This window comes from Lycium barbarum, chromosome 7 (assembly GCF_019175385.1).
Source record: "Lycium barbarum isolate Lr01 chromosome 7, ASM1917538v2, whole genome shotgun sequence".
Classification (NCBI taxonomy): Eukaryota; Viridiplantae; Streptophyta; class Magnoliopsida; order Solanales; family Solanaceae; genus Lycium; species Lycium barbarum.
The window spans coordinates 62,018,695-62,090,783 of record NC_083343.1 but is presented as its reverse complement, the minus strand read 5'-3'; the positions used below and the strand labels follow the sequence as shown (position 1 = coordinate 62,090,783).

Sequence of the window (72,089 nt, the reverse complement as noted above, 5' to 3'; positions counted from 1 at the left end):
TTCTCTCAAAGTTTCCTGACTCTTCTAAGTTGAAGATGAATTTATCATCTTTTTACTTACATATATTAAACTCCCATGTGGGCTTGGCCCATACCACTTGGCCGGCCACACTTGGGCCTCTTTTTCTTTTTTTTTTTTCTTTTTCAAGCCCATTTATTTCAAGACCAATCTTTCCCCTTTTTTTTTTGAAAAATTATTTTCCAATTTCCAAATTTTCCCTTAGCCATTCTTAATATTTCCACATCAAAATTTTCATAACCAACTTATATTCCAAACAAGATCAAAAATATAGCTTTGCTTTTAACTTCCCGCAATTATCTTGAATTATCCGAATACGTAAAATGCGGGATATAACACCTTCTTAGCCCTTGTTTAACACTTCATTAACAATCTAAGGAGCGTTATAACTTTTCCTCAAGATATTATTAAATCAACATTAGCTCGGTACTCTGCAAACCTTTTCAAAACAACTTATACTTTATATTCTTCAACGAACTTTCTTCTCTTGCCTCAAATGTCTTTGGAATCTTAATTAGAATCGTTAAGTACTACTTCTTACTTGTAGAAACTTCATGTACTTCTTGCCCTACGTTAGTCTATCTACCACATGACGACATGAAATTTTTCTGAGGTGTAACACTCTTTCCCCCTTTAAAAACATTCGTCCTCGAATGTTAAGTTCTCAAGAATCCTACAAAAAATTTGCCAGAGTTTTCCCTATAATATGGAACTACCACCTTGTCACAAAAACCCACAATAACAATGCCTCATAGGGATACAATACAATAGTAAGAAATTATGGCCACACACGACCAAAAGCATTACATACCTCATAATACTGATGTCTCATCTTGAATCTCTTCCGGGGGTGGAAACAATTGTGGGTACTTGGATTTCATGTCTTCTTCCACTTCCCAAGTCATTTTCTCTCAGTTATTGATTCTCCACAAGACCTTAACTGAGGCTACTTCTTTATTTCTAAGTTTCCGTACCTGCCTATCTAGTATGGCAGTCGGTACCTCTTCATCAGCCAACTTTTTCATAACTTGAACCTCATCTATCGGCACGATTCTAGTAGGATCTCCGACACACTTACGGAGCATTAATACATGAAAAACTGGATAGACTGATTCATGTTCTGGAGGTAAGTCCAGCTCATAAGCTACTTGGCCTATCTTGCGGACAATCTTATAAGGTCCAATGTAGTGAGGACTTAATTTTCCCTTCTTGCCAAATCTCATCACGCCTTTCATCGGTGATTCCTTCAGGATTACCCAATCATCAACTCGAAATTCTAAGTCTCACCGACGGTTGTCCGCATAAGATTTCTGGAGACTTTGGGCAATCAATAATCGATCTCGGATAACCTTGATCTTTTCCACCGCTTGTTGAATAACCTCCGGACCTATTAGTTGCATCTCTCCTACTTCAAACCACCCAATTGGGGACCTACACTTTCTTCCATATAGAGCTTTATATGGGGCCAGCTGAATACTGAAATGATAGTTGTTGTTGTATGCAAACTCAATAAGAGGCAAGTGATCATCCTAGCTACCAACGAAATCTAGCACATATGCCCGTAACATGTCTTCCAAGGTCTGAATGGTGCGCTCAACTTGTCCATCTGTCTGAGGGTGAAATGTTGTGGCTAAGTCTCACTTGAGTTCCCAAACCTTCTTGAAAGGATCTCCAGAATTTAGCTGTAAATTGTGCTCCTTTATCTGTGATAATACATATCGGGACACCATGAAGTCGCACTATCTCCTTAAGATATAACCTTGCATAATCTTCTGCTAAATATGTGGTTCTTCCTGGAAGAAAATGGGCTGATTTTGTGAGTCTGACCACAATTACCCATATGGAGTCATACTTTCGCCGAGAGCGAGGAAAACCTACAATGAAATTCAAGTTGATCACTTCCCATTTCCAGGCTAGAATTTCCATGGCTTGTAACAATCCTCCTGGCTTTTGATGCTCAATTTTCACTTGTTGGTAGTTGGGGCATTGAGCTAAAAATTCTGCTATGTCTTTCTTCATTCCATCCCACCAATACATTAACTTAAGATCGTGATACATCTTGGTTTCTCCTGGGTGAATGGAATACCGAGAGTAATGAGCTTCTTCTAGAATTCGACGATGTAGCCCTGCAACATTTGAAACACATAGCCTTTCTCGGTATCTAAGAACTCCATTAGTAGAAAATTCAAATGGCGACTTCTCTTTCTCAGGAAATGTATCTCTGTAGTGACTCAACTGAGGGTCTTCATATTGGCGCTCTCTCACCTCCATATATAAGGACAAAACAGCTGGGTTGTGAATACCAATTCTTACATTTCCCGAATTAATTAGATGAACTCCGAGGCTGGCTAGCTGGTGAAGCTCACGAATTAATTCTTTCTTCTCCAGAGGGACCTCACACAGACTTCCCATTGATTTGCGGCTAAGTGCATCAGCTACTACATTCACCTTTCCAGGATGATAATTCCTCTGTCGTAGATTTAAGTCCTTCTGCTTGAAAATATATTGGAGACTCTTGCGATCTGTATAAATATTAGCATGTACACCGTACAAGTAATGTCTCCACATTTTCAGCGCATGAATAACTGCGACCAATTCAAGATCATGGGTTGGATAGTTCTTCTCATGTTTCCGTAACTGTCTTGAAGCATAGGCAATGACTTTACCGTGTTGCATCAGCACACAGCCTAACCCAACACCAGAGGCATCACAATACAAAACATAACCATCTGGTCCTTCTGGAAGTGTCCAGACTGGGGCTGAAGTTAATCTATCCTTGAATTCCTGGAAACTACGTTCACAAGCATCAGTCCATTAGAATTTTGCCGATTTCTGTGTTAGCTTCGTTAATGGTGCTGAAATGGAAGAAAATCCTTCCACAAATCTTCTATAGTAACCTGCCAATCCCAAAAAGCTATGAACTTCCGTAGGAGTTGTAGGAGTTGTAGGCCTTGGCCAAGTCTTCACAGCCTTAATCTTTGAACATCTACTCGAATGCCATCAGCTGAGAAAATATGGCCCAGAAAAGTCACAGAATTTAGCCAAAACTCGTATTTGGAAAATTTTGCATACAATTCGCGAGTCCGAAGAATTCCAACGACAATACGCAAGTGGTCTGCATGCTCCGTTTATGACCGATAATATACTAAGATGTCATCGATGAACACAATCACAAATAGATCTAGAAAGGGCCTGAATACGTTATTCATCAGGTTCATAAACACTGCCGGGGCATTAGTCAACCCAAATGACATCACCCGAAATTCATAGTGGTCGTATCTTGTTCTGAAAGCTTTTTTTGGAATATCTTCTTCTTCAACTCTCACTTGGTGAAATCCCGATCTTAGATCAATTTTGGAAAACCATTTGGCACCCTATAGCTGATCGAACAAATCATCGATTCTTGGAAGCAGATATTTGTTCTTTATTGTCACCTTGTTCAACTACCTATAATCAATGCACATTCATAGGGAGCCGTCCTTCTTTCTCACAAACAAGACAGGTGCTCCCCACGGCAATGAACTAGGCCTAATGAATTCCTTCTCGAGCAAATCTTTCAATTGCCCCTTCAGCTCTTTCAACTCTGCAGCAGCCATTCGGTAAGGGGGAACAAATATAGGCTTGGTATCCGGCAACACATCAATGGCAAAATCAATCTCTCTTTCCGAAGGAAGACTTGGAAGTTCATCTGGAAATACATCCGAAAATTCATTTACTACTGAGACGGATTGAAAAGTCGGAGGCTTTGATTCGGTGTCATGAACTCGGACTAGATGATAAATATAGCCTTTAGCTATTATCTTCCTTTCCTTAAGGTAGGAAATAAACTTACCTCTTGGAGATGTTGTATTGCCCTTCCATTCAAGCACGGGCTCTCCCGGGAATTGGAATCGAACTATTTTCATTCTGCAATCCACATTAGCATAACAAGAGGCCAACCAATCCATGCCCGTAATCACATGTTATATCCCGCACTTTTGTACGTTTGATTTGTCGTAAGTTAATCAACATAAGTTTAAGGGCAAGATTAATTTTTTGAGGTTATAAGTATTTATGCGTTAACAAGTGATAACCAAGCGTCGTGAAGGCTAAAGGTTACTCGAATCAGAGAAAATAAGTTTCGTTGAGGTTTAAAATTTATTTGAGTGAAATACGGTCCAAGCTATGATATTCCGTATTTTTGGACTAGGAAATTGAACCGTCCAACATGAGGAAATTTACTTGAGCTCGGAAGATTTAGTCATATTCAAACATGCAAATCAAGAGCTTGGTGTATAAAAGGATGAAATCCCGAAATTATCTAAGACTCGAAAATGGAATGAAGGTGATTAGAAATAATATTCTGTGTATACCAAAAGGGTCTATGGACTAGTGCTATGTCACATAATCATGATAATGAGTATATGAAGTGTGTTAAAAGTGGTCCATGTTTAAGTGAATCGGGATCAAGAAATTAGTTATGTGTATAATCGTTTAAATGTTGAATTATAGTGGTGTATAAAGGAGTTAATTATAGAATAAGTTGTTAAATGGGAATGTGGAATTATCCACGTGTAGTCATGTAACTTCTTCCACCTAAATGACAACACAAAATACGTGGCCAGTTGATAGCCCTTATTTACCTAGTTGTCTTTATTAGCTAAAGTGTTTGGTGTCACAATATTAAATTAGCTAAGTGTTTGGTGTCATTATGCCACCACCCACGATCATTAAATTGCAACAAGTATCTATTCTTCTTAATTTGCAATGAGCAGTAGCAATGGATAGTGGGATCATTTATTGTTGATAATTCAACACTTAAATTTTACCATAAAAAGCAACGTGAATCCCTCTTGGTAGCAACAAGAACGTTCCTTTATGTTTTTTGGCGACACAGAGAATTCTTCATAGTGAAGTAAAGTGGGAAAAGAAGAGTAGTTCTTGGCATACAAGGTAATTTGTTAAGAACTCACGGGACGGTGATTGGAAGCCGTGAGTTTAAGTCATAGTAATTGTATAAATATGTTATGGGTTGGAGTAAATTTTTTGACTCCTAAGTGATGAAACAGATTGCTATATATCTAAAAAATGGTATCTTATGTTGGAAAGCATAATGGTTATTAAGTGTTGAAAGACCACTGTTGACCGTAGTTAAGCTTTAAGCCCACTAGATATTCGGTGAAATGTAGTAGTGACCCCATTCTTGAAATTTCTGTTCGATTGTGACGTAAAAGATTTATATGGTGTAGATTAATGTTTGTTGGGTCATCTGGGACTCATGGCACTCTCGTTAGCCCAGGAAGGAATTGAGGTATGTAAAGCTGTCCCTTCTTTCTTTTGGCATGTCCTAGACGTAAGTGATGAATGACATGAGCTTTGGGGTAATTCCATTCATAAGTTCCGAATATGATTCATGATTCTTATTCACTTCTTGATGTTCGAGCTTTTAAAGTAGTTAAGCCACTGCCCTCGAGCTTTCTATATGTTGTATAGTATAATCGTATGTATAGGTCTCTATTCCTAAAGGCTCTATAATGACTAATGTCCTTAACTTTCATAAGTTGTCTCGTATTGATTTGATACCTGTCTATGATCCCTGAGACATTATTTAATATAGTTCATAATGATATTCAAAGAGCCACTAGGATGGCTAATGTTCTTGATTTCCAGAAACTATTTTATTATGTCTTGATACGTGTATATAATCCTTGAGGTTCTATTTTTATATAATCCACGGTGACATTCGAAAGGTATTTGATATGACTATTGTCTTGGTTTTCAAATGATGATTCGTTTTGATTATTCTATTGAGTCTCAGATATGATTTAATTTGGATATGGTTTCTCACTACTCTGCTCGTGCATGCCTCAATACATCTTTCACTGAGTCCCAGGCTAGGACATGTTTTCGTGCAAAGATCCACTGCATTATTCACCGAGTCCCTCACTAGAGGGCCGGGACACGTTATATATATGTATATGATGATATGATGACATGATGATATGATGATATGGGGATGGCGGCCAGGATGACACATGTTGATCTTATTCACTGAGTCCCTCACTAGAGGGCCGGGACACGTTATATATATATATACATGATGATGATATGATTTTATTTACCGAGTCCCTCACTAGAGGGCCGGGACACGTTATACATATGCATATGAACAGGATGATTCTCTAATGGTGACATAAAGTTTCATAACGAGTTAAGTCTGATATTGACACCATGATTTATGATTCAAAGGTAAGCCTTGTGGTTTTCTGGTTATTGTACTGGTTTTCTGTACTCCTCACTTCAGTATGATCCTGTTTATTGTATTTATGCTTTACATGCTCAGTACATATTCCGTACTGACCCCCTTTCTTCGGGGGGCTGCGTTCATGCCCACAGGTACAGATGTTCACGTTGGTAACCCGCCAGCTTAGGAGTCCTATTCTGCTATCTTGGAGAGCTCCCTTGTTCCGGAGCCTAGATTTTGGTACAGAATCTCTTGTGGTGTATATGTATTTTATCGAGGGTTACGGCGGGGCCCTATCCCGTCATATGATACTGTTATTACTCTTAGAGGTCTGTAGACATATGTGTGGGTTGTGTATCGATGTTGTTCAGTTGTGTCTATATGGCTTATGTTTTGGGACGTTCCCATTCGTAGTGGCAGCCTTGTCGGCTTGCGTAGATATATACATATATATTTTGAGAAGTAATGTGTTATGATAGCCTTGTCGGCTCGTGTATGGCGGGGATGTTCCCTTATATATTATGAAAGCCTTGTCGGCTTATGTACTATAATGTCTGTTAAAAGTTGTAACTCCCCAGGAGACAGGTTGTTGTGATACGTCTAAATAATGCGACAGTTTTGAGACGACGTCTTGCCTTGGTATTGATAAGTTTGTATTATGCTAGTTGTGGATGAATATAGTTAACAGGTACATACGAGTGTCCATCTCGGGCACTAGTCACGGCCTACGGGGTTGGGTCGTGACATCACATCAAAATCTAACATTTCTATCTCAACCAAATCGACTTTAGTTTTGTCACGACCCAACCCCGTAGGCCGTGACTAATGCCCGACATGGACACTCGTACATACATGCTAACCAAATTTCACTTGTGCCTACACATTATGAATCTCGTGCGTCCCAGATTATAAACATATCGTTTGAACCATTATTTATATCATAAAACATGGATCGAACATATTAACGTGGCGTAGGAGTAAACCGGGCACAAACCAAGCAAACATCACGGACCAAACACGACCCATGACCCACATACATGTCTACATGCCTCTAATACAGACAACAGAATCATATGACGGGACAGGGCCCCGCCGTACCCAAAAAAAAATAACCATAAAAATGAAACCATATACGACAGAGAGTTCTGTACCAAAAGTATGGGCTCCGGATCAAAGGAGCACTCCAAACAGCAGACTGTGTACCCTAGGCTGGCGGATCACCACAATGAGCGTCTGTACCTGCGGGCATGAAACGCAGCCCCCGAAGAACGGGGGTTAGTACGGAATATGTACTGAGTATTTAAAGCATGGAATACAGAAATCAGAACTATAGACGAAGCAAGCGGTAAAAGAATAAGTACATGGTTCAAAATATCAAAATCACTCACTTCCCAGACCCAGGTCATACAGATCATCACATATCACATAAACCGATATAACCTGTCAGAAGGGTTGCCAAACGTACAGAGTTTCCAGACGCAACTTGCCTACCTGGTTCATGTGTCAGACGGGGTGTATAACATACAGAATACTCAGATGGCGTCATATATCAAAAGGAATACGGGACTTACCGAGTACTCAGATGATATAGTATACCGGTTGGAATGCAGGACGTACAGAGTATCAGAACTTACTTTCCAGACGCAGATCACACATAGTGCACATTATAGTCATATGCCATATCAGGACGCCATAGCGTATCGGATCAAACGCTGCAACCTGTGAATCATATGATGTTTACGAGGAGTGTGCCACCTCGAGCTCAGCCCAGTACAATGGTCACACCACACATAAACGTATCGTCTCAGGCGGCGTATAGCCGGAGTATATCATATCAGATCATATCATATCATATCAGAACACGCGCCCACAAGGGGTATGCCACCTCGAGCTCGGCCCAGTACAGTGGTCATCCCATGCAGGAACTGCCCGTTTTTCCCGCTCGAGCTCTGCCCAGTACACGGGTCATGGATCAGTCTCGGGAGCTCGAGCTCTGCCCAGTACACTCCCAACGCGTCTGCCTGGTATCAGATTATGCAGCGCAGATACTGTCCACTTTGGGGATCGAGCTCAGCCCAGACCACCCCTCACGGTTTTATTTCAGAACACAGTAGGCAACATAGGGGAACAGCGCATGATGACATATCTTGGCCCGGCTCAGTGAGTAGACATGCTAAGGCTCGCACAAGCAGAGTAGTGAGAAACCAGTTGCACATAGAAACCAAGACTCGACAGACAAGCGTCCTTACCGATACCTGGAGGCTTGGAACAGATTTCAGGTCAATCCAACGTAATATGAGAAAGTTACGGGCGTTTGAAGTACAGAACACTTTATAAGCGTTTCAGAAGCCTTTTTCGGAGAATCAGAGTTATAGTCATACCAGGCACCTTCAGATGTCCATCCGAATCAAATCAAATAGAGTTTTTGGACCCATATGTACATACAGAAAGATCATGAACGTTTTTGGTACCGGAACCTCTTCGGACACTTCTAAACAATCCGATGTCGTATACGAAAGTTGGAGACGCTAAAGCTTACAGAGAACATTCATATTGGATACTCACATCAGAGTACTTGTATCAGAATACTCATAGTAGAATAATTGTAATAGAACACTTACATCAGAAGTCTTGTTTCAGAATGCTTATGTCGAACACTTATTTCAGAAGGCTCATAGCATAATACTTTATCCGGATACTTATATCAAAATACTTACATCAGATTACTTATATCAAAATATTTATATCGGAATACTTATATCAAAATACTTCTAGCGGAGTACTTGTATCGGAACACCTATGCCCGGATACTCATGTCAACAAAAGGGTATACGGTCGAATTGTCATAGTACGCGCGATCAATAACCGGCCCGGGGACCGGTGAACGATATCATAATAATAGGCACGAGCGGAGTCATGAGCAAACAATGCAATGTGTATGTTAAAATTTTCTTTGAAACTTCATAAAATCATAAGTCAAATCCTTAGTCAAAGTAGTCGAACAATCAATTAGTACGGAGTTCATTTCACAAAAGAGTTCCCGAAATGGTATTTACGGTCCAAATATAGTCTAGCATATTGTGGCAGTCAAAACATTATTTGGTAATAGACAATCTCATAAACAACGATCCCTTATCAAGTTTTGCAAAAAGAGAGCCTAATAGAGCAAACGAAGGCATCTCGGGGTTAGTGGGCCCACCTCGGGTCAAGTAGAGGTGGCGAATATAAATCACGTACATTTGGGGTCTACGGGATCATACATGAAGATTTCAAAGTGATTCGGCTACATTTGCATAAATTTCGGACGTTTGGTTACTTTCCAACTAAAATAAGATCTTTAAGGCTCAATTCGATTGAATGAATAGTATGCATTTTCTAATTCGGATTTCGAGGAACAGAATTGCTCCTGGGACTCCGATATCGACCTAGCATACCTAAGACATGCCAAAAGAAGGAGTGGGTAGCCTTACATACCTTATAAGCGTCTTACGCTCGCCCAAAACTCAAATCCCGTTTCGCTCAGAATCTGCAATTGGCCAAAGTTACCAATCAGGGATTTCAAGACTTAAGAATTCACTTAACTTCATTTTTGTCTACCGAAATTTCGGCAGCATTTCCCCTATATATACAACACCCCCGAGACTTAGCTCGGCTCAATATACATTAACCACAACAGCCCACAACACCACAAACATCATAAGTCGCAACAAAATAAATCTAACGTCAATATTCTTCATTGCTACCTAAGGCGACAACTTTCGTTCGAACTTGACAATACCAAACTAACATCCACGTTATTGTATTCATTTACCCATTCAAGGTTATTCGAACACATTCCAATAATATTCCAAGCGATTTATATGAATTTAGGCAATCCGCCACTTTCCATATTCTATCCAAAACTTCTACGAATGCAGCAAAACTTCCCAAATCACATTGTCTTCCTTACAAATTCATTACGACAACATTAGTTCCCATTCTAGCATCTTACTTTCACACTTACACAAAAATCATATAAAATTCATATAATTTCTCATAATCACATACAAGCAAATTCAATGCCAATTCAATTCATTAAACCTTCATTTGCATTGTAAAGATCACAACAACACAACTAACATGTTAAACAAAATAAATCCATCATTATTTCATCATAACATAACCCACGGCCAACATGGCAATTTTTCCACTTCATCCAATTTTCATTCAACTCTCATTTCCAATGCAAATTCCACAATTATCACAACTAGAATACAACTTAAAATTCAACTCATTCCACTTACACATTGATACACACACACGGCCAAACTCTATATTCCATACCCACTTTGCAAACTTCAATTTTTCGATACAATCAACTCATTCCCACATACTACAACACAAACAAGACTTCATAACACAATTAAAAGGGATGAATTCTTACCTTTCCTTCAAATTCCAACTTTCCCGCAAACGTGGTTCTCTCACTAAACTAATTATACCACGTCGAAGAGCGCCTTGAACTTATCAATAATTCAAGAAAGACAAGATTTTTGGATTGGAATCAAAGGCTAGGAAAAAAAAATCTTTTCACTAGGGCCGAATGCCCTTGTTTTGTGGTGTTCTTCAATTTTTTTGAGAGTGTTCTTGAATTTTCTTGATCATGAAATCCTTTATATTAATTTGTCACATGACTTAGTCACATGACAATTAATAGCATGGGTTTGGGCTAGCATTATGGACCATGGCCGGCCACCTTGTGGCTTTAGGCCTCAATTTTTCCTCAAATTTTTGTGAGCCCAAATTGTTAGAATTCTCGTTTTGAAATTCCCGAAACTAATTTCCAAAATTCCAATTTTGCCCTTGGCCTTCCCCGATGTCTCCGCGTCAACACTTTTCATAAACAACAACATATATGTCAAATGAAATCAAAATGGGGCCTTATTCTTTACAAGTCACAATTATTCCAAATTTTCCGGATACGCGAAAACACGGGATATAACATCCTCCCCCCCTTTAGAACATTCATCCTCGAATGTTAAATTAGCCTTATATGGTTTTACAAGCATTTCGGGGGAGTTCTCCTTATTTCCTTCAAAATTCTGCCAATCCGTCACAATTATTATCCCTTTTTACACACTCGCCTTAGTTCTATTCTCGAATATCATTACGCTAAGACTTTCTGGCTTTAACTAGTGGTGAAACCGACATCAGTCTACTTATAACAGTTACATCGCGTCTTTCGCTTTGTCTGTTAGGTTCCGTTCAGTCAAAGTTTTCATATATCGTAACACTGACTGCTGTGGTCTGCCTGTCAGTCAAAACAGTCGTAACTGGGAGGTGTGATCTGCACACATATACATTTATTACCATTTCCCTTACAATACATTTTCAAACGCCATTTAAATTTATTCTAATTCCAGGACTGTGTCGCACCTTCCTTTTCTTCGGCGGCCGAGTTCGCCTTAGGCTACCCAGCCTATTTAGGGTTTCTAACCCTTCGGTACATTCTAATTTATTTAGGTTACCCCAGACTTTCCATCGGTCTCTTATATCTACGTTTATGAAAATTTTTGTACACTTCCCAGGGGGGTCACCCATCCCAGAATTGCTCTGGCCCCAGCACGTTTAACCTCGAGACTTTTGTACATTTAGACGCGTTAATGCCGGTATAGTTGTATCGACCGCCCCGCACAACCTTGGTCACATAATTTAGGACAAGTCGGGGTCTTGGCAATTTTGGAAAGTTCTCGTAGCGGGTCCCGCTCTGATATAGAGAGGGCCCCTTTATTTTTCTGATTATGTAACTACTGCGTTAGCCCTTTTTTAACTTTTAGACTCTCACTTTTTATCCACATATATCATTACCTCAGACGATTTTATCAATTTGGGCCTTATCCCAGTCCTACTAGCAATCGGGGAGGAATACGTGATGAAACAGAATCTGGACCTACCAATGCGTGTATATATATATATATATATATATATATATATATATATATATATATATATATATATATTCAGAAAGAGTGGACAATATACCTATAAACACATCTGGTGACGCCTTTGGGTCCTACCGGCCAGCCGAAGCATATGGGCGGTTCAAAGGACCGCTAGAACCAAAAACTCCGCCACGACCTCTACCGCGGCCCGTTGGTGTCGGCACACTCTGCCCCGTAGGGCGTATCGCTACAGAAGAAAAAGGTAAACCAGCAACTGACCAGCTGGGCGGGGCTGCACCACCCGAACTGGTCCTATACGGACACTCTCTCATAATGTGGCCTTGACGGCCACAAGAAAAACAAGCATCTGTAGCGTGATGACATTCTCCAGAGTGGCGTCTCCCACAATAAGGACACCGAGGTCTGGGTGGCCTCGACCGACCGGAACCTCCATCCACCCGCGAGCTCGAGACTCTGGAGCTCTGACCTGCCCCGGAGTACCATGTGTCACCAGACCTCCTGCCCGAACTCTGTGGAGGGGTATCCCATGCTGGCTGGGAATAATGTCTACTGTGCTGCTGCTGAGACTGTCTGTCTAAGAGTTTTCTAGAATACCCAGCCAATCTAGCCCTCTTGGGATGTCTCCTGTCACAACCTCTACCTGACTGATCCTCTCTGTGCCGGTCCTCCATCCCTAGAGCATAAGCCTGTAATCGGGCGATGTCCATATCAGTCTGCGATGCCATCGCCATGCAGCTGTCAACCAAGTAGCGGTCTAACCCCATCACGTATCTGTGCATCCGATCGGCCATGTCTGCTACTATAGCAGGTGCGTACCGGGCCAGAGAATCAAACTCCAGATTATACTCACGAACACTCCGACCCCTCTGCTGCAGATGCAAAAATCGATCAACCCGCGCCCGCCGTAACTATGGGGGCAAGAAGTGGCGGGTAAAAGCAGCCACGAACTCATCCCAAGTAGCTAGGGAAGCACCCTCACCCCTGGATAGCTCCCAAGACTCATACCAGTTAGGGGCAACATCCCATAATCGGTGCGAGGCCAACTCAACAGACTCGGTCTCTGAAGCCCTGACCAAATCTAATGAGCGCCTCATCCCCCGAATAAAGTCATGGGGGTCCTCGTCGGGCTTAGACCCGAAAAACTCTGGAGGGCCACATAATAAAAACTCTCGAACCCTCAGGCTATCATGCCTGTCATCATCATCGTCATCCCTCCGCCCGTGTCTGCGAGCCTGCCCCGCTACCAATGTAGTCAATAACTGCACAGCCTCCCTCAGTGTCCTATCCTCCGCCTCTGGCTGGGGAGCTGGAGTCTCGGGTACGGGTACTCGGGCCCCTGGAGCTACTGATGGACCTGCTCCGGGCTCTACCGATGGTGGTGTAGCGGACCCCTCTGAATGGGGCACAACCTCGGGCAAATCATAAACACGAGCCCGGGTAGCTTGCTGCGCCCGACGGGTCTCCCCGACCATCACTTTGCCCTTCTGGGCAGTCGTAGCTTTCTTCGGAGGCATCACTGCAAACACAATTAACGAATCAGACCAGAGTCATCCTAATAGCACAGCTCTATCGCACGATCTAAGATCCAAAGAAAAGGAACAGCCTAAATGCCCTGTAGCCTCCTGTTTATAGATGTGGTGCACAACACACTGATAAACAAGACTCTACTAGACACGGCCTGTAGACATTCCGAGGACAAACCGCTCTGATACCACATTTGTCACGACCCAACCCCGTAGGCCGTGACTAATGCCCGACATGGACACTCGTACATACATGCTAACCAAATTTCACTTGTGCCTACACATTATGAATCTCGTGCGTCCCAGATTATAAACATATCGTTTGAACGATTATTTATATCATAAAACATGGATCGAACATATTAACGTGGCGTAGGAGTAAACCGGGCACAAACCAAGCAAACATCACGGACCAAACACGACCCATGACCCACATACATGTCTACAGGCCTCTAATACAGACAACAGAATCATATGACGGGACAAGGACCCGCCGTACCCAAAAAACAATAACCATAAACACGAAACCATATACGACAGAGAGTTCTGTACCAAAAGTATGGGCTCCGGATCAAAGGAGCACTCCAAACAGCAGACTGTATACCCTAGGCTGGCGGATCACCACAATGAGCGTCTGTACCTGCGGGCATGAAACGCAGCCCCCGAAGAAAGGGGGTCAGTACGGAATATGTACTGAGTATGTAAAGCATGGAATACAGAAATCAGAACTATAGACGAAACAAGCGGTAAAAGAATAAGTACATGGTTCAGAATATCAAAATCACTCACTTCCCAGACCCAGGTCATACAGATCATCACATATCACATAAACCGATATAACCTGTCAGAAGGGTTGCCAAACGTACAGAGTTTCCAGACGCAACTTGCCTACCTGGTTCATGTGTCAGACGGGGTGTATAACATACAGAATACTCAGATGGCGTCATATATCAAAAGGAATACGGGACTTACCGAGTACTCAGATGATATAGTATACCGGTTGGAATGCAGGACGTACAGAGTATCAGAACTTACTTTCCAGACGCAGATCACACATAGTGCACATTATAGTCATATGCCATATCAGGACGCCATAGCGTATCGGATCAAACGCTGCAACCTGTGAATCATATGATGTTTACGAGGAGTGTGCCACCTCGAGCTCAGCCCAGTACAATGGTCACACCATACATAAACGTATCGTATCAGGCGGCGTATAGCCGGAGTATATCATATCAGATCATATCATATCATATCAGAACACGCGCCCACAAGGGGTATGCCACCTCGAGCTCGGCCCAGTACAGTGGTCATCCCATGCAGGAACTGCCCGTTTTTCCCGCTCGAGCTCTGCCCAGTACACGGGTCATGGATCAGTCTCGGGAGCTCCAGCTCTGCCCAGTACACTCCCAACGCGTCTGCCTGGTATCAGATTATGCAGCGCAGATACTGTCCACTTTGGGGATCGAGCTCAGCCCAGACCACCCCTCACGGTTTTATTTCAGAACACAGTAGGCAACATAGGGGAACAGCGCACGATGACATATCTTGGCCCGGCTCAGTGAGTAGACATGCTAAGGCTCGCACAAGCAGAGTAGTGAGAAACCAGTTGCACATAGAAACCAAGACTCGACAGACAAGCGTCCTTACCGATACCTGGAGGCTTGGAACAGATTTCAGGTCAATCCAACGTAATATGAGAAAGTTACGGGCGTTTGAAGTACAGAACGCTTTATAAGCGTTTCAGAAGCCTTTTTCGGAGAATCAGAGTTATAGTCATACCAGGCACCTTCAGATGTCCATCCGAATCAGATCAAATAGAGTTTTTGGAACCATATGTACATACAGAAAGATCATGAACGTTTTTGGTACCGGAACCTCTTCGGACACTTCTAAACAATCCGATGTCGTATACGAAAGTTGGAGACGCTAAAGCTTACAGAGAACATTCATATTGGATACTCACATCAGAGTACTTGTATCAGAATACTCATAGTAGAATAATTGTAATAGAACACTTACATCAGAAGTCTTGTTTCAGAATGCTTATGTCGAACACTTATTTCAGAAGGCTCATAGCATAATACTTTATCCGGATACTTATATCAAAATACTTACATCAGATTACTTATATCAAAATATTTATATCGGAATACTTATATCAAAATACTTCTAGCGGAGTACTTGTATCGGAACACCTATGCCCGGATACTCATGTCAACAAAAGGGTATACGGTCGAATTGTCATAGTACGCGCGATCAATAACCGGCCCGGGGACCGGTGAACGATATCATAATAATAGGCACGAGCGGAGTCATGAGCAAACAATGCAATGTGTATGTTAAAATTTTCTTTGAAACTTCATAAAATCATAAGTCAAATCCTTAGTCAAAGTAGTCGAACAATCAATTAGTACGGAGTTCATTTCACAAAAGAGTTCCCGAAATGGTATTTACGGTCCAAATATAGTCTAGCATATTGTGGCAGTCAAAACATTATTTGGTAATAGACAATCTCATAAACAACGATCCCTTATCAAGTTTTGCAAAAAGAGAGCCTAATAGAGCAAACGAAGGCATCTCGGGGTTAGTGGGCCCACCTCGGGTCAAGTAGAGGTGGCGAATATAAATCACGTACATTTGGGGTCTACGGGATCATACATGAAGATTTCAAAGTGATTCGGCTACATTTGCATAAATTTCGGACGTTTGGTTACTTTCCAACTAAAATAAGATCTTTAAGGCTCAATTCGATTGAATGAATAGTATGCATTTTCTAATTCGGATTTCGAGGAACAGAATTGCTCCTGGGACTCTGATATCGACCTAGCATACCTAAGACATGCCAAAAGAAGGAGTGGGTAGCCTTACATACCTTATAAGCGTCTTACGCTCGCCCAAAACTCAAATCCCGTTTCGCTCAGAATCTGCAATTGGCCAAAGTTACCAATCAGGGATTTCAAGACTTAAGAATTCACTTAACTTCATTTTTGTCTACCGAAATTTCGGCAGCATTTCCCCTATATATACAACACCCCCGAGACTTAGCTCGGCTCAATATACATTAACCACAACAGCCCACAACACCACAAACATCATAAGTCGCAACAAAATAAATCTAACGTCAATATTCTTCATTGCTACCTAAGGCGACAACTTTCGTTCGAACTTGACAATACCAAACTAACATCCACGTTATTGTATTCATTTACCCATTCAAGGTTATTCGAACACATTCCAATAATATTCCAAGCGATTTATATGAATTTAGGCAATCCGCCACTTTCCATATTCTATCCAAAACTTCTACGAATGCAGCAAAACTTCCCAAATCACATTGTCTTCCTTACAAATTCATTACGACAACATTAGTTCCCATTCTAGCATCTTACTTTCACACTTACACAAAAATCATATAAAATTCATATAATTTCTCATAATCACATACAAGCAAATTCAATGCCAATTCAATTCATTAAACTTTCATTTGCATTGTAAAGATCACAACAACACAACTAACATGTTAAACAAAATAAATCCATCATTATTTCATCATAACATAACCCACGGCCAACATGGCAATTTTTCCACTTCATCCAATTTTCATTCAACTCTCATTTCCAATGCAAATTCCACAATTATCACAACTAGAATACAACTTAAAATTCAACTCATTCCACTTACACATTGATACACACACACGGCCAAACTCTATATTCCATACCCACTTTGCAAACTTCAATTTTTCGATACAATCAACTCATTCCCACATACTACAACACAAACAAGACTTCATAACACAATTAAAAGGGATGAATTCTTACCTTTCCTTCAAATTCCAACTTTCCCGCAAACGTGGTTCTCTCACTAAACTAATTATACCACGTCGAAGAGCGCCTTGAACTTATCAATAATTCAAGAAAGACAAGATTTTTGGATTGGAATCAAAGGCTAGGAAAAAAAAATTCTTTTCACTAGGGCCGAATGCCCTTGTTTTGTGGTGTTCTTCAATTTTTTTGAGAGTGTTCTTGAATTTTCTTGATCATGAAATCCTTTATATTAATTTGTCACATGACTTAGTCACATGACAATTAATAGCATGGGTTTGGGCTAGCATTATGGACCATGGCCGGCCACCTTGTGGCTTTAGGCCTCAATTTTTCCTCAAATTTTTGTGAGCCCAAATTGTTAGAATTCTCGTTTTGAAATTCCCGAAACTAATTTCCAAAATTCCAATTTTGCCCTTGGCCTTCCCCGATGTCTCCGCGTCAACACTTTTCATAAACAACAACATATATGTCAAATGAAATCAAAATGGGGCCTTATTCTTTACAAGTCACAATTATTCCAAATTTTTCGGATACGCGAAAACACGGGATATAACAAGTTTGATGATCACATACCACAATCACACAATTTTTATACACTTGTCTCGCTATTACTAGATCACCAACTAGAGTAGATACCTCAAAAGGTTTAATTGGCTCAGGTTTCACCCCCAATACGGCCAGCAATATAAGGAGTAATATAAGACAACGTAGAACCCGGATCAATCAATGCATAAACGTCATGAGAGAATATGGATAGTATCCCTGTAACCACATCCGGGAAGGACTCAAGATCCTGTCGTCCGGCTAAAGCATAAATACGGGGTTGGGTGTCACGACCCGTCTAGAGGGCCGCGACGAGCACCCGGTGCTAGCCCACCCGGGCACCCTTGGCTTACACATATACTTACATCTAGGTGAGCCATACGATTAAATATACATTTCCTTTAATCAATCACGCTAGTCCCATTGGACGACAACATCTTTAAATCATCATTGACATCTATGCCACATCAATGTACATAAGCCGACGAGGTTATCAAAAGACATACAAAATATAGGCCGACAAGGCCGGACATATCTAACAATATACACGTGACTACGAGCCTCTAAGAAGAGTATAACATATCACATGAGCGGGACAGGACCCCGCTATGCCCATAATTATATACACAAAAGAATAAGTACCCAAAAGCTATGGCTCCGAATGAAATGGAGCTCTGCTATGTAATCTCTGAGTAAGCAGCTATGGATCAAGCCTGTCTCCCTGTGTACCTGCGGGCATGACGCAGCGTCCACAAACAAAAGGACGTCAGTACGAAGAATGTACTGAGTATGTAAAGCACGATCAATATCAATATAGAAGCATAAATAGCAACATAAGAAATAGCGTAGGATGGGAGATGGTAATATCATCGTCATATGCACTTACTTGTCTTTCATAGGAACTTTCTATTGCAAATACATATTTGTGTACATACATCATTATCCGTATTCCATAATAGTACCCGTACCATAATTGTGCTCGGATTCGTATACATGCCCTTATTCACATTCATATACATAGTCGTATCATATTCGTATTCACGTCATATACACAATCACATCATATACATAGCAATTACATAGCATACCCGACCACGTACGATCGGTGTTTCATACATACTTGGCCAACCAAGGCTCAAGGTCATACATACCTGGCCCTACCAAGGCATCAGGGTGATCCGTACCTTCTGCAGAAGTGCGCGTGCATTTCTTATTCATATACATACTCTATACATATCCATATACATATATTCTACCCGGCATCATAAGCTCGGAGTCTTATTATAGCCCTTCATAGGCACATGTACATACAATAGCCCGTAGGCACCTTTAGCATCATATTATTCTCATCATCATTACTATCATTATCACTATTATCGTCATTCATCATGTCTATCTTTCTAGGCGTACTCGTCATACGAGGGTTATAGTACAATCATAGTGTATCGAGAATCGTGAGCTTACTAGCTCGGAAGATCAAGTCATTTGAAGAAATCATAGTCTTATAGAAGATTTAGACGTTTGGCCAAAGAACCATGCCTTATGAAAGAAGGGTTAGCCTTACATACCTTTCCGTTGCACTATTCTACACTTGCGCGTTCTCCTCCAATGCTAGCGTTTCTACCTTCATTGAAATCATACTATCATTAGAATCGATAGCTAGCATATATGACTAAAGCTAGAGAAAATCGGACAGCATCTCCTCCATAACGTATCTCAACTCCCAAACGTCAATAATAAATTCACGATGCCATAACAATAGCCATTACTCATTCACATTATCCATATTTCTAGACTTACATTCAATTCATCCATAACCATGGCCATAACACACACGACATCCATTTACATACATTGTTCATCTCATGTTCTCAACATCATTTATATCGTATTTACATCACAGTACATCAAGACCCATAGCTCAATTCATACTATTTCTCAAAATGATACTATTCCATATTCATGACTCATTTTTCTATACTCTTCTACAATCCAAGTATTTCAACTCTTAACTACCTTAAACAACATAGAAATATCATGAATCTTACCTTAAATGTCGTAGGAACAAGCTTTAGTTGATAATACTCCACTTTGAGCAAAACCCTAGTTTATCTCCATTTGGATTTCTTGACCTTGGATGATCTTGATGGTTTTCTTACACATGATTCCCTTGATTTATATTGTTGATCACCAAATATCCTTAAATTCTTGTGGAATATATGTAGAGAGATATTCTAGAGAGAAGGGGTGTGATGTAGAAGTAAAATGAAATAAGCCTTAGTCCCCTTATTTAATGACTTAAAAATCTGATTTGAAGTGTACAGTGGTCGTAAATTTGGTTTACGGTCCGTATTCCAGTTTACGGACCGTCCTTCGTGGTCGTATTTAATCATATCAGAACCAGAAACTCAAAATGAGATGTGGTGATTTACGGACGTAGTTTACAGGTCGTAAACCACTTTACGGTCCGTATTTTGGGTCGTTTTTAACCATTTGCTCATTTGGCAGAAAGTTGAAGTTTTGGAAGCCAAAATACGAGATGGCAGTTTACGGACCATATACCACTTTACGGTCCGTATTTCATTTTACGACCAACTGGCCAGAATGCAAACTTGCAACTTTTCACATTTCCAAAACCTATAATTATTCATTAGGGAGCATAACCTCTCTCTCATTGCGATTGCCTTCGGAATCTCACTTAGGGTCGTCAAATGTTATTTCTTACTCGCGGAAACATCGTATACTCGTACTCATCACTAGTTCATTCACTTGCGTACCAACGGAAGATTTTCCGAGGTGTAACACTGGGCACCACCTGAACTGGATGCTCCCCCTCTGCCCCTACCACGGCCTGCTGGAATCTGGGGAGTCTGCTCTATTGGGCGCACAAACAGGGAAGAACCAGTTGCTAATCCAGTGGGCTGAACCCTAACTCTACCACCCACCGAGGGACAAACACACATCATACGCCCAACCTGACCACAAGCATAACAACCATCTGAACCTCGACGACACTGACCGGAATGTAATTTACCACACTGGCTACATTGTGGCACCGATGGGCTCCGCTGGCTAGGATCACCTCCAAACTGAGGACCTGAGACTCTTGAACTCTGACACGGACCGGAATAAATAGGGCAATCAAATCTCTTGCCCGAAAACCGAGGAGGTGCACTCGTCGTGGACTGGCCTGAATATCTGGAATACTGTTACCACTGACCCCCTCTATACTCACTACTAGCACTGGCAAATCTGGTCCTCTTGCTCTGTCCTCTATCAACATCGCGCTCACACCTCTACGGTTGTTGCTGCTCTTCCAAGCGTGAACCTGAATATGGTAAATGTCCATCCCCTCTTGTAGTGAAGCCGTCAAGCAGTCTTTGAACAAATGTGGCCCTAAGCCACTCACAAATCTATGTACTCTGTCTCCCATGTCAGCCACCATAGTCGGAATATATCTAGACAATGAATTAAAGTGAAGGTTGTACTCCCGAGCAATCATATTCCATTGTTTTAGATTCAGAAACCTGTCAGCTCAGACACTTCGAACCTCAGGTGGCAAATAGTGGCGGATGAAAGCATCTACGAATTCCTGCCAAACTAGGGGAGGTGCATTTTCCTTTCTTGAAGATATCCAGTTATTATACCAAAGAACCACCACATCCTGGAGTCTATAAGATGCCAACTCCACAGATTCAGTATCAGAGGCATGGATTATTCTTAACGTTCTCAGAATCTCATCAATAAAACCTTGTGGGTCTTCATCCAGCTTTGACCCGAAAAATTCTGGGGGATTTAAATTCATGAAATCACGGGCTCTAGCACTAGTCGCTCAATCACTTGGACCCGGACTCTACCGCTGAGCCTGAGCGGCAACTAGCTGGGTCAATAACTGAATAGCTGTGGTCATTTGTTGACCCGAAGCACCCGGTGGAGGAACTAGAGGCATATGAGCCAGAGCTGAGGCCCCCTCTTATTCTTCTAGAATAGGCGGAGTGTGAGAGGTATTGGATGGAGCCTCATTATAGGATTCACCTTCGTCTACATTCATTGGTGGCTCTTTTTCCATCCGCCTTTCTATCGTAGCCTTGCCCTTCTGGGCGGCTGTGGCTTTCCTCTTTACCGGCATCACTGAAATCATAACGCACAAATAGGGATAAGGAAATCTTAAAACATAGCTCTATCGCACGATCTAAAAGGAAGAAGAATGGTCATTTTTTCAAAATGCCCCGCAGCCTCTTGTTTATAAGTGTGACGCGCTTCACACCCATAAACGAGACTCTACTGGACACGGCTCATAGACACACCCTAGGACGAAACTGCTCTGATACCACTTTTTTTGTCACGACCCGGCTAGCGGGCCATGACGGGTACTCGGAGCTGACTACCGAGCACCTCTCAACATGTTATCTATCATACTCAACCTGAACATATATCATTCCCATACAAGACTTATCATAAAACGATCGCCAATATCCTCTGAACATGTATGTGTACATAGACCACGAGGTCACAAAAATGATATACAAAATATATAATGAGAAAGTCTCACAATATCTACAACCCACACATAAGTATTTATGAGCCTCTAACTGAAGCACTAAAATCATACGGACGGGACAGGACCCTGCCATGCCCCCAATATGTACACAAAAGAATATACCAAGAAATGGTGACTCCGGAGTAGTGGAGTGCTCCGACAAATCTGCTGAGTGAACTCCTAGGCGTCTGCGCCGTATCCCTGTCTACCTGTGGGCATGAACACAACGCCCATAAAAGAAAAAAGACGTCCGTACGGACAATGTACTGAGTATGTAAGGCATGAACAATAATAACATGTCAAAGAGATAAGGAAACATCAAGTAAGGAAACAACCTGCAATTGAATGTCTCTTAAGACAGAATTATGCATGCCAACTTCATCATAAACAACATCACATCGAGTATACATATATAAGCTTCCCGACCACATAGGTACGGTGTGATCATCATGAGCCCGCGTTCGGGGTAAACATCTCATGCCGCCCACTAATGGTGTCTACCCATGCCATATTGACATGGTGTAATCATCATCATAGCAGCCCACTACGCCTGTCGTAGTGGTGACTGCCCGGCCATATCGGCGCGGTATACTCATATGTATACATAGCATAATGTATGCATGAGAACTCAAGGAAAGCTATGACTCTATCGGAGTGACGTAAGGTCGGTAATCTCCGATTACATTATGGAATGATCCTCATCGCTATGCCCTACCTTGAAGGAACTAATATCATGAGGTGAGGTATCAAATAGAATTGACATCAATGAAATCACAAGGATAAAATATCAAGCTCATCATTATCATCATCGTTACCACAACAAATATCTCATCTCTAGTTCATAAGAAGGACTTGAGAATCTCTAACTTCTATCTTTTAGGATGTAAGAAGATCATGGGAATATAAGAAGGAGTCACATAATAAGAGTCATGCCTTTGAAGGAAAGGGACTAGCCTTACATACCTTTTCGCCTGTTATATCCCGTATTATCGCATATTCGGAAAATTCGAAATAATTTTGAATTGTAAGAAATAAGGCCATTTTTTGATTTTATTTAATATATACATGTGTTGTTCATGAAATGTTGATGTGGAAATATGGAGGAAGGCCAAGGGCAAAATTGAGAACTTTGAAAATTAGTTTCGGGAATTACAAAATAAGACCCATAACTTATTGGGATCAAAAGAAATGAAAAAAAAAAGGAAGGCCCAATCCAAGGGGTGGCCGTCCATGGCAATGGAAATAGGCCCAAGCCCATGTGACTAATTAACCCAAGTAATAAAAATAGATAAGGGCCACCATTTGTTCATTCTAGAACAATCAAGAAACAAAACAAAAGAGATGGAGCAAGAACAAGAGAGGGGTTCGGCCAACCCAAGGAAAAAAAAAATTTAGCCATCAACCTTGATCCAAAAATCCAAATTTTCTAGTATTCCTACTAAGCTCGAGACCCTCTTCAACGGGATATAAATTTTGAGGCAAGAAAGTACTTTTTTTTAGCAAGTGGAAAATCTTGAAAAAGGTAAGAATTCTACCCTTTTATGTTATGAAAGATTTCTATATGTTATAGTGAGTAGAATTTAATGAAAATCATGGAGTTGTTGTGCGTTGAGTGAGCCGTGTGGGTGTGTGTAGGTATATGTGGTCGTGTGATGTTGTTATGGTGAGGAGAAGATGGATTAATTTTATTTAGCTTGTTAATTGTGTTGTTGTGACCTTGTGATGTAAATGGAAGAATAATGGTTCAAGATTGACATGAAAATTAGTTGTAAGTTGTTGTAGGAAAATTGTGTGATTTTATTATAGTTTTATGTAATTATGGAAATGGAATTGTTAAGGTGCGAATTGTTGTTGTTGTTGATGAAATTGGAAGATAAAAATGTGTTGTGAATGTTTGTGTCGAAGATTGGCGGTTTCGGGTGAAATATGGTTTTGGAGGTATTGTTGAATATTTTGTAGAATTGTATGAAATGCTTTTGAATTGCACTTGAATGATCTTGAATTAGTAGTGAATATGTAAGTGTCGATATCGGCTTGAAAATTCGTAGTTGAATTGAATGTTGATGAATTAGGTTGAAAGGAAGGTTACGAATGTTGGACTGTGTTTTTAATTGATTATTGATGTTATTGGTATGGTTGTTGGTATTGTTGGTATGGTTGTTGATGAATTTGGCCGAGTTAAATTCTCGGGGATGTTGAATTTACAGGGGAGATGCTGCCGAAATTTCTGTAGACAAGTGCTAATTAGATTTGGATTTCTAAGTACTTGTAGCTAATATTTGGTAATTGATAATATTATTGTAGATATTGCAGAGCCCGAGACTTGATTCGGGAATTGATTAGCGGGCGATTGAGGTATGTAAAGCCTACCGTTCCTTCTTTTTGGCATGATCCTTTTTGGAATAAACAAAAATGTATATGTATGCTTATAAAGAAAATCCTACTCTTAGATGCCACTAGGATGGCTAACATCTTTGACCTCCGTAAGCTATCCCATATGGTTCAATACGCATTTATGATGTTTGAAGATTCTAGTTGATATGTTTCCGAACAATGTCCGAAAAATATTTGATATGGCTAAAGCTTTGGATACATATATTTTCATGCGTACATATGATCTTAAAGGCTCCATTTGATTTGCTCCTTAGTAATGATTGAAAGTTCCCCTAATACAAATGTTAGTTGAATTCCCAAAAAGAGCTTCTGAAAGGCTTTTAGAAAGTTTTGTACTTCAAAAGTTCGTAACTTTCGTATATTAACTCTGATTGACCCGAAACTGATTTCTGAGCCTTCGGATGTCGTAAAAATATTTGTTCATCAAGTTTTTAAGCTTATTTATTTATATGCATATGGTTTCCGCACTACTCCGCTCGTGCCTACTACTATGATATCGTTCGCCGGTTCCCGGGCCGGTTCTGTGATCGTGCGCACTATGGTATATTCGGCAGTATGATGTGTTACGGTTCCTGAGACCTCGCCATAGGGCCGGGTACCACTTATATACGGCGTTATGATGTGATATGGCATATGATATGTTCTAGTGTTGTGATATGTTATGATGATACGATATGTTCGGGGATTGTACGGAGATGTGAAACCTTCTGGAGTATGATGTGTTGTGGCGCCAGCGTCGGAGTGGCGACAACGTTCCTGAGCCCTATGCATGATTTGTTTTATTTGCATGATATATATTCAGCACAGGTTTTGATATACTAATTCTGTATCCACATTTTGTACTCCTCACTTCGGTTATGATTCGAATTTCTGTATTTCATGCTTTGCATACTCAGTACATATTTCGTACTGACCCCCTTTCCTCGGGGGCTGCATTTCATACCCGCAGGTACGGACGTTCGTTTTGGTGATCCTCCAATATAGGATACATATTCTGCCACTTGGATTACTCCTTTTGATTCGGAGCTCATATTTTTGGTACATATCTTCTGTTATACATATTCTGTATATATATGACTATTTGGGTACGGCGGGGCCCTGTCCCGTCATATGTTCTGTCATGATTTGTAGAGGCCTGTAGTCATATATGTGGGTCACGGGTCATGTTTGTTCGTTTGTGATTATGATCTGCGTCTTAATGCGGTCCCGTTTGCTATTATGGCCAAAATGGCCCATATGTCTGTATATGTTTGTATATTTGGGCGATGTGTATTCCGCCAGCCTACAGGATTTGGTATGATATTGCTGTACGGGCGACCGCATATATTTAAAATAACATATGTTAAGTTTGAATCAATCTCTTATATGACGATCTGGTATGTAAGTCTTTTGGGTGTCCAAATAGGGCACCAGTCGCGGTCCACGGGGCTGGGTCGTGACAGTAGTGGTATCAGAGCGGTTTGTCCTCGGAATGTCTACAGGCCGTGTCTAGTAGAGTCTTGTTTATCGGTGTGTTGTGCACCACATCTATAAACAGGAGGCTACGGGACATTTAGGGTGTTACCTTTCTTTGGATCTTAGATCGTGCGACAGAGCTGTGCTATTAGGATTATCTCTTCTGACCGATTGTTATGTTTACAGTGATGCCTCCGAAGAAGACGACGGCTGCCCAGAAGGGCAAAGCAGTGGCAGGAGAGACCAGTCAGATATAGAGGGTTACTCGGGCTCGTGTTCAGACTATGCCCGATATTGCGCCGCAGTCAGCGGGCTCTGCTACGCCATCATCATCAGAGGAGCCCGAAGCGGCTCCACCAGTAGCTCCAGAGGCTCCAGCGCCCGCGCCCCCAGCTCCTCAGCCAGGGGCGGAGGATTGGGCGATGAGAGAGGCTGTTCAGTGGTTGACGACATTAGTAGCAGGACAGGCTCGCAGACGCGGGCTAGGGGGTGATGATATGGATAGACGTGACAGTCTGAGGGTTCGTGATTTCTTGACTTGTGGTCCTCCAGAGTTTTACGGGTCCAAGCCCGAGGAGGATCCCCAGGATTTTATTCGACAGATGCAGCGTGCGTTGAGACTAGTCAGGGCTTCTGAGACTGAGTCTGACGAGTTAGCTGCACACAGACTGCGGGATGTAGCGATTAATTGGTACGAGTCTTGGGAGCTGTCCAGAGGCGAGGATGCTCCTCCAGCCGTGTGGGACGAGTTTGTAGCCGCCTTTCTCAGCCACTTTTTGCCCCCAGAGTTGCGGCGGGCGAGAGTTGACAGATTTTTGCAGCTGCGGCAGAGAGGCAGGAGTGTCCGAGAGTACAGCTTGGAGTTTGATTCTCTGACCAGATATGCACCTACCATAGTAGCTGAGATGGCTGACCGGATGCACCGGTACGTGATAGGATTGGATCACTATTTGATTGACAGCTGTATGGCGATGGCATCGCAGACTTGTATGGACATTGCCCGGTTACAAGCTTATGCGCAGGGGATGGAGGACCGACACAGAGAGGATCAGTCGGGTAGAGACCGTGATAGGAGGCCGCCCAAGCGGGCTAGGTCAGCTGGGTATTCTGGAGAGTCTCGAGGCGGGCAGCCTCAGCAGCAGCAGTCTAGTAGATATCCTCCTTCGTCAGGCCGGGGTACACAGTCTACAGGTAGACGATTTGGCAGTGCAGGGTATTCTGGAGCGGTCCAGAGTTCCAGAGCCTCGGGTTCGCAGACGAGCAGGGGTCCCAGTCAGTCTAGGCCACCCATGCCCCGGTGTTCTTATTGTGGGAGGTCGCACCCGGGGGAGTGCTATCGAGCTACAGGTGCCTGTTTTTCCTGTGGTCGCCAGGGCCATATTATGAGAGACTGTCCGTTGGCGGGTGGTTCTGGTGGTGCAGCTCAGCCGACGAGATCAGCTGCTGGCTCGTCTTCCACTCCTTGAGTTATGCACCCTGCGGGGCAAGGTATGCCAGCACCAGCGAGCCACGGTAGAGGCCGTGGTGGGGTTTCTGATTCTAGCGGTCCTTCGAACCGCATATATGCATTGGCTAGCCGACAGGATCAGGAGGCGTCGCCAAATGTTGTCACAGGTACATTATTGGTCTTCTCTCGAGCTGTGTATGCATTGATCGATCCGGGTTCTACTTTATCATATATTTTGCCCCTTGTCGCTAGTAAAATTGGGATAACACCTGAACCTATAGAGCCGTTCGAGGTAGCTACACCGGTTGGGGATTTTATTATAGCGAGGCAGGTATATAAAGACTGTTCTGTGATTATATGTGGCCGTTGCACTAAGGCTGATTTAGTAGAATTAGATATGATGGAATTTGATATGGGTATGGACTGGTTAGCCTCCTGTTATGCTAATGTTGACTGCCAGAAAAAGGTAGTTCGCTTCCAGTTTCCAGGAGAACCAGTTAAAGAATGGGCAGGAAATACAGCATCGCCGAGGGGTAAGTTTATTTCATACCTCAAGGCTAGGAAGATGATTCAGAAAGGGTATATCTATCATTTGGTTCGAGTGCATGATACTAAAGCAGAAGCACCTACTCTCCAGTCAGTTCAGGTTGTTAATGAATTTCCAGATATGTTTCCGGACGAGCTTCCAAGTCTTCCCCCTGAACGGGAGATAGACTTCACGATAGATGTGCTGTCAGATACTCAGCCTATATCTATTCCTCCTTACATAATGGCACCTGCAGAATTGAAAGAATTGAAAGAGCAGCTGAAGGATCTATTAGAGAAATGCTTCATCAGACCCAGTACGTCTCCCTGGGGAGCGCCGGTATTATTTGTAAGAAAGAAAGACGGGTCGTTGCGGATGTGCATTGATTACAGACAGCTGAATAAGGTGACTATAAAGAATAAATATCCCCTCCCCCGGATTGATGATTTATTTGATCAGTTGCAGGGTGCTAAATATTGTTTGAAGATAGATTTGCGTTCGGGCTATCATCAGGTGCGAGTACGAGAGGCAGACATTCCAAAGACTGCTTTCAGGACCCGATATGGGCATTATGAGTTCAGAGTGATGTCTTTTGGGCTAACTAATGCTCCAGCAGTGTTTATGGATTTGATGAATCGGGTATTCAGGCCGTTCCTCGACATGTTTGTGATTGTATTTATTGATGATATTTTGGTTTATTCCCGGTCAGCAGAGGAGCATTCAGATCATTTGAGGACAGTACTTGGCACACTTCGGCAACAGAAATTATATGCTAAATTCTCCAAGTGTGAATTCTGGTTAACTTCAGTGGCATTCTTGGGGCATATCGTTGGAGTAGATGGTATTCGGGTCGATACACAGAAGATCGAGACTGTACAGAATTGGCCTAGGCCCACGACACCGACTGAGGTACGCAGTTTTCTGGGATTGGCCGGATATTACAGGAGATTTGTGAAGAATTTTTCTTCTATTGCAGCACCATTAACAAAGCTAACTCAGAAGGCAGCAAAATTTCAGTGGGCCGATGCTTGTGAACTCAGCTTCCAGTTGCTGAAGGAAAAATTAATTACAGCTCCAGTTCTAGCTCTTCCAGAGGGGTCAGACGGGTATGTCATTTATTGTGATGCTTCTGGCATTGGGATAGGGTGTGTATTAATGCAGCATGGTCGAGTCATAGCTTATGCTTCCCGGCAGCTCAGACAGCACGAGAGAAATTATCCCACCCACGATCTGGAATTAGCCACGGTGATTCATGCTTTGAAGATATGGCGGCATTACTTATATGGGGTCCATGTTGATATCTATACGGACCACAAAAGCCTTCAGTATATTTTTAAGCAAGAGCTAAATTTGCGGCAAAGAAGATGGCTTGAATTATTGAAAGATTACGACGTCGATATTTTGTATCATCCTAGAAAAGCTAATGTTGTGGCAGATGCACTTGGTCGCAAGTCTATGGGCAGTTTGACCGACGTGCAGCCAGGGAAGAAATAATTGGTTCGTGAAATTCATCAGTTAGCCAGCCTTGGAGTCCGTTTGGCCGATTCTGGAAATATTGGGGTTTCTGTCCGAGAAGTTGCTGAATCATCGATGATAGAAGAGGTAAAACGGCGTCAGTTCGAGGATCCTATTCTGGTACAGTATAGAGATGTGGCCCTTAATAAGGAAAAGACTCAGTTTGAAATTTCACCTGACGGGGTATTATTATATAGAGGCAGGTTATGTGTACCTACCGTTGCAGGGCTGCGGCGACAGATTATGGGGGAAGCACATTATGCTCGGTATTCTGTTCATCCCGGATCCACTAAAATGTACCATGATCTCAGATGTTTATATTGGTGGGATGGTATGAAAAGAGATATTGCAGAGTTCATTGCTCAGTGCCCAAATTGCCAGCAAGTTAAGATCGAGCATCAAAAGCCTGGTGGATTGTTACAGGAAATGGAAATCCCAGCTTGGAAATGGGAAATCAATATGGATTTCATTACAGGTTTACCGCACACTCCACGCAGGTATGATTCTATTTGGGTTATTGTTGATAGACTGACGAAATCAGCCCATTTTCTTCTGGTCAGGACCACTTATTCGGCTGAGGATTATGCCCGGTTCTATATTAAGGAGATAGTAAGGCTTCACGGAGTTCCTATATCTATTATAACCGACAGGGGTGCTCAGTTTACGGAAAATTTCTGGAGGTTATTTCAGGAAGGATTGGGGACTCAGGTGAGTCTTAGCATAGCATTCCATCCTCAGTCCGACGGACAGGCCGAGCGTACTATTCAGACACTGGAAGATATGCTACGGACCTGTGTTATTGATTTCAGAGGTAGTTGGGATGATCATTTGCCGCTTATTGAATTTGCTTATAATAATAGTTATCATTCCAGCATCCGGATGGCACCGTATGAAGCCTTATATGGTAGAAAGTGCAGATCTCCGATTGGTTGGTTCGATGTGGGTGAAACTAAATTGATCGGGCCAGATATGATCCAACAAGCAGTCGATAAGGTGAAACTTATTCGGGAACGGTTATTAGCAGCTCAGAGTCGACAGAAATCATATGCAGATAAACGGCATCGACCGTTAGAGTTCCAGATTGGTGACTGGGTATTTCTGAAAGTGTCGCCTATGAAAGGTGTAATGAGATTCGGCAGAAAAGGAAAGCTCAGTCTGCGATATATTGGGCCTTATCAGATTATTCGGAAGATAGGCGAGGTCTCCTACGAGCTAGACTTACCATCCGATCTGGAGGCAGTACATCCGGTATTTCATGTGTCAATGCTCCGTAAATGTATTGGTGATCCTTCCAGAGTATTCACCATAGAAGATATTCAAGTAACGGAGGAATTGTCTTATGAAGAACAACCTGTAGCTATTCTGGATCGTCAGGTGAGGAGACTACGCACCAAGGATGTACCTTCTGTTAAGGTCTTGTGGCGAAACAATAACAAAGAGGAAATGACCTGGGAAGCGGAGGACGAGATGAGGAAGAAGTACCCCCACCTGTTTCCTACGCCTTCATGTAATCTAAATTCCGTAATTGGTTATATCGATTAATGAATGATTTATATGTGTGTTGTCCATATAAAGAACCTCCCCAAAATGCTTGTAAGACCTATAAGGCTAATTTAACATTCGAGGACGAATGTTCTCAAGGGGGGGGGGGGGGGAGGATGTTATATCCCGTATTATCGCATATTCGGAAAATTCAAAATAATTTTGACTTGTAAGAAATAAGGCCATATTTTGATTTTATTTAATATATATATGTGTTGTTCATGAAATGTTGATGTGGAAATATAGAGGAAGGCCAAGGGAAAATTAGGAACTTTGGAAATTAGTTTCGGGAATTACAAAATAAGACCCATAACTAATTGGGCTCAAAAGAAATGAAAAAAAAAAAAGGAAGGCCCAATCCAAGGGGTGGCCGGCCATGGCAATGGAAATAGGCCCAAGCCCATGTGACTAATTAACCCAAGTAATAAAAATAGATAAGGGCCACCATTTGTTCATTCTAGAACAATCAAGAAACAAAACAAAAGAGAGGGAGCAAGAACAAGAGAGGGGTTCGGCCAACCCAAGGACAAAAAAAAAATTAGCCATCAACCTTGATCCAAAAATCCAAATTTTCTAGTTTTCCTACTAAGCTCGAGACCCTCTTCAACGGGATATAAATTTTGAGGCAAGAAAGTACTTTTTTTTAGCAAGTGGAAAATCTTGAAAAAGGTAAGAATTCTACCCTTTTATGTTATGGAAGATTTCTATATGTTATAGTGAGTAGAATTTAATGAAAATCATGGAGTTGTTGTGCGTTGAGTGAGCCGTGTGGGTGTGTGTAGGTATATGTGGCCGTGTGATGTTGTTATGATGAGGAGAAGATGGATTAATTTTATTTAGCTTGTTAATTGTGTTGTTGTGACCTTGTGATGTAAATGGAAGAATAATGGTTCAAGATTGACATGAAAATTAGTTGTAAGTTGTTGTAGGAAAATTGTGTGATTTTATTATAGTTTTATGTAATTATGGAAATGGAATTATTAAGGTGCGAATTGTTGTTGTTGTTGATGAAATTGGAAGATAAAAATGTGTTGTGAATGTTCGTGTCGAAGATTGGCGGTTTTGGGTGAAATATGGTTTTGGCGGGATTGTTGAATATTTTGTAGAATTATATGAAATGCTTTTGAATTGCACTTGAATGATCTTGAATTAGTAGTGAATATGTAAGTGTCGATATCGGCTTGAAAATTCGTAGTTGAATTGAATGTTGATGAATAATGTTGAAAGGAAGGTTATGAATGTTGGAATGTGTTTTGAATTGATTATTGATGTTATTGGTATGGTTGTTGGTATTGTTGGTATGGTTGTTGATGAATTTGGCCGAGTTAAATTCTCGGGGATGTTGAATTTACAGGGGAGATGCTGCCGAAATTTTTGTAGACAAGTGCTAACTAGAATTGGATTTCTAAGTACTTGTAGCTAATATTTGGTAATTGATAATATTATTGTAGATATTGGAGAGCCCGAGACTTGATTCGGGAATTGATTAGCGGGCGATTGAGGTATGTAAAGCCTGTCGTTCCTTCTTTTTGGCATGATCCTTTTTGGAATAAACAAAAATGTATATGTATGCTTATAAAGAAAATCCTACTCTTAGATGCCACTAGGATGGCTAACATCTTTGACCTCCGTAAGCTAACCCATATGGTTCGATACACATTTATGATGTTTGAAGATTCTAGTTGATATGTTTCCGAACAATGTCCGAAAAATATTTGATATGGCTAAAGCTTTGGATACATATATTTTGATACGTACATATGATCTTAAAGGCTCCATTTGATTTGCTCCTTAGTAATGATTGAAAGTTCCCCTAATACAAATGTTACTTGAATTCCCAAAAAGAGCTTCTGAAATGCTTTTAGAAAGTTTTGTACTTCAAAAGTTTGTAACTTTCGTATATTAACTCTGATTGACCCGAAACTAATTTCTGAGCCTTCGGATGTCGTAAAAATATTTGTTCATCAAGTTTTGAAGCTTATTTATTTATATGCATATGGTTTCCGCACTACTCCGCTCGTGCCTACTACTATGATATCGTTCGCCGGTTCCCGGGCCGGTTCTGTGATCGTGCGCACTATGGTATATTCAGCAGTATGATGTGTTACGGTTCCCGAGACCTCGCCATAGGGCCGGGTACCGCTTATATACGGCGGTATGATGTGATATGGCATATGATATGTTCTGGTGTTGTGATATGTTATGATGATACGATATGTTCGGGGATTGTACGGAGATGTGAAACCTTCTGGAGTATGATGTGTTGTGGCGCCAGCGTCGGAGTGGCGGCCACGTTCCTGAGCTCTATGCATGATTTTTTTTATTTGCATGATATATATATATATATATATATATATATATATATATATATATATATATATATATATATATATTCAGCACAGGTTTTGATATACTAATTCTGTATCCACATTCTGTACTCCTCACTTCGGTTATGATTTAGATTTCTGTATTTCATGCTTTGCATACTCAGTACATATTTCGTACTGACCCCCTTTCCTCGGGGGCTACATTTCATGCCCGCAGGTACGGACGTTCGTTTTGGTGATCCTCTAGTATAGGATACATATTCTGCCACTTGGATTACTTCTTTTGATCCGGAGCTCATATTTTCGGTACATATCTTCTGTTATACATATTCTGTATATATATGACTATTTGGGTACGGCGGTGCCCTGTCCCGTCATATGTTCTGTCATGATTTGTAGAGGCCTGTAGTCATATATGTGGGTCATGGGTCATGTTTGTTCGTTTGTGATTATGATCTGCGTCTTAATGCGGTCCCGTTTGCTATTATGGCCAAAACGGCCCATATGTCTGTATATGTTTGTATATCTGGGCGATGTGTATTCCGCCAGCCTACAGGATTTGGTATGATATTTCTGTACGGGCGATCGCATTTGTTTAAAATAACGTATGTTAAGTTTGAATCAATCTCTGATATGACGATCTGGTATGTAAGTCTGTTTGGGTGTCCAAATAGGGCACCAGTCGCGGCCCACGGGGCTGGGTCGTGACATCGCCTTTCTAACTTGCCAACTAAATGCTTCCTTCCAAGTTCGTAATTCCACAGTCAAGGGAATTCGTACTAAGATTAGATAATCGGAAACATACTTGAAGCTAAGCTAAAGCGAATGAAAATTGGGCAGCATCTCCTTTGTTTCTACAACTTCCTCCATATAATATAACAACTCCCAAACATCGATAACAACACTACAATACCATAATCAATAAACTTTGTTAAGTTAGTCATTATTCAATTCTCAAAATTCCCTTTCAAAGTCATTCATAACCATCGCCATAATACAACACCACATTCCTCCTTATATAATGCTTCTCCAATATTCTTAATACCATTTATAACAAGATTATACTCATAACATGTCAAGAATCATGATTCCTGTCAAGCTACTACTCAAGAATACTACTATTCTCATATTTGTAACCCATTTTCTACTTTCTTTCATAATCCAAGTCCCTCAACCATTCAATACTCTTAGTAGCATGAAATGATCATAAGACTCACCTTTGATTATGAAGGAATGGGTCTTGGATAAAAATGCTTCACTTGGAGAAAACCCTAGCTCCACTTCCAAAGAAATTTTTAGCTTCCATCAACCCTCATTAGCATTTTTGCACTTGATTCTACTAGTTTTGGTATTTGATCTTTGATTCTCCTTGAATTTATGTTAGTGAAATATGTGGAACCTTCTAGAGGTCTTGAGAGAAGTGGTGAAGTTGGAAGAATGAAAAATTAGAAGTGGGAACATATATTTATACTTGGAAAATACTCAGCCCGACGGGAGTTATACGGACCCTTTTACGGTCTGTATAATATTATACGGTCCGTATAAGTGACCGTATTTCACAATCAGGGAAATCCCTTTTTCTGTAAGGTTATACGGACCCCATATACATACCGTATAAAATTATACGGACCATATAATTGGTCGTATAACTCCATTTTTCTGAAGTTAATCTCGTCGTTTTGTTTGATCTCCAATCCTTATGGAACCTTCTTAGCCCTTGTTTAACACTTCATTAACAATCTAAGGAGCGTTATAACTTTTCCTCAAGACATTATTAAATCGACATTAGCTCGGTACTTTGCAAACCCTTTTCAAAATAACTTATACTTTATATTCTTCAACGAACTTTCTTCTCTTGCCTCAAATGTCTTTGGAATCTTAATTAGAACCGTTAAGTACTGCTTCTTACTTGTAGAAACATCATATACTTCTTACCCTGCGTTAGTCTATCTACCACATGACGACATGAAATTTTTCCAAGGTGTAACATCATCCTTTATCTAATTGAGGTTTGTATGACCAATAAACTATAGATATTCACCAAATTCGTAGCTACTGTTCATAGCTTTAAACGAACAGCCACAGACCTCGAAATCCGATCTTCACCATTCACTTTTAAGACCTATATGTTAGGACCACTCAGTTAAAATTTGGGCTCGATCAAATGGTTAGATAAGCGGAAAACGTCGATTTAATATGGCTGGTCGGAGGAAATTCTACAACAAAAATACTAGGGTTTTGTTTTTAATAAAATGCATCTAAATCAATCCTATTTCATGATTCTACCAACTATTCCATATATCCATAAAAGTGTGAGTGTGTTACCTTTTTGAAGAAATCCCAAAGCTTCATCCCATATTTGACCTTGAATGAAGTTTCCACAATCTATCGATTTCATATAATGATTCAATGTTAATCTAGTGATTAGTTAAGGTAATTAACTTAGGGATTTGAGTAAAAACTCACCTTAGAGAGATGATATATAGCTCTGGTGGAAAAACCCTATCCTTGGACGTTTTTTTGGGTTATATTTATAGGTTATCATAAAGGCTTGGGCTTTAAAACCTAATCCTACCAGAATCGGGATTTCTATTTTACACGTATTCTATAAAACAGGCATAACTTTTTACTCACATGTCTGTTTGGGCTGCATAATATATTTTTGAAAAGGTAATTTAATTCCCTACAACTTATATGTTTTGAGTTTTTCCAAATGTCAAACGCAAATACCCGTAAACTGGATATAACTGGAAACTGTCTCAAACTTGACGAATTTAAAGATTTCTTAGGAACTTCCTTATCTCATTTGACCCCGAAAAGATTATTTAACACCATTATCCATCCCAAAGGAATCCAAAAGGTTAAAATGACATCTAAACCCCAACTATTTCACATTGACACCTAACTCCGATTTACGGAAGGTTACACATCTTCATCTCATATGTCTTAAGGTTTTCGATGAGCTCATCGACAGTCAACGTGCTGAGATCTATATCCTCGGAGATGGCATTTACCTTGCTATCCCGGGAATCAGGTAACACACTGAGCAACTTTCTTACCAGTCTGGTGGTTATGATGACTTCTCCCAGAGAATGAAGCTCATTTATAATAAAGGTGAATCTAGTGTGCATATCATTAATTGATTCTCCATCTTTTATTTTGAACACTTCATACTCTGTGGTGAGCATGTCGATCTTGGAGTTCTTCACCTGTGTTGTTCCTTCATAGGCAGTTTGAAGAACTTCCCAGATCTCCTTAGCAGTTGAGCACACTGAGACTCGATTGTATTCATCAAGTCCTATTCCACACACGAGGATTTTCTTAGCTTTATAATTTTTCTCCACTGCCTTCCTGTCAGCATCATTGTATTATTTCCTTGTTTTGATAGTGGCTTTTATACCATCTTCACTTGTGTGTACTTGAGTATAGGGACCATCACAGATGATATCCCAAAGCTCTGAAACTTCGACCATGATGAAATCGCGCATTCTTGTCTTCCACCACCCATAATATTTTCCATTAAATCTGGGTGGCTTGTTGAAAGACTGTCCTTCTTCCATATTTGATGGGGCTGCCATTTTACAGATTCTTTCTAGGTGTTAACCTTTTAGAAAGCACCTGCTCTGATACCAATTATTATCTATTGTGCGTCCACCAGACAGTATATGAGAGACCTGATTGTGTACCGGTTCCCTTATGCAATACAGTAAGTAAAGAAGGTATTGTTTTTACCATAAAAAACTCCTTGCTCAAGGGATTAAAAACCACGATTTACCCCAGTAGGATTTCAACTCCACTACACGAGCAACTTCAGATTACTACCTATTGTAAGCAACGAACTAACTCCCATAATTCCTCAACCCTTACAATAGTAGAAACCTAGAAACTAACTCCCATGGTCCCTCAACCTTTGCAACACACCGGTTGCAAACACCTCTACTTGACTAACCCTAGCTAAGAAACTAATACAACTAGACTAACTCTAGTCTAGTGTACCACTCAAAGTTCTTGTGAATACACTCTTCCAACAAGCAACCTTTGAGAATTCAACTAATACAACTAAGATAACTCTAGCCTAGTGAACCACTCAAGAGCTTGTGGAAGCAACCTTGAGAATTTAGAACACCTACAAACAACTTCCTTTTTGGGAAGAGTAGGCTTACAATCTTAGCACAACAGAAATAAAGACTTACGACAACATAAAGAACTTAGACTAAATCTGTATCTGGAATAGGTTCTTCAATTTTGTGGATGACTCTATTCTTGTGAGCACTTGAAATCTTGTGACAGCATCTTTTGCCCAATTTAGATTAGGTTTTTCAAGTGATACACAATATGTTGCAACATGTTGTATATATAGTGGGAAGCATGTGGGATGGATAAAGACCACTCATTTAATATTTGACCTAAAGCACGGGCCAAGTCAACTGTTGTACTTGTGTGCAGTGAGGAGCTCGACTTTACAGCTGTCTCTGCTTATCGTACAAGATGCATAGAGAGCAGATGGCACACTAGGTCTCTATCTGGTTCTGAATCAGTTTGACAATCATCAAAATACGAATGCACTTAACCTTATCAGTTATGTTTTTATATTGAAGATAAGGCAAATTAAGATAAAGAAGGGGTTAAATGGGTTCCAATCCGAGCTTACCGCTCTTCATGTTGAATAAAAGTATTGTTGATAATATTATATATTGATTGTTGATGAGTGTAACTGAACCCTGTTGTATTGGTATTGTCTAGTTGTTGTTTGGTATTGGAGGAAGCGACAGTTATAGGGGAAATATTGTCTGATTTTCCATAATGACCTACTAGCTTAAAAGTATGTTTCTAAGTCCTTCTATGGATTTAACTATAAGTGTTACCATCTCAATATCGATTAAAGGCTTCGGGAAGATATACTTTGAGTCGTTAAGTAAACAACAAAGGTATGTTAAGGAACCTACTTTCATTCTTTTAGCATCATTCCAACGAATGAATAGTATTCATAAATGACTCTATCCTTAGTAGTCGTAGAAAGCTTATGTTTATTGTCCTTCATAACGTGTTCCGATCCTCATTGCATTGACTGATGATGAAGTTATAATTATGAAGTTAGCTCAATAATGTTAATCGGAGGTGTAACGACCTTACATCAGTCTGATAAGTTCATGATGTCTCTTTATGGCTCTTGCACATGCATATATATATATATATTAGAAAAGCCTTAGGTTTCGACCAGGGGTAAAATGGTCATTTCGTCCTAATTACTCTCTCTTTGATATTCTTCTCCCCTTTTCCAGAAGCTTCAGCCCATTGTTGGGTTCTCTTCATACTTCCTCCTTCGTCTTTTCTTCTTTCGCTGCGTTTCCTGGGTTCTTTTCATACATTCTGATTTTGCAATTCATAATTGTTCTAAGCTAAATCTGAGGGTGTGACTTGAACAGATAACCATAAAGAAACATATCATGGTGTAGTTCTAATTCTTTGGTTGTATGCCTCTACTTTGGATTTTCCCAAAACTTTCTACTTTATTGAATAAATCGCTCGTTATTTTCATCTTCCAGTTCGTCTGTTTGTGTTTCACCCTGCTGCCTTTTTCGCACCACTGGCAACCATTTGTTGGATTTTTTTTCCTTTTACTTTATGTTATCTAATTATTTTGCTTCCTACGTTTCTAATTTTCTCAATTTCATCATTTTATTCTTTTCCTTTTGCCTCTTCTGCCTATGTAACAATGCCTGGGAAGCAGATTTTTTTCCTATGATAAAATGGAGCTTGGATGGTAGAAGCCCCATATTTGACAGGAATGGATACGAAATAGTATTTTTCTTTAACTGGGTATTTTGAGCGTTTATGTATGCCCAAGTAAGTTTTACTTAAATATGCACAAAATGTGTCTGATTTATTTTTGTATGGTGTTTGAAGTTTAGTTTGATGGTAATGGTCATTTTTGAGATGGTTGTATTGTTATTTTCTCCAGACCTCAACAAGATTCCAGTAGGCCTTTCTCCTGCTGAAATTGCACAATTGCATAGGGAGACTGAAGAGAATGCTGCTTTTCATTGTCTCCCAGTTCAAATTTTCTTCTTCATCTGCGGCAGCTGGTAAAACGAGAAAGTCAATGCGCTCACATAGTAAAAGTACGTGTGGTAATGGCTTTTCCAGTATTGATTTTATATTTTGGTCCAATTCCTTAGAATGAAGATACACAGATTGATTTATACAGACATGAACTTTTATAGTCATAAGGTGCTTCAAAAAAAGATTTTTTGTTATATTTTTGGACTGTTTATTTGTTTCACTATATCTTTGGTGAGTACTACGCTTCAGATATACAATTTAGTATTGGCTTCTGAAAATTCACATTCCTGAAAATGCATCTTACGGTGGGAAGGTATATAGGATCTTGGCGGCCGAGAACGATGATAACCAATGACACTATTAACAGGTAGGTTTTCCTTTATGGTTAATAGATAGACGTGACATGATACTTTCCAATCATTTTGCCTCGGCAGCCAGGGATAAAAAATCTACATGAAGGAATTAGACCAAGTGTAATACTTCGTGACAAACAAGTTACAACCAAGCAACAAATTGGTAGAAATGTTTGATGATAAGTCTCAAGATTCAGGCCTGTAAAATCAGAACTTCCTTCGAGGCACTCAGACATTATCAGTTAGATACAAGGCAATTTGAGTATTAAACTGATATCTTGATGTCTACTGCTATAATGTTATACTATAGTAGTTTGTTGTTGCTAGAACTGTGACGGAGAAAAGTAGAGGTTAATCTTACTTATCACATTATTATTTATGTATTGGCTAAGTAGAGTTGTAAGGCGTTATATTCGGCAACTTAACATGTAATATGCAAGAGCATTTTCCATTTGATTAACGAGGAAGATTGGGGAAGTTGGTATTGGTGTGAATCTCATGGTCATGAACAATGAACATAAAGTGTGTTGAGCTTTTTTTTTCTATGAAGATGGTAAAATCAATTTCATTGCACAATCAGTCCGTGAATTGCTTGCTTCTTAATTTCTCAGTTATGTCCATTATTGTTTTTTTTTGTCTCCGTAATTTTGAGCCCTTCTCCAATTTTTTTGGTGCGCCTGTATATTTCTTCTTTATTAGTTGAGTAATGAGAGTGGTAATGAACAAGGAAAATAATTGGAGCATGTTTGTTAAGAGTTGCAGAATCCCAATTATTGTACTCAAACAGCGCAAGATGATATTGATACAAAAGAGATGTTGCAGGTTCTCGGGGATTAATTAACTGAAAGTTAGACATCAGTTGAAACTTGGAAGAGTGATTTGGTGTAGCCTTTATACTAAGATCATTATGGAAGAGAGAGCTCAAAAAAGAAGTTAAGAACAACAAATAAAGTCAAAACTTGTAAAGATGGATAACTGACCAAGTAAATACACTCGGATTGAAGACAAACATATTTGAAGAGCCAACTATAGGTATTGCTCTATTTAATTAGTATTGAAAGACATAAGTGAGGACGGTCTAGAATTAAAGAATGTATTTGCGAAAGGATAGTAATGATTTTCATAGTCCCATTTGCTGGAATCAGGACTAAATAGAAACTGATATAAACAGTTAAACGTTAAGCATATGCATGCTTCGGAAAATCCCGTGGGGAAAATGAACTCAAGAAGAATCAAAGATTCCTACCTCATCAGAAATATATCGTAACTGAATCAGTTTGTTCAGCTCTGAAAATACAGTGATAGGGATATGTCCTCATACACCGTTTTAGCCTTTCGTATCTCATGAATTAAGCTATAGTGAAATTTAAGTAATTATTGCTTGTCTTGTGCCTACAATTCTATCCTTTGTAAAGTTACGTCTCTACGGTTATAGGCCAATTTTATGTCTTTATTTTAGTATATTAAACAAAGTAGCAGATTTCTTATTGCGTTGGAATACTAATTTATTTTACTGTCTTACTTTGCAGTGTCAATACTTTTAAGGGGATAATACTCTCAAGATGAAAAGATAAGACTTACTTCAATACTTGGTCAACGAAAATATAATTTTCAATATTTTACGAATTCTCTCTGTTGACAAAACTAATTTAATACTATTAAACTTTTAGTTGAGGAAGCTTTGATGATAACAGTTCTGTGCTATTTGGAAAAATATGTGCCTGGCAATTTAGGTATGTTTTGCTCCTACTATATTAAGAAACAGCTTTGTTAGATAGTTTGTAACTGGTATATCCCATTTTCATCTGTAATTTTTGCCCAAGAACTCTTTTGATGCGTAAGGATTGATTACTGTGAGCTTCTCTGGTGCTTATTTGTTGTTTACAGCTTAAATTCAACTGTTTTTTACTTTCTCTACTACTGGTAGTTGATTTTGGAAATTGCTTACATTAATGCTGTAGCTTATCATGGGTATGGAAATCTGAAAAATTTATATTTCTTTATGTGGAAGATCCATCTGAAGCTTAACATTCTGTGTTAAGATTAGTTAGATTTGGCTTTTCCTGTCAGTGCACATTTTAGGATCTGATTCACTTGTTGTTTGGTTACTGTATAGTCACAGTAATATTCTGAAACGGATGGTCTTCTACTCATTTTTAAACATCTGATCTTCTCGACTTATGTAATACAGCGTGCTAAGAATTTTTTTCGGAGTCTCTGAATATTGAGCTTGTAAACTGCCTTTGTTGACTAATCATATGCTTTTTGTTTGTTTCTGAGTTCTTTCTCCATTTCTTTCCTTTTTGCATTGCAAATGCGAGATATTGCCAGTCTAGGACATCTTATATAACTTCATTACATAAGATTCACCACTGTTATGTTATCTCACAGCGGATGAAGGTAAAATAGTTCTGTGGCGCACATTCCAGATAACTGAAGTTAATATCCACGCATATCTTTGTCTCTGTTGCTTACACTTCCAATGAGTCTATTGTACAGCCCGCTGAATACAAATTCTTTAACGGAGTAATATTTACTGAGTTTTTTTTTTCCTTGAACTCCTAGCAGTCTAAATGTTTATATGAAACCCTTAGTTCATTTTCTAATTGTAATCCGGACATTTACAGCACTCAAAAGCACATGTCACTACAATACCGTGAGACGGGCACATTAACATACAATGCCATAGGGGTAGATATGTATTAGAATCTCCTATTAATTTATGATAATTTCTCTTCTAACTACTTTTTCAAATAGGCCTGACCACTGCAGAGGTCTGTATGCTTCATATTTTTTCTGTGTTGATGATTAGAAAAATACCAAGAATGAACAAAGGTTGGTAACATTACAATACACAATAAGGATAAATTATATATTTAGTTCCTCCATTGCATACTCTGCTATGATAGGCTTGACCCAGTGCAAGGTATGCACATCAACAGCATCAGCAACACTGTGCAGGTTGCGAAGCATGATGCTATGGACTGGACTTGTACAAGAGGTTGGTTGAACCTTCCAGTGGGTTTATCCATGGAGTATGAGATATAAAAGTCATCAAACACATTGAGGACATACGCACGGGTCTATTCTCTTTACTACTATGGCTTTTTATTTTTTGATTCTCTTGGCTTTAACCTCAAGAATCAGCATTGTGCCTTCTATTACTATTGAGGTGAATATTGATGATCTTTTTTAGTTTCACTGTAAAATTGCTATCGCTTCACTCACTCACACACACAGACAGCTCTTCTATAATATAGATATAGATACCCTATATTTCTAAATTCTTTCATGCCAGTATGCAATAATGTTTGGGTAGCAGATTTCTATCAAAAAATGAAGCTTAGATGGTGGACGCTGTTACACCTCGGAAATTTCCCCGTGAACGTACAACGAATAGACTAACAAAGAGTACGAGTATATGATGTTTTAATAAGAAGGGGACGACGTTTGACGACCCTAAGTAATATTTCAAAGGCAATGGGAACAAGAGATAGGTTATGCTCCACAATGACTAATCATAGGTTTTGAAAAATGTGAAAAGTTACAGATTTGCATTTTGGCCCAGTCAGTCGTAAAATGAAATACGGACCGTAAAGTGGTATACGGCCCGTAAACTGCCAGGTCGTATTTCAACTTACAAAACTTCAACTTTTTGCCAAATGTTCAAATGGTTAAATACGACTTGGAATACGGATCGTAAATCGAAATACGGCCCGTAAACCGTCATCGTAAATCACCATGACCTCCAGCATACCTTTCTGGTTTTGATATGCTTAAATACGACCACGAAATACGGCCCGTAAACAGGAATACGGACCGTAAACTAGGTTTTTGACCACTGTGCACTTCAGCTACTGTTCATTCCGGATTTGATTTTAAGTCATTAAAAGGAGACCCAAGCTCATTGAATTCATTTCATTCCCACAATATTTCTCTCTAGAAACCTCTAGAGTACTCTCTACTCTTCATTACAAGAAAATCAAAGGAAATCCATGATCAATAACACCGAATCCATGAGACAAGGTGTATGAAACCTAGCTAAGGTTCATCTCTCTCAAGAAAACCCAAAGAAAGTGAAGTTGGGTTTTGGTGCTAGAGGATTAATTCCATTCAAGGCTTGTTCAACCATCATCTAAGGTAAGTTTCATGACTAAACCATGTTGTTTAAGGTTTTGGAAGGTTAAGATACTTGAAGTGTAGAAGGACATAGGAAATGGGTCATTAATGAGTGAATAGTGTCATGGTTGGATGGTAGTTGGGTTGAATCATGAATGTTGGTGTGTTGTGATTATGAATATGTTATAAATGACATTTAGACCTTGAAATAAGTATTATATATGAGGAAACACGATAGTAAGCTATAACCACAAATGTGGAGAAATTGAAGAGAAATAGTGGATTGTGGTCTATGTATATAAATGATGATTGTTGATTTTAATATTGTGAATGTTGTTGTGAGAGTGTGGGAGTTGATATAGAACATGGGAAAAAAGTAGTATAAACAAAGGAAGTTCTGCCCAATTTTCCCTAGAAATAGTCATGTGTTCTTATAGTTGAATTAACTAAGTTAGTGCGAATTCTCTTTGAAGGTAGAAACGTAATATCGAAGGAGAACAAGCAAGCACTAGCGTAGTTAAATGTCAAAGGTATGTGAGGCTAGTTCTTTCTTTCTAATGGCATGAATCTTCTAGCATGATTTTCTTTCCTCTTCGTGAGTTCCTATATTCCAGATAGCTAAAAGCCTATATCTACGAATGGCAATATAAGATAAGAGATATGATATGATGATTCTATAATGTTAATGATGATATTTATTGCTTACACTCACCTTATGTGCTAGTTCCTTCAAGGTGAAGCAGAATGTCAATAATTTCTCCCTAATAAAATCGGGGGATCACGACCTTACGTCACCCCGATAAAGTAAAGCTGTTTTTAAGCCTTATGCATGTATTATGATAAGTATGTTATGATGAGCATGTATGATGATGATATAACACCGTGCCTATTTGGCCGGAAAGTCACCGCCAAGGTGGGCAGCTATACGATACACCATGGCCAAATGGCATGGGCAGACACCACTAGTGGGCGGCATGAGATGATACCCCGGACGCAGGCTAATGTTATGATTATCACACCGATCCAATATGGACGAGCAGCTTATATACATTATTACACCGTACCTATATAGACGGGCAGCTTATACATTTATGCATATATGATATTGCGATGAGTATGAGTAAGACAATATGCGTTACTTCTTTATACTTGACAGCCATATACAAATGTTCCATATCGATGTTTCCTTTATGTCATTGTCTTACTTATTTGTTTATGCCTCTCATACTCAGTACAATGTTCGTACTGACGTCCGTTTGCTTTAGACGCTGTGTTCATGCCCACAGGTAGACAGGGAGGAGAGCTCGACCTAGATTCGTAGTAGCTGTCAGCTGATTGAAAGCACTCCTTTGTCCCGGAGGTTCTTGATTATTCTTTTGTGTATATTGTCATGTATATGTATTTTTGGGCATGATGGGGTCTTGTCCCATCCTTATGTTTAGCACTCCAGTAGAGGCTCGTAGATACGCAGTGTGGGTTAGACGGTCTCACGAGATGCTATTATATGTATATATATTATTTTGATGGCCGAGAGGCACATGTATATAAAAGTAAGTATGTTTCCATATGAAATATGATTTTCTTACCATTCGAGTATAAAAGCTGATAAAAAGCATTAAATAAACAAGATGAGTAGTAGAACGAGTGGTGCTCGGTGGCTAGCCCCGGGTACCCGTCGTGGCCCCTAGCAGGGTCGTGACAAAAGTGGTATCAGAGCGGTTCAGTCCTTGGAAGTGTCTACGAGCCGTGTCTAGTAGAGTCTTGTTTATGGTATGTTGTGCGCCACATCAATAAACAAGAGGCTACAGGGCATTTAGGAAAAATGACCATCTTTCTTCTTATGAGATCGCGCGATAGAGCTATGTATAAGATTTTATCCTCCCTAATAGCTTATTGTGATTTCAGAATGCCGCCAAAGGGAAAAGCTACAGCCGCCCAGATAGGCAAGACTACGACAAAGATGTGGGTAGAAAGAGAGCCTCCGATGAATATAGAAGAAGGCGAATCACATAATGAGGCCTTGTCTAACACTTCTTCTGCCCCGCCTAATGTGGAAGGACAAGGAGGAGCTCCAGCTCCAATTCCTCCACCGGTTGCTTCAGGTCAACAAATGATCGAGGCTATACATCTATTGACACAATTGGTCGCCGTGCAGCCACAGCGACAAAATGTGAGTTCAAGTGATCAGGCCGCAAGTACCAAAGCCCGTGATTTTATGAGTCTAAATCCTCCGAAGTTCTTCGGGTCAAAGCCGGATGAAGACCCGCAAGGTTTCATAGACGAAATATTGAGGACATTGAAGATTGTCCATGCCTCTGAAACCGAATCCGTGGAGTTGGCATCTTATAGACTCCGGGATGTGGCAGTTTTATGGTATAATAACTGGGTATTATCAAGAGGAGAGAATGCGCCTCCTCCGGTTTGGCAAGAATTCGTGGATGCATTTAATCGTCACTATTTGCCACCCGAGGTTCGCCGAGCTAGAGCGGATAGATTTCTAAATTTGAGGCAAGGAAATATGAGTGCCCGGGAGTATATCATGCAATTTAATTCTTTGGCTAGATATACCCCGGCTATGGTGGCCGACATGGGAGATCGGGTACATAGATTTGTGAGTGGCCTAGGGCCACATTTATTTAGAGATTGTTTGACGGCTTCCTTGCAAGACGGGATGGATATTTCCCGAATACAAGCCCATGCTCAGAATTTAGAGGGACGACAACAACAACAAAGAGGTGACCGTGATATCGACAAGAGACAAAGTAAGAGGGCCAAATCTATGGGAGCAGGTAGTGATTATAGAGGGAGATCAAGACAGACATATTCTAGGTACTCCGGCCAGACGGTGACCAATGCACCTCCTCGATTCGCAGGTAGGAGATTTGATCGCTCCTTCCGTTCAGGACAGGGCCAGAGTTTGAGGGCCTCAGATTCCCAGTTCAGGGAAGATTATAGTCAGAGGAGACCCCCAGTACCGCAATGCAGCCAGTGCGGTATATTACATTCCGCACAATGTCGCCAGGGTTTGGATGCTTGTTATACTTGTGGCCAGGTTGGGCACATGATGAGAGATTGCCTGTCGATGAGTAGTAGAGTCGGAGTTCAGCCTACAGGTTCAACAGCTGGCTCTTCCTCAGCGCGCCCGGTAGGGCAGACTCCTCTGATGTCAGCATGCAGGTTTATATTGGGAGCCCTGGGTGGCAGGATCTTGAGTCATCCCCAGATGTAGTTAAAGGTACATTGTCTATATTTTCCCGAGATGTGTATGCATTGATAGATCTGGGTTCTACTCTTTCTTATATTACTCCATATGTTGCTGGTTGTATTGGGGTGAAACCTGAGCTAATTAAACCTTTTGAGGTGTCTACTCCGATTGGTGATCCCGTGATAGCAAATCAAGTGTATAAAAATTGTGTAGTTGTGATATGTGAGCGCCAGGCCACAACTGATTTGATTGAGTTGGAAATGTTGGATTTCGATGTAATTATGGGCATGGATTGGTTGGCCTCGTGCTATGCTAATGTTGATTGCCGATTGAAAGTGGTTCGATTCCAATTTCCGGGAGAGCCTGTGCTTGAATGGAAGGGTAATACGGCATCTCCCAAGGGTAGGTTTATTTCCTACCTTAAGGCAAGGAAGATGATAGCTAAAGGCTATATTTATCATTTAGTTCGAGTTCATGACACCGAGTCAAAGCCGCCAACTTTCCAATCAGTTCCGGTAAGTAAATGAATTTCCGGATGTATTTCCAGATGAACTCCCAGGTCTTCCTCCAGAGAGAGAAATTGACTTCGCCATTGATGTGTTGCCAGACACCAAGCCTATTTCTATTCCTCCGTATCGAATGGCTCCGGCAGAATTGAAAGAGTTAAAGGCATAGTTGAAAGATTTGCTCGAAAAAGGGTTTATTAGACCCAGTTCATCGCCGTGGGGAGCCTCAGTCTTGTTCGTAAGAAAGAGAGACGGATCCCTACGAATGTCCATTGATTACAGGAAATTGAACAAGATGACGATAAAGAACAAGTATCCTCTTCCGAGGATTGATGATTTATTTGACCAATTGCAAGGTGTCAAGTGGTTTTCTAAAATATATTTAAGGTCGGGTTACCATCAAGTGAGAGTTTGAGAAGCGGAAATTCCCAAAACGGCCTTCAGAACGAGATATGGCCACTATGAATTTCGAGTGATCTCGTTTGGATTAACTAATGCTTCGGCCGTGTTTATGAGTTTTATGAACAACGTACTCAGGCCTCTTTTGGACTTATTTGTGATAGTATTTATTGATGATATTCTGGTACTCTCGCACAGAGTCAGAACATGCAGACCATTTGCGAATTGTTCTTGGCATTCTTCGAGCCCAGGAATTGTATGCAAAATTTTCAAAGTGCGAGTTTTGGCTAAATTCTGTGACATTTCTGGGCCATGTTATCTCAAATGATGGCATTCGAGTTGACACTCAGAAGATTGAAGCTGTGAAGACTTGGAAAGGCCTACGACGCCTACAAAAGTTCGTAGTTTTCTGGGTTTGGCAGGTTATTATAGAAGATTCGTAGAGGGCTTTTCATCTATTTCAGCCCCATTGACGAAGCTAACCCAGAAGTCAGCCAAATTTCAATGGAATGATGCTTGTGAGCGCAGCTTCCAAGAGTTGAAAGACAGATTGACCTCAGCTCCGGTCTTAACACTTCCAGAAGGGTCAGATGGCTATGTGTTATATTGTGACGCTTCCGGTGTCAGATTAGGATGCGTATTGATGCAGCATGGTAAAGTTATTGCATATGCTTCGAGACAATTACGGAAACATGAAAGGAACTATCCAACTCATGATCTCGAATTGGCTGCGGTTATTCATGCCTTAAAAATATGGAGGCATTATTTGTATGGTGTGCATGTTGATATTTATACAGATCACAAAAGTTTTCAATACATCTTCAAGCAAAAGGAGTTGAATCTGCGGCAGAGACGGTGGTTAGAATTGTTAAAAGATTATGATGTGAACATTTTGTACCACCCTGGAAAAGCGAATGTAGTAGCCGATGCGCTTAGCCGACGATCAATAGGCAGTTTATGTGAAGTCCCTATGGAAAAGAAAAAGATGGTTCATGAGCTCCGCCAACTATCTAATCTTGGAGTACGTGTGTCACACCCTAATATCCCTAGGGTGTGATGGGCACCCGGCCCCATATCCGGAGCCGAGCGAACCCACAGACTCTTATTACACACATAATTTCTTCGGATTCTGAAATCAAATAAAAGTGAAATACATAGTAAGCTTTCAAAATCTTTCTTCTATCGATGGTTTCAAATCAGAAAAAATCTGTAATCATATAGAGCTTTCACATAATACAGAATGACATATCGGCCGATGGAGCCGCTTACAAAACTGACATACTATACCCACGACTCTGTCTGCAAAGTCTCTAACTTCGAAAAAAACATCATAACACATAAACTCTTACTTGGCAACACTCCAGGAGTAAATGGAGCTCGCCAATCCTGCTAAAACATCTTCTGACAAATCTTCTACTCATCTGTATGTACCTGCGTGGCATGAAACGCAGCCCCCGAAGAAGAGGGAGTCAGTACGGAATATGTACTGAGTATGTAAGGCATGAAATATAGAAAACAGAATCACAATCGGAACAACGGAACAAAAGTAAGTACATTAGCCAGAAAAACCAAGGAGCTTATTTTCCAAACGCAACTCATGTATACCGATGTCACATGTCAGAAGGAGTACAGAAAATGAGTAAATCGTCCAGAGTGTCAGAATACTTACTTTCCTTCCAAACACAGATCATACGTGCTGACCTCATATGTCATCATATACATATACATATAACAGATCCCGGCCCTCTAGTAAGGGACGCGGTGGATGGACTCCTTATGTATGCTGACATCATATATCACAGATGCATATAACAGAACCCGGGCCTCTGGTAAGGGACGCGGTGAACAAAATCATCAATGCATGTCAGAATCATATATCACATATGCATATAACGTGCCCCGGCCCTCCCGTGAGGGACGCGGTAAATCATATATCATGTATACATCAAACGTGCCCCGGCCCTCCCGTGAGGGACGCGGTAAATCATATGTCATGTATGCATATAACGTGCCCCGGCCCTCCAGTGAGGGACGCGGTGAATCATATATCATGTATGCCAATGTCATGTATCATATATGCATGTAACGTGCCCCGACCCTCTTTTGCGGGACGCGGTGAATAAATCATGTGCCATCCTGGCCACCACCCCGTCATCACATCATAATGTCATCATATCATATATAACATGCCCCGGCCCGCAAGTGAGAGGGACGCGGTGAACAATGCAGAGAAGTACGCACGAGAACATACCCTGGCCCGGGACGCAGTGGAGAACATACTGAGACTTGCACGAACAGAGTAGTGCGAAACCATATGCACGTAAATCAAGACTTGACAGACCGGTATACTTACCGACACATGAAGGCTCAGAAACCAGTTTCGGGTCAATCCGACTTAGTATAAGAAAGTTATAAGCGTTCGAAGTACAGAACGTTCCACAAGCGTTTCAGAAGCCGTTTTTGGAAGATCAAGCAACAACCATATCAAGTACCTTTCAGATATCGTTATGGATTAAATCAAATATAACTTTTGGAACCATATGTACGTGAAAGTTACGGACATTTTTACCACAGAACTTTTACGAACATTTCAAAGCAAATCCGAGATCCCTTGCGAAAGTTAGGGACATTAAAACTTACAGATCTCTTTTAGAAACACATTTCTTTATGCTTATCTTGTTATTCAATCATATAATAAGCTCGATCATATTAGACATATTTATATCAGAAGTGAATCAGAATCATCGACAACCTCGGAAACATATCAAATAGAGCTTCGGAAATCACAAATACATATCAAAAAGTTGAATACGAATCATAAACAGACTCGGAATCACAGAATAGAGTCATCCCCAAGATGCATATCATACCTTATTTGGCTCTAGGACATGCCAAAGAATGAAAGGGTAAGCCTTACATACCTGTGCCACACCTTATTAGCTACGCTTATTTGCCCAAGCTCGCTAGTCTACATTCAAAAGAACCGACATAATCATTAGACTTATCGACACATACTTGTCTTATTCTTTCAAATGAATTCGTTTATAATCTGCCGAAATTTCGGCAGCATTTCCCCTGTACATACACCATCCCCGAGAATCTAACTCGGCCAATTTATCAATCAACAATCCCGAGAATTTAACTCGGCCAAAATATCAACAACAATACCAACAATCATGCCAACAATATCCATAATCAATTCAAGACGCGTTCTAACATTAACAACCCTTGTCACATAATTCAACGACATTCCATGCATACTCAATTCGATCACATATAGCCAAGTTACCATCAATGATCTCACATCTAAGTATTAATCCGAAATCATTCTAACATGGTTCAAGAATCACTTCAAACAATTCACATAATATTCCAAACAATCTAGCCAATATGCCATTCCACCCGAAACCTTCCAAATGCAACAAGAACCATAACAACATACTTCCTTCTTTCAAATTCAATTACAACAACCCAACTTACAATCTTCCAAACACATGTCTCATTTCCAAATTCATGCAGTATATTTACAACATACACATTAGTAACTCTAATCTTATAATTATAAGGAATCATACTAATGTCACATTAACTTCTTCCATAATCCACAAACAATTACAACTTCATTTTCAACCATTAAATCCTCATTTTACATCATAGAATCCACAACTCAACAATCAAACTACTAAATAAAATTATTTCATCTTTCCTACACAACACCACTATATTCGGCCAAGCAACATACACACATATTTCATGAATTTCATTCATTTCCACATACTACAATACTCAACAACATGCATAGACCATCAATAACATATGAAAGAGAGTTAAACCTTACCTTTTCCTCTTAGCTCTTCAACTTGGCTAGAGTTTCTCCTCGTAAAAATGGATGGTTTTATTGCTCCAACAATTATACCACGTTAAAGAGGACCTTAAAATTAGTAGGAAAGCTAAAAGAAAATTATTTTTCTTGTCCAATATTGTGGACACCATTTTTGGCCAAGCCATGGCCTAATGGTGCCTTCTCTCCTTTTCTCCATGCTTCTTGAATTTTCCAAGGATGAAATGAAAATATGACCACTTGGTCATCTAATTATACACATGGATAATTAATTTAATTGGGCCAAGCCCACCCCAAGTGCACGGCCAACATGGCCCTTTTTATTCAAGCCCACTTTTTTTTTTTTTTTGTATTTAGTCTTGTAATTCACGAAAAATATTTTCCAAATTCTGAATTTGCCCTTAGCCTTCCGCCATATTACCATAAACCATCTTGTGAATTTTCCTTTTTACCCTTAGCTTTTCTCAATATTTCCATACTAATAATATTCATAAATAATATTCATAACAACTTGTACATTAAAATAATTTTGGAAAATGGTCTTGCCCTTAACTTCTCGCAATTATCCGAACGTACAAAATACGGGCTATAACAACGTGTAATCGATTCGGGTAATGTGGGGATTAGCATCAATGATCCCACTATTTCATCCCTGGACATGGAAGTGAAAGAACGACAATATGAAGATCCTCAATTGTGTCGTTATAGAGACACATCTCATGGAAAAGGGAAGTCTTCATTTGAAGTTTCTATGGATGGAGTTCTCAGATACCGCGGCAGGTTATGTGTGTCGAACGTAGCGGAATTGCGCCAACAAATTCTAGAAAAAGCACATTGTTCTCGGTATTATATTCACCCAGGTACCACGAAAATGTATCATGATCTTAAGTTAATATATTGGTGGGATGGCATGAAGAGAGACATAGCGGAATTTATAGCACAGTGTCCAAATTGCCAACAAGTAAAGGTTGAGCATCAAAAGCCAGGAGGCTTATTACAAGCAATAGAAATCCCTACTTGGAAATGGGAGGTGATTAATATGGATTTTATCGTGGGGTTACCTTGTTCCCGTAGCAAGTATGATTCTATATGGGTGATCGTGGATACATTGACGAAAACAACCCATTTTCTTCCAGTTTGGACCACGTACTCAGCCGAAGATTATGCGAGGTTATATCTCAAGGAAATTGTATGACTTCATGGTATTCCATTATCTATTATCACAGATAGAGGAGCATAGTTTACAGCGAAGTTTTGGAAGTCCTTTCAAGAAGGTCTAGCCACTCAAGTGAAGCTTAGCACGGCATTTCATCCGCAGACCGATGGACAAGCCGAGCGTACTATTCAGACCTTGGAAGATATGCTACGAGCGTGTGTGCTGGATTTCGGTGGAAGTTGGGATGATCATTTACCCTTAATTGAATTTGCATATAATAATAGTTACCATTCTAGTATTCAAATAGCTCCATATGAAGCTCTATATGGAAGGCAATGTAGATCTCCAATCGGATGGTTCGAAATAGGAGAAGCACAACTAGTAGGCCCTGAATTGATCCAGCAAGCGGTGGAAAAAGTTAAGGTGATCCGAGATCGATTGCTAATAGCCCAAAGTCGCCAAAAGTCTTATGCAGACAATCGCCGACGAGACTTGGAATTTCAGGTTGATGATTGGGTATTTTTGAAAGTGTCGCCAATGAAAGGGGTGATGAGATTTGGCAAAAGAGGGAAACTAAGTCCTAGATATATTGGACCCTATAAAATTATCTGCAAGGTGGGTTATGTCGCCTATGAATTGGACTTGCCTTCGGAGCTCGAACTAGGCCACCTAGTCTTTCATGTTTCGATGCTCCGCAAGTGTATTGGAAATCCCACAAAGATTGTCCCGATAGATGATGTGCAACTAACAGAAAAGCTAACCTATAAAGAAGTACCTATTTCTATTCTAGACAGGCAAGTGCGAAGACTCCGAAATAAAGAGGTAGCTTCAGTTAAAGTATCGTGGAGAAACAATAACCGAGAAGAAATAACTTAGGAAGCGGAAGAGAGTATGAAGTCTAAGTACCCGCATTTATTCCAACCCCCAGAAGAGACTCAAGATGAAACGTCAACGATATAAGGTATATATATGCTTACTTTTCATACTTTTGGTCGTGTGTGGCCATAGATATGTTGCTATTGTGATGTAGCCCTGTGAGGCAATGATATTATGGGATGAGATGACAGGATGGTAGTGCCATATTACAGGGGAAGCTCTGGCGAAATTTTTCTAGAATCCCCGATGACTTAACATTCGAGGACGAATGTTCCAAAAGGGGGGAAGAATGTTACACCTCAAAAATTTCCCCGTGAACGTACAACGAATAGCCTAACAAAGAGTACAAGTATATGATGTTTTAATAAGAAGGGGACGACGTTTGACGATCCTAAGTAAGATTTCAAAGGCAATGGGAACAAGAGATAGGTTATGCTCTACAATGACTAATCATAGGTTTTGAAAAATGTGAAAAGTTACAGATTTGCATTTTTGCCCAGTCGGTTGTAAAATGAAATACGGACCATAAAGTGGTATACGGCCCGTAAACTGCCAGGTCGTATTTCAACTTACAAAACTTCAACTTTCTGCCAAATGTTCAAATGGTTAAATACGACTTGGAATACGGACCGTAAATCAAAATACGGCCCGTAAACCGTGATCGTAAATCACCATGACCTCCAGCATACCTTTCTGGTTTTGATATGCTTAAATACGGCCACGAAATCCGGCCCATAAACTGGAATACGGACCGTAAACTGGGTTTACGATCACTGTGCACTTCAGCTACTGTTAATTCTGGATTTGATTTTAAGTCATTAAAAGGAGACCCAAGCTCATTGAATTCATTTCATTCCCACAATATTTCTCTCTAGAAACCTCTAGAGTACTCTCTACTCTTAATTACAAGAAAATCAAAGGAAATCCATGATCAATAACACCAAATCCATGAGACAAGGTGTATGAAACCTAGCTAAGGTTCATCTCTCTCAAGAAAACCCAAAGAAAGTGAAGCAGGGTTTTGGTGCTAGAGGAGTAATTCCATTCAAGGATTGTTCAACCATCATCTAAGGTAAGTTTCATGACTAAACCATGTTGTTTAAGGTATTGGAAGGTTAAGATACTTGAAGTGTAGAAGGACATAGGAAATGGGTCATTAATGAGTGAATAATGTCATGGTTGGATGGTAGTTGGGTTGAACCATGAATGTTGGTGTGTTGTGATTATGAATACGTTATAAATGACATTTAGACCATGAAATAAGTATTATATATGAGGAAACACGATAGTAAGCTATAACCACAAATGTGGAGAAATTGAAGAGAAATGGTGGATTGTGGTCTATGTATATAAATGATGATTGTTGATTTCAATATTGTGAATGTTGTTGTGAGAGTGTGGGAGTTGATATAGAACATGGGAAAACAGTAGTATAAACAAAGGAAGTTCTGCCCAATTTTCCCTAGAAATAGTCACGTGTTCTTATAGTTGAATTAACTAACGTTAGTGCGAATTCTCTTTGAAGGTAGAAACGTAATATCGAAGGAGAACAAGAAAGCGCTAGCGTAGTTAAACGTCAAAGGTATGTGAGGCTAGTCCTTTCTTTCTAATGGCATGAATCTTCTAGCATGATTTTCTTTCCTCTTCGTGAGTTCCTATATTCCAGATAGCTAAAAGCTTATATCTACGAATGGCAATATAAGATAAGAGATATGATATGATGATTCTATAATGTTAACGATGTTATTTATTGCTTACACTCACCTTATGTGCTAGTTCCTTCAAGGTGAGGCAGAATGTTAATTATTGCTCCATAATGAAATCGAGGGATCACGACCTTACGTCACCCCGATAAAGTAAAGCTGTTTTTAAGCCTTATGCATGTATTATGATAAGTATGTTATGATGAGCATGTATGATGATGATAGAACACCGTGCCTATTTGGCCGGGCAATCACCGCCAAGACGGGCAGCTATACGATACACCATGGCCAAATGGCATGGGCAGACACCACTTGTGGGCGGCATGAGATGATACCCCGGACGCGGGAGGCCTGGACGCAGCCTAATGTTATGATTATCACACCGATCCGATATGGACGGGCAGCTTATATACATTATTACACCGTACCTATATAGGCGGGCAGCTTATACATTTATGCATATATGATATGGCGATGAGTATGAGTAAGACAGTATGCATTACTTCTTTATACTTGACAGCCAGATACAAATGTTCTATATCGATGTTTCCTTTATGTCATTGTCTTACTTCTTTGGTTATGCCTCTCATACTCAGTACAATGTTCGTACTGACGTCCGTTTTCTTTGGGCGCTGTGTTCATGCCCATAGGTAGACAGGGAGGAGAGCTCGACCCATATTCGTTGTAGCTGTCAGCTGGTTGAAAGCACTCATTTGTCCCGGAGGTGCTTGATTATTCTTTTGTGTATATAGTCATGTATATGTATTTAAGGGCATGACGGGGTCTTGTCCCGTCCTTATGTTTAGTACTCCAATAGAGGCTCGTAGATACGCAGTGTGGGTTAGACGGTCTCACGAGATGCTATTATATGTATATATATTATTTTGATGGTCGAGAGGCACATGTATATAAAAGTAAGTATGTTTCCATATGAAATATGATTTTCTTACCATTCGAGTATAAAAGTTGATAAAAAGCATTAAATGAACAAGATGAGTAGTAGAACGAGTGGTGCTCGGTGGCTAGCCCCGGGTACCCGTCGCGGCCCCTAGCTGGGTCATGACAGACGCACCAGCAAAAGCCCCATATTTGATGGAAACTAATGCATGCAAGCGAAATAATATTGTTCTTCAACTGGGTACTTTGAGAATGGTAATGGGTATGTTTGTTTATGCCCAAGTAACTCTAATTTACATATGCATTTTTGAAGTTTATTTTGATGGTAATTGTGATTTTTTAGATGGTTGGAATGGTTTTGTTCTGCTCATCGTTCATAATGAACAGTGTCACAAGTGGGATAATATTAGTTCTGAAAAAGATAGAAAGGAACTAACGCGGATAAACTTGTGTGGTAGTCAGTTTAAGTGCAAAAAATGAGCTTTACAACTTGGTAAAGTTTTGAGATATGGTGGAATATTAATTAATGCTTGAACCAACATTTTATGAGCATAGAAAATTATAAAAGAAACAAAAAGTTATAGTGTCATTATTTTCTTACTATAGAATGAGATTAAAAAGAAGGAAATGACGACTCAATATAGAGGTTTTGTGGATCTACCAAATGTCTTAGCATAATGTGAAACTAAATATGTGGATTCAGGAAAGAGTTGTTACCACTAAACCAAAAGTTTTCAATTATTCTCTCTGTTTCATTGGAAGATGCCTTATTCTTAAAGTAGTGAAGTAAACTCCAGCTTTGCAAGCTATTGCGTATTTAATTTAGTAGAAAAATCTATAATGGACTTAATATTATAATTAGTAGGACCGTAGGGTACTACTCTATTGAATTGAACCTTTGGACTAATTAGGATTGAACAGATATAATATGGATAGGGCTAAAAAAAAGGTATAAAAATCCGATTTTCGGGCTGTAGTGGTGCCATATCTGGTGATGTTTTCTCTCTTGAATTCTTTGAATCATCTCTATTACTATGGCAGACTGATGAATCTGGAATTGGATGTCTTCTTTATTTGGTAAGCATCATTGCTTCTTCTAATTGATATTGTTACAAGAGCTAACTTTATGAATATTTTTCCTTTCCAATAGAGTAAGATCCAATCTGTACTCCTGAGAGATATGGGGTACAATACAAACATAATGAGAGAAATGTAAGTTGTGTTTCATGATCCATTGGCATTTGATTAATTAATACAACTCTTGAAATGTACAGATGGATGTAATTGCAAACTTGGCCAAATTTGAGCTTCAGTGGTCTCCATTGAAGGAAAATGGTGAAGAAGAAGAAGAGGAGGAGAAAAAGGAAAATAAAAAATGGGATAAGATTTAACGGATGGAGGGTAAATTTGACCGAAATATAGAGTACAAGGGCAAATATGGCTCCAAACATGGATGAGAAGGACGAATATATCAAAAAAAGTATAATGAAAAAGGGCTAAGTATATAAGGAACGATGAATTAGCTCATTCGATACAGTTGCTAAAGTCGTCTATTTGACTTCCAACCAAATGTGAGATTGCCTTCTTGGTAAAATGGAAAAAGGCATATCCTATTTCCACTTCCAATAGAAGTCATCGACCCCTGTTATACTCCGTTAAATTTACAACTTCAGGTTGCTTAAGACGCTTGTTCTTTTTTATCGTTTCTAGACTCTTGATACACTGGAAAGTACCAAAAGAAGGATAAACATGCCTTATGTTGTCGTCAGAATATAGATTGGCGGCGGATGTCTCGCTGATTTTGTTTGCAGGTCCTTTCTCCAGAAGAACTTGATATAGAAGATGAGGACCTACTCACAAAGTGGATGGGAAGTAAATCTATCAAGAAACAGAATAGATAATACTCGCAACAAAGTGATTTAAGCTCAAATTTGCTGCAGGTTCCAATTGCTTCTTTTCTTATCTTTTAAGATACTACTAACACTTCCAACGACATCTGAAAACATAATTAAAAATTTTTACTGGGAAAGAGTCATAATTACAAGTCATATAATTTTTGTATCGGTTTAATTTGCTCCTAAGATTTGCTCCTCTATGGCTGAACAGGTAGCGCATAATATGGAAAACGGAGATTTCTTTCACTTGCATAGCCTTGACATAATTGATTTGGCTGGCAAACCGCTCAAAGGAAGACGGTGGTGGTTGAGTGTAGATGACCCCCTTTCAGTGGCTGACTGCATGCACCAATCTTAGTGAAAACGTTAGAACTTCATTCCCGGGGCGACGACTATTTCTTATATTCTTGTGCACCAGGTAAGTTTCACCACTAATTGAGTCCTACAAATTTGATTTGTCTGGCGATGTTCTGCTCACATTGGAAGTATTGTAGTACGTTCGTTTAAAGTGATTGCTTCAATTAAAGTCACGAGAAGTATGTCAGGTAGATTAGAAGGTAGCACATGGTGCTATATGTAGAAGCTTATGATGTATTTGGTCCTTATTAAATTTATTTTCTCGCAGAATTTAGGTATTCATATGAATCTCATGATCTTGAACAATGAACATACATAGAAGTGTTAAGCCTCTTGTTTTCTGAAGATGGTAAGGTCTGTTTCATTTTGCTTTAAATTATAGTTTTCATGAATGTATTTTATGAATTTTAGCATGTCAACATTGAGTGGTGCAACTCTTCTATACAGAGGTGTTCATTGACAGTACATTACAAATTTGGAAGTCTATTTGTCTCCCTTTAAATTACTGCAATTTGTATTACCACCATTTGATTACATATGAAACTCTTTCCTGCTTTTAACTTCTAAACTGCTATCTCTGCAGATTCTATTTAACTCTTTATTTGCAATATTGTTGGAATACTAACATGCTCTTTTTATTCCTTCATCCAGAAATTTTGACAAATGTCTATCGTCTTTCTCCCTTCTTTGTTTGAGATATAACCACTAACAATTGATAATTACTACAGGTGTCTTGTGTCAAAAGTGGCTAAGAAGGAGGCTTCAACTAAGACTAAACGCGGGGAAAAAATGCATTACCGATTTGCAATATGTAAATAGTCGTGGCCTGTAGATAGTTCTCCCATATATGTTGTAAAGAATATGTACTATGGCATTTACCAGTATGATGCAACTGTTGATGTTATTCCAAAAAATGTGTGTATAGTATCCATCAAATTGTTGTTCCAGCTTTTATAACATTGGGCCCGATTGAGGAGTGCACTGTTCCATACAGTTGTGTTTAGTGATAGTTCATTAAAAATTTAAAAAGGTTTCTCATTAAATTATCATTTTCTTTACTATCAGCTAGTTACATATCAATCTATATAGTGTTTTTTACTTCTAAGCCGCCATTTCTGCATATTTTGTTTAACTCTAGCCGCAAAATATTGGTTTAATGTTAACATGCTCCCCTTTTTTCCTTCGCCCAGCACTTTGGCAAATATATATGTTATTTGTCTTTAAACCTTCTTTGCTTGACAATTGATCATTACTTCAAAAGTGCAACTTATGCTATATGCTCACAAACTGAATTGGCCAACTTCCAATTGGTATCAAGTTTTGGACATTCTATCTAAATTTAAAATGGTCAACTTTCTGCAAATAAAGTTGTCTATATATCTATTAAACCTCCTTCATGTTGGGCCCGTGCATTCTCCACCAGTATATATGTGTGTGTGTATATATATATATATATCATGATATTGATTCCCACTGTGGCTTGATGGTGTTATATACGTATTTATGGTACGATGGCGCTATAGACTCACCCCTGATCAGGTGGATATTATGATGATGATGATGATGATGCCCACAGAGGCTTGAAGACGCTATATGCGCGTATGTACATTATATGATGATGGCGCTATATGCCTGTATATACTGTATTCATGCATATCATAGCCCATAGCGGCAATACAGATGTTATGTCTCTCATTTTCGTCGTAAGAAATCCTATGGTTTCCTAGTTGAGTATGCCCTTGGATTGGAGATCAGTATCCGAGTTTTGAGATATTAAGTGTCTTACCCCATGTACCGAAGTATAAGTATGTGTTCCTTGCAATACGACAGGATTAGAACTTGAACGAATTGAATCGACACCAATCGGAGCGACTCAGACACGTCGACGAGCCGTCGTGGTGCACTGTCGATGCTCCGCCACCTCTGAACTTTCAGGTGGCAAGTCGACGGAGCACATCGACGCGCCGTCGACCCACCGTCTACCCGCATCGCTGGAACTTTCTTGATCCATCTATATATGTTTAGCTCCACGATTTTATTCCTCTTTTTCTTTTCTCCAAACCAGAGCAAACCCTAAAATACTCTCTCTTAACATTTTCCGTCATATTGGAGGAATTTTAGCAAGATCCGAGCCCCGTAAACCCGAGCTAGTGAAGAAAAAGGTTGTTCCTAGGGTTTCTTTGAAGTTGATGAGCTTGGGAATCGGAGTTAGAGTTTGGTTCTTGGCATCCTAGCTCCTTCAAGGTATGTATATGATTCTTACCTTTGTGTTTGAGTTATTATCAAGAATTTTAGCTGTTTTAAGTAAAGGGAATATAGTTATGGAAGTGATAAGTTGAATAAGGGTTAAGGTGAGACAATGGGCTGTTTTGAGAGAGGATTTGGAATAGACTTGGTTATATTTTGATATGTAAGAATTGATATTGAGGTTGTGGATGTTGTTGTTGATGTTTGAGTTGAATTGGATAGTAAGTGATGTAAATGGTCTAATGGTGGCCTACGTTATCTTGTTTGTAGACTTACGAATTCAAGAAGTAGACGTTGGACAATTAGATACGTTCCAAGGTATGTTAAGGCTGTCCCTTTTATTCTTTTGGCCTGATTATTTGTTACACCTTGAAAATTTTCCCCGCGAACGTACAGTGGATAGGCTAACAAAGGGCATAGCGTGTACGGTGTTTTAATAAGAAAGGAACGACGTTTGACGACCTTAAGTAAGATTCCAAAGGCAATTGCAATAAAAGATAGGTTATGCTCCATAATGACTAACTATAGGTTCTAAAAATGTGGAAAGTTGCAGATTTGCACTTTGGCCAGTTGATCGTAAAATGAAATACGGACCGTAAAGTAGTTTCCCGTAAACTGCCATGTCGTATTCCAACTTCCAAAACTTTAACTTTCTGTCAAATGCTTGAATGGTTAAAGACGGCTTGAAATACGGCCCGTAAACTGTGTTCGTAAATCACCATGTCTCAACCTGACTTTCTAGTTCTGTTATGATTAAATACGTCCACGAAATACGGACCGTAAACTGAGTTTACGACCACTGTTGTACTTTCGACGACTGTTCATTTCATATCAGATTTTGGGTTATTAAAAGGGGGACCAAGTTTATTATTTCATTTCCACATTTCACCCCTTCTCTCTAAAACATCTCTCTACATTTATTCCACAAGAATTCAAGGATTATTAGTGATCAACAACATAAACCATGTGAATCAAGTGTAAGAAAACCCATTAAAGACCATACAAGTCAAGAAATCTCATTGGAGATGAACTAGGGTTTTTGCTCAAGTGGAGTATTATCAACCAAGGCTTGTTCCTACGACATCTAAGGTAAGATTTATGATATTTCTATGTTGTGCAAGGTATTTGAGAGTTGAAATACTTGGATTGTAGAAGGGTATAGAAAAATGGGTCATGAATGTGGAATAGTGCCATTTTGAGAAATAGCTTAACTTGAGTTACGATTCTTGATGTGTTGTGATGTAAATATGTTATAAATGATGTTGAGAACATGAGATAAGCAATGTATGAGAATGGGCATCGTCGTGCGTTATTTCCATGGATAATGTGGATGAATAATGACTATCGTTATAGTATTGTGAATGTATTATTGACGTTTGAGAGTTGATATACGCTATAGAGGAATGTCGTATAAATAGAGGAGACGTTGCCAGATTTTCTCTAGTTTTTGTCATGTATGCTAGCTATCGACTCTAATGATAGTATGACTTTAATGAAGGTAGAGACGGGAGCTTCGGAGGAGAACGTGCAAGTGTAGAATAGTTCAACGGAAAGGTATGTAAGGCTAACCCTTCTTTCATAAGGCATGGTTCTTTGGCCAAACGTCTAAATCTTCTATAAGACTATGATATCTTTCAAATGATGTGATCTTCCGAGCTTGTAAGCTCACGATTCTTGATACGCCACGATTGTGCTAAGTTACTCGTATGACGAGTAAGCCTATAAAGATAGATGTGACGAATGGCGATAATAGTGACAATGATATGGAAGACGACTATGGTGGTAATAGCGATGACGATAACGATGACGACGGTGATAGTAGCTATAATAGTAAAGACGCTTATGAGCTATTATGTATATGTATCTATGTATGACTATTATGGAACCCCGAGCTTATGAGGCCGGGTAGGATATGTAAATAAATATGTATATGATTATGTAATGCGCGCACACCTCTGCAGATGGTACGGATAACCTTGATGCCTTGGTAGGGCCAGGTAGATATAACCCTGACGCCTTGGTAGGGCCAGGTAGATGTAACCCTGACGCCATGGTAGGGCCAGATATGTGTAATCTTGAGCCTTGGTTGGCCAAGTATGTATGAAACACCGGTCCTGCATGGTCGGGTATGCTATGTAAATGCTATGAATATGATATGAGTGTGTATATGACATAGACACAAGTATGTATACGAATATGAGTATAAATATGGAACGGATACGATTATGGATACGGATATGGATATATGTACACAAATACGCATTAGAATGGAAAGTTCCTATGAAAGGCAAGTAAGTACTTATGACGATGATATTGTTATCTCCCATCCCGTGTTATCTTTCATGTTGCTTATTATGCTTCTACATTGATATTGATCATGCTTTACATACTCTGTACATTCTTCGTACTAACGTCCTTTTATTTGTGGACGCTGCGTCATGCCCGCAGGTGCACAGGGAGACAGGATTGATCCATAGCTACACTCTCAGGGACTACATAGCGGAGCTCCATTTCATTCGGAGCTATAGTTTTTGGGTACTTATTATTTTGTGTACATAATTATGGGCATAGCGGGGTCCTGTCCCGCTTATGTGATATGACATACTCTCCTTAGAGGCTCGTAGACATGTGTACGTGGTTAGATGTGCTTGGCCTTGTCGGCCTATATTTTGTATATCATTTTGTTAGCCTTGTCGGCTCATGTACATTGACGTGGTATAGATGCCAATGATGATATAAAGGCATTGTTGTCCAATGGGACTAGTATGACTGATGAATAGAAATGTATGTTTAATTATGTGGCTCACCTAGATGTAAGTGTAAGTGCAAGCCAAGGGGTGCCCGGGTGGACTAGCACCGGGCGCTCGTCGCGGCCCCCTAGACGGGTCGTGACATTATTATTATCTGAAAGAACATAGTAAGTGAGCGAGTTCCAAAGACTCTACTCTTAGATGGTACAGGATTCATCGTATCCTTGATTTCCTATGTTTACTACCTGGCTTCCAGAGATCTTATGTTGCCCAGAGTAGTCCCGAGTATACTTGTCATGAGTCGTCAATGCATTTATATATATGTATAGCTATTTTCTCACACCGTGCTGCGTTATAGTCGGCCGGGCAGGCGCGTAGATGCGCACACCACTGCAGTGGACAACTTATGATATCATCCCGGACGCAGTTGTCACGACCCATTTTGCTTAGGCTGTGCGGGCACTTACCTTCCCACCTCGGTAAGTGAACCCTCAACCCAACAATGAAATAATACACGAAAGAATGAAATAAACAGCGAAATAGAACAAATACGTAAGTCTCACGATATATCTCTACTCTATAAAACATGAGTTTCTATAGAGTTTCGTCGTCAGTCACCACTCAATTTAAAAAAAAAAAAAAAAAAAGTGCACCCCTTACTAAAAAATTCAAGCAATATAATTTTTTTTTTTAAAAAAGGAAAAAAAGTGAACTCCACCACCTCCAAACTCATGTAAAAAACAAAATGGACCCCATATTAAAAAAAAAAAAAAGCAATGTCAAAAAAAAAAACGTGCACTCCATATTAAAAAATCAAACAATATTCATGTAATTTCCAAAGTATCCCCATTAAGTCAATAATGATAGATTCATTGTCACATGCGTATCAACCCATTAGTGGGAGCAAATAAAATTATTGTACAGCAAAAAATGTGGACCCAATATTATTGCTTTTCGTCAAAAGATTAAGTAGCTAAACATACAATTTCCTTTCTTTTCTTATATTAGCCTCAGATCTAATCTAGATATTTAACTGTTGTATTTGCTACTCCGCCATGTCATTTATTTGTTATGTTTACTAAAATAAATGTACTTAAAATATTTATATTTTAAAATAAGATAGAATTTAATTAATTTTTCATTTTTATTCTTACTTTAATAAATGTGAAAAGAGATTAATCTCGTAAAAGAAAACATAATATTAAATGGAGATCAAATAATAAATAAGGTAAATAAGTCAAATTATAATTCTAATTGATGTTTCCTTAAAAAACCGTGCAAAAGACAACATGACAAGTGAAATGAGCTAAACCAAGAATATTCACCAAAAATTAAAAAATAGTTGTTCTTCGTTCAAATAGAAAATCAAATTTCTACTTTGTTTCGTTTTAAACATGTAAAATTAATTTAATGATTTGAATTACAATTATCCAAAATCAAAATTTGATAAAAAAAATAATAAGTATTGTTTAGGTCCAATCTACAAACACTAACAATAGAATATTTTACACCTTTAAATTAATCGAATTAAAATTCAAAGTATCAACTGATGCTTAAATATTGTTATTGTTTTGTCTCAAAGAGAGGAAAATAGTTTCCTTTTAAACAAGTCTTATCTTTTAAAAAGTAATTTTTGTTAAATTTTGTATTCGTAGCAAACACTAATATAATAAAGTTTTGGATACGGAGCACAAACTACAATGTTATATTAATCGTGTTTTGAACATAATATATATATATATAAAACAGTGCAAACTTATGTATGTTTATTAGCAATATAAAAAATATATATTATCACTATCCAAACATAACTACATACACATAGATACACTATAATCCAAAGTGTTGGGCCCGTGCACAGCACGGGCATACGCCATCTAGTCTATATATAAGTAGTAAAAGTGCAGAAAACCATAAACACCCCCAGGGTCTACTCTGAATAATACAAGAGCCTCTAAGGAGAATAGTACAATCTAGAATACTAATACATAATGTCTATGTCTCTGAAATGAAAGTAAGACATAAGATAGGAAAGTCTTCAAGGTCAGCGGACGCTATGCTGACACAGGAAACTCGAGAGAAAGTTGAAGTGTCGATCAGCCACGGGTCACAGAAGTAGATCCGACCTGGTACTCTGCATTCATAAAAGAATGCAGCAAGTGCAGGTCAGTACAAACAACAGTACTGGTAGGCATCATCGGCCGACTAAGCATAGTTAACACAATTCAGATAATAAAGCAGATAAGCAAGGAATCTAGCAAGTATAAGACAATATAATCACAACCAAGTATCCGTCATCGCCTACGTAAAGCAGCTAACCCAAATACGTCAAGTCCGAATATATCCGTTACAATCCAATCATCAAGCATTCCAATCACCAAGTATCTCAATCAAGTCATAATGCAATGCAGTGCAATAATGGAATGAATGCAATGTAATGCCATGCAAATGAGGTGTACACATGTACTCCGGATGGAAATATCAATGTCTCGGTAGCACAACCCAGCGTGACTCGCGAAGTCTAAGTGCCACCCATCCCGAATCTTTGCCCAACAGACAGATTGGACCCTGGCTAATTGCTTACAGGGGGAGTCTCACCGGCACCACCCTGGGGGACTCGCGGAGTCCATGCACTAACAACGATTCCGGGATATCATCGCAATCGGCCATGCAACAACTATGCCGGAATAGATCATCGAACATCGGCCATCTCATAATCACTCAAGTAAAAGAGTCTGTCAAATATTGGTCTCACACAATCAATGATTCCGGAATTGAACCTCGGACATCAGCCTTCTCACAATCACTCAAGTAAAAGAGTTTATCAAATATCAATTTCATACAATCAACGATTCCGGAATTGATCTTCAGACATCGGCCTTTTCACAATCACTCAAGTAAAGAGTTTATCGAAATATCAGTTTACTCAATCAACCATATCGGATCATCACCGGGTATCGGCCATGCATCATGAATGTGTGAGAATGCGGGCAATGCGTATATCAATCATCAACAATCAAGTTCAAATCACAAGTACCAACAATCGAGCACGTCAACAATGTATCATATCACAATACCAACAGTGGTATGCCAACAATATATCAATATCACAAGTACTAACAACCAGTACGCCAACAATGTATCATATCACAATACCAACAGTGGGATGCCAACAGTATTTCAATATCACAAGTACAAACAACGGGTACGCCAACAATGTATCATAGTTCAATTACCAACAACGGTATATCAATCCTCTCTTAGTCAAGAAAATAACACAGATTCTGATATCTGCCAACTACTCAAGGCATCAAACCATCACAATGGAACAATCAAACACACATAACGGGGTGGCTAGTCCTAACACATAATAGGGCCCAACCTAAGGCAATATCCAACCCACCTTCATACCCGAAGGTTCACATGATGTCTCCGACATCATAATCTAAATATGTGCTTCGCTATACGAAGTCTCACCCAAGGTAAGCCATAACCTACCTGGACTGCCGAACCGCAACACCAACAACTCACTCATTTGCCTTGCCCTTCCGCTGAAGCTCAGAACCAAAGTAGTCTAAGAACAATCGAATTCTATATTAGAAATCATAAAGAATGGTACTAATATTGCTATGATTTCAATTAGGTCAATTTTAACCCTAAAAATTGGAAAAACGGGCCCACAAGGGCAAAACGGGAAATTCAAGGGCAAAATACCCAATTAAGTACTAGGTAATCATAAACCAATCACCAATTGTTGATTTATCTTAAGGATTAGCCTAATTTCTAATTTCAAGCAAAACCCCCCAAATTGGGTATAAACCCTAAACCTTTGATTCTGAAATTCAATGCTAACAGTGGAAGATATATGATTAATAAGCTTAGATTCATCAAATTTTAACATAAACATCATCAATTTCCTCATACATGAGCCTAAGGAAAAGTTCATTAAAATCCTCCTTCAAATTCCACCTCAAAGGGACTGTTAAAGGGAAGGGGGAAACCTAAGATGATTGTGATTAAGGATGAGTAAGGGATTAGCCAAGTTTTACCTCCAAGAATTTCTCCAAATTATCTCGAAGAATAGTTTCCTCAAGCTCAAATATCAAGATGGGAAATAATGAGGGTCTAAGACTTATTTAAAACACATTTAATGAAAAATAACCGCCCGTCACCGCCACGGAGGTAGAGATGCCGCTACGGTGGCTGGGAGACCGCCACAGTGGTATGGCTAACAATATACATGGCCACCCCAGCGGCCAACTCACTGCAACAGCGGTGCCGTTGGGGCGGCATTAGTGCCACCATTGCGGGCACCAGAATCCCCTATTTTTCTAAGTCTTCAATCGAAATCCCGGGTTATTCCTGAGGCCATATGCTCTCAAACCAAACACACAGAAATTTCAAACGGAGGTCTCGTTGACCGAGTCAACTCCTGATGCCTTAATTCTAATTTCCCATCCCAAGTTTCGAAATGCATCCCAATGCATTGGGAACCGAACCCAATGCACATACAAGTTCCAAATGACCACCCGAACCACTCGGAATTGATGGAATTTTGAAAAAGGTTTGTTTGCCCAAAAGTCAACTTTGGGTCACCCATTTTTCACTTAAGCCTATATTTTCACCAAAGTTTCCCGAATTCGGTCTAGCCACCTCAAGAAGCGTGTCAACGGTCCCCTCGGGTCAAAGTGAGATAATCAATGCTCGGGAATGGGCAAAAATGTCGAAGAGACTATAACAACCAAACGGGTCATTACCGCGGGATGCCCGGACGCGGGATGATAATGATCACACCGTGCCTATATGGCCGGGCAGTATACTATTCATTTGATGATAACACCATACCTATATGGTCGGGCATTTTACTATATATATAGATGTATATGATTTTTTTTAAGAGAGCATGCAAATCATGCACCGCAGAGGCACTTTCAGTTATATAGGTGTTTTCAGATATTCAGTCATATAGATGCATACAGACAGCCAGTTGGCTTATGAGTTTCAGATTCCTTTCATGATTCTTATGTATATGTTACTCTTATTCCTTACATACTCGGTACATTATCCGTTCTGACCGGTAAGAAATGAGATGACTTTGTGAGTCTATCCACAATCACCCATATGGAATCATACTTACGTCGAGAACGGGGTAAGCCTGAAATGAAGTCCATGTTAATCACTTCCCATATCCAAGTTGGGATTTCTATAGCTTGCAACAATCCACCTGGCTTTTGGTGCTCGATTTTCACTTGCTGACAATTAGGACATTGAGCTACGAATTCCGCTATATCTTTCTTCATTCCATTCCACCAATATATAGACTTAAGGTCATGATACATTTTCGTTGCTCCGGGGTGAACAGAATAACGGGAACAATGAGCTTCTCTCAAAATCTGGTGGCGCAAACTTGCCACATCGGGAACACATAATCTGCCTCGGCATCGGAGAACTCCGTCTCCTGAGATATCAAATGAGGACTCCTCTTTCTGAGGGAGTGTATCTCTGTAATGCCTTAGCGTGGGATCCTCATATTGTCGCTCCTTCACTTCTGCTACTAGCGACGAGACTGCTGAATTCTAAATAGTAGCTCCTCTGCTACCTGAGTCCACTACTCGGACTCCTAGGCTAGCTAACTGCTGGAGCTCACGGGCCATTTCTCTCTTCTCTGGTCGTACATCATATAGACGTCCCATCGATCTATGACTAAGAGCATCAGCCACGACATTTTCCTTTCCGGGGTGATACAAAATATCAACATCATAGTCTTTTAGCAACTCCAACCATCGTCGTTGCCGTAAATTCAACTCCTTCTACTTGAAGATATATTGAAGGCTCTTATGATCTGTATAAATATCCACATGGACACCATATAGATAATGTCTCCATATCTTTAATGCATGAACCACCGCGGCCAATTCTAGATCAGGGGTAGGATAATTCTGCTCATGTTTCTGTAACTGCCTTGAAGCATACACAATCACCTTACCATGTTGCATCAATGCACAGCCTAGCCCAACACCTAAAGCATCACAATAAAAAACATACCCTTCCAATCCCTCTGGAAGTGTCAAAACTGGGGCAGAAGTCAATCTACCCTTTAACTCTTGGAAACTACGCTCACAAGCATCTGTCCATTGAAACTTTGCCGATTTCTGGGTCAACTTTGTGAGCGGTGCAGAAATAAAAGAAAAACCTTCAACAAATCTCCTGTAATAACCTGCTAAGCCTAGAAAGCTACGAACCTCCATAGGAGTTGTGGGCCTTGGCCAAGTCTTCACGACCTCAATCTTTTGACTATCCACTCGAATCCCGTCGGCTGCAACAATATGCCCCAGAAATGCCACTGAGTTCAACCAAAACTCACATTTAGAAAATTTTGCAAACAATTCTCGAGCTCGAAGAACTGCAAGGACAATACGCAAAATGATCCGCATGTTTGGCCTCGGATCTAGAATACACCAAGATATCGTCGATAAATACGATCACAAATAAATCCAGGAAGGGCCTGAACACATTATTCATCAAATCCATAAATACCGCCGGCGCATTAGTTAGCCCAAATGACATTACCCGGAACTCAAAATGACCATATCTTGTCCTGAAGGCTGTCTTAGGGATATCTTTCTCCCTAACTCTCACTTGGTGATACCCGGACCTTAAATCTATCTTTGAAAACCATTTAGCACCTTGTAATTGATCAAACAAGTCATCAATCCTCGGAAGAGGATATTTGTTCTTAATCGTCACTTTATTCAATTGCCGGTAATCAATGCACATTCTCAAGGATCCATCTTTCTTTCGGATGAACAATACGGGTGCTCCCCACGGGGATGAACTAGGCCTAATAAAGACTTTATCAAGCAAGTCTTTCAGTTGCTCCTTCAACTCTTTCAATTCTGCGGGAGCCATTCTATAAGGAGGAGTAGATATAGGTTTTGTGCTTGGCAACACGTCGATAGCAAAATCAATCTCCCGTTCGGGAGGAAGGCCTGGAAGCTCTTCCGGGAACACATCTGGAAATTCATTTACTACAGGAACTGACTGAAGAGTCGGCGATTGAGCTCCTACATCTTGGACCCGAACTAGATGATAAATGCAACCTTTCGTAATCATTTTTCTTGCCTTTAAATAGGAAATAAACCTACCTTTTAGTGACGCCCTATTTCCTTTCCATTCTAAAACTGGTTCTCCCAGAAATTGGAAACGAACCATTTTCATTCGGCAATCAACATTGGCATAACAAGAAGCCAACCAATCCATGCCCATAATAACATCAAAATCCACCATTTCTAGCTCATGCAAATAAATCATGGTACGACGATCACAAATCACAATTTCACAATTTCTATATACTCGGTTAGCTATTAGCGATTCACCCACGGGTGTAGACACCTCAAAAGGTTTGATCGACTCCGGTTTGACTCTAAACCGACCCGCAATATATGGAGTAACATATGAAAATGTGGAGCCCGGATCAATCAAAGCATATACATCATGAGAGAATACCGATAATATACCTGTAACCACGTCAGGAGAAGACTCAAGATCTTGGCGTCCAGCCGAAGCATAAATACGGTGCTGAGGACCGCTAGTACTGGGAGCTCTCCCTCTACCTCTACCATGGCCGACTGACGCATGTGAACCTGGCCCCGTAGGGCGTACAGATGCTGAAGATCCGGCTACCGACCCTGATGGCTGGGTCCTACCTCTACCATGTACTGAGGGGCAATCACGCATGATATGGCCTGGTCGACCACATGAATAGCAAACATATGAACCCAATCGGTATCGACCCCAATGCAACTTCCCACACTGGGAACATCGTAGGGCGGGTGGCCTTGCCTGACCCGAATCATCCCTAAACTGAGACCCTGAAAAACTCAGACTCGGCCCTGAA

At 40.0% G+C, this 72,089-nt stretch overlaps 1 protein-coding gene across 21 annotated transcripts; it reads left to right on the top strand.

Moving 5' to 3' along the window:
* Nucleotides 1-39,036: 39,036 nt before the first annotated feature.
* LOC132603455 (uncharacterized) lies at nucleotides 39,037-60,238 on the top strand. 21 transcript variants are annotated; one of them, XM_060316527.1, is made up of 9 exons: nucleotides 39,037-39,275; nucleotides 39,557-39,672; nucleotides 39,788-39,947; nucleotides 41,771-41,974; nucleotides 42,999-43,322; nucleotides 45,647-58,883; nucleotides 59,050-59,256; nucleotides 59,464-59,544; nucleotides 59,924-60,238. In XM_060316527.1, exon 6 carries the CDS (start codon nucleotides 46,183-46,185, stop codon nucleotides 47,587-47,589), a length of 1,407 nt encoding a protein of 468 aa, XP_060172510.1. In that variant the 5' UTR covers nucleotides 39,037-39,275; nucleotides 39,557-39,672; nucleotides 39,788-39,947; nucleotides 41,771-41,974; nucleotides 42,999-43,322; nucleotides 45,647-46,182; the 3' UTR covers nucleotides 47,590-58,883; nucleotides 59,050-59,256; nucleotides 59,464-59,544; nucleotides 59,924-60,238. The 21 variants fall into 21 exon arrangements, 14 of the variants coding, with proteins under 14 accessions (XP_060172510.1, XP_060172512.1, XP_060172511.1 ...); XM_060316529.1 differs by adding an exon at nucleotides 40,210-40,255 and having other exon boundaries at nucleotides 39,037-39,672; XM_060316528.1 differs by adding an exon at nucleotides 40,202-40,255 and having other exon boundaries at nucleotides 39,037-39,672.
* Nucleotides 60,239-72,089: the final 11,851 nt, after the last annotated feature.

Excerpts from the sequence above, each read along its gene's own strand:
- LOC132603455 (XM_060316527.1), top strand. The coding sequence starts at position 46,183 with ATGACCATCTTTCTTCTTATGAGATCGCGCGATAGAGCTATGTATAAG.